This window comes from Oncorhynchus clarkii, chromosome 7, assembly GCF_045791955.1.
Source record: "Oncorhynchus clarkii lewisi isolate Uvic-CL-2024 chromosome 7, UVic_Ocla_1.0, whole genome shotgun sequence".
NCBI lineage: Eukaryota > Metazoa > Chordata > Actinopteri > Salmoniformes > Salmonidae > Oncorhynchus > Oncorhynchus clarkii.
The window spans coordinates 61,121,674-61,193,762 of record NC_092153.1 but is presented as its reverse complement, the minus strand read 5'-3'; the positions used below and the strand labels follow the sequence as shown (position 1 = coordinate 61,193,762).

Here is a 72,089-nt window from a genome sequence, read left to right as displayed (position 1 = left end):
GCTTGGAACACAACTCATGCAAATTGTAGATTGAAAGTGAATCTGTAGGCTACGAAGCTGCAGTGAGTTTTATAACGCTGCTAATATCAGTCTAACCTATACATTTTAAAATCACTTTAGATTGAAGAGACATACTAGCTGGTTTGATTTGAGGTACGACTGTGTGTGCATTAATATTTTTTTAAATAGAATAATTAGACGATTTCAGTGTTTTCTACAATTAAAATATTTGTAATTGTTTTCTACAATTAAAAATGTGTCTTGAAATAGCATAATACAACATACACATATTTTTAAAGTTATAGCCAATTTGTTGAGGCTTTCATAGGTCTAGTTATGTTTAATAGTCCATATGCGCAAAACAGTTGCACGTAGGCTTATGGAAATGCGCACACAGGTCCATAACATTGTTGGTAGCCTGGTTGGAACACGTCACCTGTGCTCGTATGAATCAAACTTTGTTTGCAAACACATTCTATGTCATTAGTTTAAGTTTTAACTAAGCATAATGTGCATTTGAATTTGGGGAAAACATGTTCAACCTTTTGGTGAACTCTGAAAGGGCTATTCATGTGAGATGACTCGGAAAACCCTCTGCCCCTCTTACTCATAGAATAATGGAACTACTCTAAGGGAAGTTATCAATCAGTTATTCCGATGACATATAGGCCAAGGCCTACTACCACTTTAAGGTCCGAGCACTTCTTCGTTTGCAATGGGGACTATCAAGGGTTCCCCATCTCTTACATTAATACATTTTCAAAACATGGTGTAGGTCACATGTAAATAGAATATAGGTTTTTATGCTGAATACGTAAATAAAGATGACTCAAATGTATTCTAAACTACTCGACACGGTTTTATTGAACACTACGATTATCACAAAAACACTAAACGTATTATGTTGCATTTTACAATGATCAATTAAAATAGATCTAAATCACAAAATGTAATCACAAAACACACTACCCTCACTGACTTTGCTTGATAAGAGGTTGTGCTGAAAAATAAATCACAACATTTCACTGATTCACATGTATTGAAAAATAAAAACTGGCTATTGTTACTGTCACCTCTGAGATGAATAGCCTAAATAAATAGATTACCCTAACATTATTTTTCAGAGAATAAATAAAACGATTGTGTTTGTATAAGTCTACTGACAGCTACGTATTCTGCCACAGGCAAATACTTTGATAATGTATATTATTATTCGTCAGAACAACTTACTAACATTTTTTTTTAAATGATATAATAAATAAATAAACCCTGATAACCGTAATAATCCGTTGGCACAGTATCTGCAGTAATCCATGCTATATAACATGCATACTTGAATAACTGTGGACTGAGAAGAAAAACCCGTTTACGCACAATAACACTATAGGAACAATTATATATATATAAAAAGAAAATATTTTTTTGTTAAATAAATAATCCGTTGTTTTTTCATCCTCTTTGTCAGATACTATTTTGTGTCTATAACCTTGTAATATCCTGGTCTCGTTCGACTACGGACACTCGAGAGAGTTCCTGGGAAGCTGGCATGGTGTTGGAGTCCACAGCACGCGGGAGAGTGCTGGCTGTTGTGGACGCTGTGTTGGACCCGGAGGTCGCGCTAGTGTTGGATGAGGAGGAAGATCTCACTTTCGTGTTGGGTAGCCTATGGTCTTTTTTCCACTTCATTCTTCGGTTCTGAAACCAAATTTTAATCTGGCGCTCGGAGAGAACCAGGGTGTGGGCGATCTCGATGCGTCTTCGCCGAGTTAGGTAGCGGTTATAGTGGAACTCCTTCTCCAATTCTAAGACCTGCTGGCGAGTGTAAGCAGTCCTGGACCGCTTTGCGTCTGCTCCATTGTAATTGGGATTCGCTGAGAGGTTTGTAGAGGTCAGTAGAAGATAGGAGAAAGGGAAAGGAGAAGAAGGAGAAATAGGAGAGAAGCAAGATTGGCGTGAATTGAAATATGAAAAGAAATAGCGATGTGAATGGAGAATGAAATCACTATTATCTAATCCCCAATCAAATATTTCACAGTGACTCGACTCGTGGGCTCTATAATGGGTAGCACTTTCTCCACTGCGAGAGAGAAGCTGAATTATTTATTCTACATTATATATATTTTTTAAATCCTTAGCCCTCTTTTCCTCGCTCACTTTCTCCTCCCTCTGACACATACATAACAGAAAAAGCCACATGGCAATACAACTGTCCAGACTAGTGCCTCCGCTATAAAATTTATGGCGGGTGTAATTGCCAATGCTGACTCGTAAATCTACATCATATGTGCCATTTCAAAGGGGCTGCTCTCTCAACGTACGTAGCACGAGCCGGTTATAGGCCAGGCAATATAGGTAAAATAAGGGTGAAAGAGAGGAAGAGAGAGCACGAGAGGTAGGGAGAGCGAGTAAAGAAAATAACAACACAGATTGCCTACCGATACTGACGTGGATTTTCTTCATCCATGGGTACACTACAGGCTGCTTAACCAAGGCAGAGCTGGTGGGTTGCTCCGGGGCGGCTTGGATGCAGGCAGCCGGCGCAATCGGTGGGGTGGTAGGGGATGTGGGTAACAGTGACAAGGGTTCACATGGAGATGTATGTGCCTTCCCCGCAAGCAGATTCCCCGAGTGTGTGAGCCCATGGCCGGTCTGGGGCTCGGGCTCAGGGATGCTTACACAGTTATACGGGCGCTCCTGGTAGGTCACTCGCGGAGGATACAACTCCTGGTGGTGATGCTGGTAGCCGGTGTCTCTCGTGCGGCTGTAGTATTCAGGGCTGTGTTCTGGGATGTAGCTATTTTGTGAATATTCCTCGCAAGGAGGAAATTTCGGATCGATGTAGCTAGAGTCCATCAAATACGAGCTCATGATCATTAATTTCTGGAGTGAAAAATATTTTTTCTACCTTTGTCGTTTTTCTGGTCCATAAAGCCCTCCTACTAGCAAGCGACCCTGTAAAGTTACTTTAACCACGTGACACAGCAGTCCAATGGCAGCTGGCGAGGTTGTTACCGGATAAGGAACCAGACATTTATTCGAATATTTTTGTAGCCTTTGTGTGAGAGTGTTTTCTCCAGGCAAGGCCTCGGCTCTTCGACCAAGATCAGTATGAAATGATTGAATAGGGCAGAAAGTGGCGAAGATCCGTTGGAGGCTATGTGAGGAAACAGACAGTCATATATACACACATCTCAGGCAGGGACTGAGGAGAGCAAAGGTATCGTGACATGACTCGGAAAAATATACACCAAAACAAACAGAACAAAGTAACAATGGCATAAATTGGTGTGAACTTTGCGGTTAAGTACAGATAAACCACTATATTCTTAAACCATGACAGCAGAATGCATTCACAATCACACCCTAACAATGATATAAGATAACAGCTATCTGAAGAAAAGGAGGATTTAGGGAAAACAGGACAACATTCTTAGATAGCACACGTCTAATTAATTGGGCCATATTGATCATTGACAAGCCAATCGTTTGGAGACCATTACGCACAGGGTCAAGTCAACCATTGTAAACCAATGAAGATGATGCTACTACCTGTACAATGCTACTAATATGATAACAGAATACTTCTAATGCTAATTTTCACGATATGAATAGGCCAATAATTACACTAATATGCTTAGTAGGCTATTGGGCCATTACTAACCTATTGTAGGCTTGTTATAACAACAACAATATTGCCATTGCAATTTTTAATCTTGTGTAAACCGAAGAATAGAATATAGCATTAGGTCGTGGTATTGCTGGTAAAATAAGGAGTAGTTGGCAGCTGTAGTTGCAATGGATTAGCAGTTATGGTTGTATAGTGACCCTATGAGTGATAATGGCCTGGCGAATTACAGACGGAGTCCCCCTCACGATCTATATCAGAGAGACTGAGAGCTGAACCTCCAGGTTAACTGTCTACTTCCTAAATAACAGGCATCATTGCCGTGTCAGTTTTTATTGAATAAAAATCAAAACGACACATAAAAGTTAGAATGGCTTATTTATTAGAACCCCCCTTGTTGTTTGAGTTTTATTAGGCTGTAAATGCAGTAAATCAATCGCTTCAAATGATTCCCGCTAGCACGTCCGCTTTATGGTTTCCTAGAACATTCTCTCTCCAGGTTTCTATCTCGCTCGGTCTCTCCCACTCTCTCTCCACCTTCCCTCTCCTTCTCCATCTTCCAAATGTTAGACGTTTGCTTACATCCATTGAAGAATTATCAGATGTTCTTGATGGGCTACTACGTTCTATCTGACACAGAGGTATTGAAATCGCCCATATATTCCCGTAGAGGCGAATTTGCGGTTGTTAATAATTGTAAACACAAATTCGGTTCTACAGGGTGCATATAGACGACTTGAACTGCATTCCAATGCTGCAAGCTGTGATTGTGAAAACTGGAAATAACGGTTTATAAATCCGACTCAGAATAATAAGTAGGCCAATGTCATGCGTGCATATTTTAGAGATAGCATGTATTCAGCTCGTAGAAACTTTCTCACAGCCTAGCGTATAGGTTATGAAGCGTCAATACACATAACACACCACATAGTGGCCTATATCTTGAATATGTTATAGGCTATTAATTAATGGGTGCACATGATGGTAGAGTGTTAATAATTATATAGAATTTAACATTTCTGTCATCATAGTGTCAGCTAAACATGATGCACACAACAATAAAACACATTTGAGAAATTTCCGCAACACACTGTGAGACGCGGTAAGTGTCTATTAGACCCATAAATTACTAAGCAGGGGCAAGACTTAAATCTTTCATTGCACAAAATGTATGCCTTTAGCTGAATGTCCTATGTTTGGCCTCCACCTAGAATGTATAGGCTACACAAAGGAACTTCGAGAAGTAGCCAAAACACACAACAAACAAGTGAATATGCATGCGCAAAAGTCAAATGTATAATCAAAAGTCATTCAACATGTCCCTGAATATAACCTTGCGGGTACCCCTTCCTAATCATAAATATTCAGTTTGGAAAAACGGAGGACACAAAGGGGCCACGTGACAGTAGAGATGAAAAATAACTTTCTATTATCCCCGAGGTATATTGTGTTCTTCATTACCATACTGACCGTTGGGTAACCCGAGTGTGGCGCGCTGAACGTACTCAATAGACTATGCCTATGCAAGATATCAAAAGTGAACTCCCCAGAAAAAATACATTGAATATAAGCTACAATGAAAAAATATAAACCTCAAGAGCAATAACAATATTAATATGAAGAATAACAGTAATCAACATTTTCAAAAAATAAGTAAAATGCCGTCGTCTATATGTGTTTATTTAATATTTGATAACCTTAGTCTGCTTGATACGAATAGGCTAAGTCCCGTGACTATGAAGTTACTTCCAATAGGCTTATGGGGGGGGGGGGGGGGGGGGGGACTATCGTTTTTATTTCCCATCCCCCACAGTCCTCTTTCTCTCTCACCCTCTCTCGCTGAAGGCTCATTTTAATATTAGTTAGACAGATTGACTGGTGTTTCACCTCTTGCATTTGACTCGTTCCAATAGTTCACTGCCAAGGAGTTATTGATGAAGAATCACCAATGAAATGAGTCTCCACACAAATGCCATTTAGATCTGTTACCTCGTTCAATAACTGAGTATAGGTAGAGATGGAAAAATTAACCCCTTGAGTAAACTAATCTTAAATCGTGTTAGATTTGGCAAAATTACATTCCTTGAATCTATATGGGCTCTGTTGCAATATGTACGCTACTTCAACTCAACGCATGCTTTTGGAAAAAATCAGCACTACTCTGTCTGCAATCCTCCACAGTTACCCCCGGGTAGGGGGGTACTGTGCGGGGCAGGGACTATACATTTATCCATGTATCTAAAACGTGACTTGCTGGTGATACCCACTTGAAAGACACTTTCAATTTATTGCAGTAATAGATCAACGAAATGCCATTTTATTCAATCAAACAGACAAGCTGACTGAGCAGTCCTTCACCTGTTTCCATAGCTTTCAGCGATAGAAAAAAACAATAAGGTAACCAACAAAGACATTTGCAGGTAATTGGCGTATTATGGATTATAAATCCCAGGGCAAGGTTTAGGAATGTATTTTCAGTTCTCGTCGATGCCGTTTGATCAAGTTGGTACTTTGGTTAATCAAGTTGGTTAATTCTTCTAGTCAGGATGTTACAGCTCCCTGCAATAGTTTTGATTCACAGTAATCATACGTTTGGTGTGGGATCAGCAATGTAATAATTTCAGAAGTGGGTTCTGTAGCCAGGCATTTGAAGTATATACAACATTGATATATACTCTTAATTGTTTCCGCATTAAGATTCTGAAAATGTGGATAACAGGATTTTGTTGTAAAATGTCATTTAGTTCCCTAATGGAATGATAACTAAATAATATCCTAGTTATATGTGTTGCAAAATTTGAATGATCATATTTTCAAACTAAATAGATACACTCTGCCTTTTTTTCAATCATCAGAGTTCCCGCTTGCCTGAAATTCCAGGATCTTTCTCTCCAAGTAGCGAGATAATTACTTCTAAAAAAAGGCCGTCCTACAGGGGAGGCATTGTTTCTAGTCATAGGCCATTTTCCTTCCAGTTGAATGGTCGCTATCAAGATCCGATATCAATTTGCTTTAGCTCCCACAAATAGCAATGGAATAGCTAGGCCTACCAGATCTCATCAAACGTGACCCAACTACTATTGACCTCATGCACCAAAGATACATTGTCTCAGGCCTGATGTTGTATTATTATTATCATTGCATAGCCTACTATTCAATCAGCATATGTTTAAGGCTTACGTTACCAGGTTATCACCTTCCAGTCAATTGATAACCCTAATTAATCAGGTACATTTGAGAGAGAGGGAGAGAGAGAGTTAAGGAGACCAACAGTGATTACGGCCATGAAGACAGGCTGAGTGCCATGATCAAGTAAACATCAAGCCAGCAGTTTTTTTGTTACATTTTACAACACTATAGCTAACATCCCCAATATGAACACAAAGGTTACACTTCTGCGAAACCTCATAAAACACTCAACATCGCCTTTTAGAGTCAAGATTATTCTGAATGTATAGCGGTGGCCTGTAGCGGTGGCCTGTAGGGGTGGCCTGTAGCGGTGGACTTTTTTAAGACCTATTATAATATTGGATATCACAGGTGCCAGTCCAATGTAATGTCAATGAGGCCATGAGTTGCAGCAGTCTGGTTAGAGCTGTCAATCGGACATGACGTCACGTGACCCAATCGTGACATAATTCAACTAAGTTATATCCTGAGCCGTACACCGGCTCTGGCTCTGACTGTATCTGTCATGTAACATTTTTAATTCCAGAAATATTTAAATGCTTGCTGATATTCAATTAATTCATAAATTAGCTCTTAGGAACATGTGTCTACATTTCTTAGGCTACTGGTGAAGCCTAATCTATGGTACTCAAGGTACAATTCACAACAAACATGAAACAAATAATTAAACAAATTACCATTTGTGAAAACTGTCTATTGAACTAAAAGCAAGCCGCAATCTAACGTAAAACCCAAGGAAACCACGAAGCCAACACAGAACTTTTTAAAGTTAAATTGAGAGGTCCGGAAAATTAGAGTTACACAATCTGTTCCTGTGTTCAGTATAGGAGTCTCTAATGAATGAATGGGGTTCACGCGACACTGGCAGGCATCACAGGGTTTAATGGTCCAACCTGCTGTTATCTTCGCTAAAACAATTTGAGAGGGAATAATTGTTATCTCTGAGTCGCCTGCTCAGCCAAGTCACACCAGATCCAGTGCTGTATTCGACATTCGCCCAGGAGGAGATTCCTTTAATACCGGCCACTAGGGGCAATGGTGAGAGCTATTACCATCAAGTATGCTTGCTTCTTGCTTGGGCGTTGTGGATGGGGATGGCCGTAGGCCTACTCTGCTACTGAAGTCAATACTTAATTTGAAGTATGAAATATTTCCAAAAATTGTCAGCTGCAAAATTCACATTCACATTCGAACCATTATCATACACATTTTAAACACATTTTAGGTTGGATTATTCTGTACAATAATATAGGCCTAATAGTCTATAGTCGACATTGTATGAGCTATTGTCTCATACCAGAAGGTGCAAAGAAATTATAACAAGCCCAAATTTTGGAGTCCTGGCATCCCCCCTACAATTAACTAACAATTGATAGCCTACAATTGCCATGCTTTCATGTTTAATTTAATTTTGTTCTATGTTCAAGTTGCCTATGTATGAATGCAGTATAAATGCTCAACAAAAACATTGCAATGTTGAAGTCTAATTATGTAATGACAACCACACATATACACACATGTCAGGAGAACACAGGGGGCTTCCGATATGCTACACGCTACACTAACTGAAGGAAACGCACATGGCCTATACTGAACTGTTAACGCCCATAGCATCACATCTATATCACAAGCAACTAGTCTACTTTTAAAGGTAATCTGAGTTTAGAGAAAATGCCAACATGTCAAGAGCCTAATTGAGAAACCATTAGCGACAGACCACCAAGGCATTTCTCAGGCTAACATTAAATTACAGCATTCATTTAATCTTAGCTGGGTGTTACAAGAGGCAGGTGTCTATTTCATTATAAAGCAAGATAAACAAGATTATTAACTTACTGCATCGTCTGGGAACAATTTTCCGGAGTCGAACGATGTGAGTGCAGAGCATAGATAATCCTCACTAAACGCCTCATACCTCTCCGACCACTCAGATAAGAGGACCCAACAGCTGCGATTCACGACAGTTAAGATTATATATGATGTAAATATATTGAGGGCTGGTTTGTCAGCTCTCCCAAACCATAAAATGTACTTTAATGACATCACGTGTTCTCCGTGAGCCACTCAGGGTCAGCGCCCTAGGGCCTTCAGCATACACAACCTCCAAAAGTTTAAAAGTTTTTTTTTAAAGACAGACGGAAACAAAAAAGTATCCAATACCAAATCAACCCTACTCCATGCGGTAAGCTTGCAACTGACATATCCGAGAGGGATGTCAGACGCAGGACGTCCTAAGGAACTATAACCACAATAACATAGCGGTGAGTAATGTTTTTTTCATTCTCTCTCTCTCTCACGTGGAAGCAGGGGTTTTGACGTGTAAATAGTGTTTGGGAAATACTGTACCAAGAAGTCGCAGAGGACTGCGTAACTAGACAAGAGTTTTCCCTCTAGTCTAGTATAATGGAAAGGCTACTTCAAAAGTGAAAGGGCATGAAGAGGGGTGGGGTGGGGTTGTCCAGCACTGTTACCTGTCTGTGTTGATACGGAGGAGACAGTAAGGTTGATGCTGTGTGATGACGGCTCCAAGAGTTCCTCTTAAGGGGATTTACTTGGTTTCATACTGCTCCCGGTGTAGGACACATCCAATGACATCATGGAAGCAAGGCATGTAGGTACTATTCCAGGAACGACATGGTAGTTCACCCTAAAAATGTAACCAAACTAAAATTCACTATGAACAGAGATTTTGAAAATGATCGATGCATCGGTTTCAACTTTACAAGTTACGTTTAGTGGACGTTTCCATCCAAAGTGGCTTATTAAATGTGTGTTGTGTATAAATTTATGTCAGAAACATAGATATGGACAACATGTGGAAGAACTGTTTGGACCTGTTTTGAGTACCGGTAGTCGTGTGAACTGATTATTACGGATAAATTATCGTTTCTGGTACAAGGTTGCCGCTGATGGATCATTCAAAACGACTAAAGAAAACATTATCACGTAAGTTTGTTAGGCCTAGATATTGTGTTTAATGTTTCTGGAAATAGCCTAGGAGTAGAACGTATTTTAAAAGTACTTCAAAAGTTCAACTGCAGCTTGGGATTTTGATTAAAAGTGTACTTTTCCTTGGGAAAATGATGTTCATTTCATCAACCTTGGGTGATTCATTTATTATTTTATCTAAGTGAACAGATTGGCTACATTCAATGGAAATAGCGTTTTCTTATGTATTCAGATTCAAGAGTCGTGCTGAATGTGCATCTGTTTAGTTAAACAATTGTCGTTGTTTGAGAGGTGTTAGGTAGAGCAGTAAAGTTTTATGATGCGTCAGGGCCATAAAGCTTTACAGGCATCCGTCTGCACTGTACTGTAAATAATTACTGAGGAAGTAGAGGCTGGCAGAGAACCGGGATCAAAACCCGAGACCACGTTGAGAATTGCTAAGGGCCAAAGAGTAAAAAAGCAGCCACTTCTTGGAGTAATCAAACGACTACTGAATTGGCTGCACAAAATTCCAGAAGGCCTATAGCCTTATACTTCCCCAGCACAGCCCGTTTTCCCCGTGACATCGTCAAAAGACAGTGGTATGAAGCACATGTTCACCCATCTTTATTTCATTATTTAAAACACAAACATTAACGAATGCCTTTCTTCTCAAGATTTCAGTCCACTTCAAAGACAACACTTCATTCAGCTATCTAAACAAGGTGAGCAATTTAAAATATAGGCTCTACCATGGTGCTAACTGTTCTAGATGAATTAATAGGCCATTAAATAATTCAAGTGCATTTTGTTCCAGAGGATCAACCCCCATTCTACCACTGAATAGATGATTATTTCCACAAAGTGAAACAGAGATTTGACAAGAACATGTGAACTGTAATATGTGAAATCGTTTTACCTACAAGGCCTTCAAAGTTTTCTTTGTGAGCAATTATAACCATGCAGAGTATGAGAAAAGGTTGACATAACACTGTTTTGTGGCAGACGTTGGAAATGAGGGTGAGAAGGAAATTGTTTAATTGTTAGCTACTCATTGTGGACATGAGCTACTAATTGTGGACATGAGCCTCCTGCCTCATGACAACATTTATGTGAACTCAACATCTCACCTTAGTTGGTGGCCTGTTCTGTGTTCTTCACTTTCAAACATTGGGCAAATTAATGTATATTTTTCCATGTTCCAAAATAATGGGACATTTGCAGGAAATGTAGGATGACCAGAACACTGGTCCATGTATTGCCCAATTCTCAGCAGAAATCCTCTATTACATGCATGTGTTTTACAAAATATATTCTAAATTGTTAAAAATTATTTGTCACAACTGTGATGCTGAGGCTAAAATAACTCATCCCATGATCATACTTGGCACATTGAGTCAGATCTTAGTCAACAATCAAGCCAAATTCCCCCAAATATGAATCTCCTGCCGACTGGCAAGTTATGTATTCCAATATACCTTTCATATGAGGAAACCATTCACAGTATAGATGTTAACTACGAAATGTATAGTAAGGTTTAATGTTTTATCGAAACTATTTAGATTGTACGAGTATCTCACTGTTCTCACGACACTATTGCCAAAATCAACAATTTTACGTGGAATATTTCAAATACAATATCGTCATTGAGAATGATATAGTCCCCGCAATTTACTCAAATGTGTCTGTTACATTTTAAGATCCCTGGATGTGTAAACGGGCCTGATAAAAAAGAAAAAAACACAAACAGAACAAAAATATACAAGAAGTTTGAAGAGTAGGCTAACTACAATGAATTTACCTTTCGTGGTTGTGTTTTATATAAATTAATAGAAAACTCACACGGAGAAAACAATGTTGATAGTACAGCAGGAATATACGATAATATCAATAACTTTCAACTTGAAATGAATTTAAGGAAAAAGAGGGGAAGGGATGAAACGTTACAATTATTAAAGTAATATTTTCTATAATTAATCTATTTCAAGCGTTTACATTCTCACAAGTTCTATAGGACTCTGTTGAACAAGTTCATATTCCAAGGTATAAAATAAAACAGTACAATATTCAAACAAAATGACAGATATATTACATCATCAGATCCATAATCGAAGAATGTTCATTATTATCACACTGAAACATCGCATCACAAAAGTCACGGTTTGGAAACGGGTAGTGATGAGAGTCTTTGAATCTCAAACAGAAACGTTGATATCGTTTGAAAATGCCCCCTTGTTTTAGATGGACTCTTTCATTTTAAGCTTTGAGTCCTTCTTCCACTTCATTCGTCGGTTCTGGAACCAGATTTTGATTTGCCTCTCATTCAGACAGAGCGTATGCGCGATCTCGATGCGCCTACGACGCGTCAGATACCGGTTGAAATGGAATTCTTTCTCCAACTCCAGAGTTTGGTAGCGTGTGTAACTCGTCCTTGACCTTTTGCCGTCAGCCTCTGTGGTGTAATTGAGAGAAAATGTGTGACCGCACTGGAAATGTGAATATTCATATAAAAACAGAGTAAACATTATCACTTAAAATATATCTTAAATTGTCAATGGACATGCAATGACTTGCAGTTTACCAATAGATACGAATGAATAGCAAAACACAGCCTGTAAGTCACTATTCTGTGACTATATCCTCAATAGATTACTTTAAAGTTTTAAAGTTACTGTATGGCCTAATGAACGTAAGGATAGCTGGATGGCTGGATAAATAATCATCAATATCGAGCTGTATGAGTTACCAAAATGTGTCCATTCGGGTTTACTCAATGAAACTACAGTGATTGTATCACTATTAGGCCTATGACTAATAATAGTTTTTTTTCTTATAATGCAAATGTGTTTTTTTTAACAATAACTAAAGCAAGGGCAAGAGTCATTACAGTTACAGAAATATCCTTTCCCTTCTAAAGTAGACTACTTTTGCCCTGTTGTATAACAAACAATAACTTGCCAAGGCCAGTAGCCTATATACATATTTTATTACATTACAAACGTTCAGTTAAAGCTTATACAGTGAAATCCACAATCTCACTCTTCAGTTCAAATATCCTCGAAAATAAGGATCATGTTTATCATCGTTGTTTTGGTTCTAAAGATAGAACGCACACATTGTTTGTTGAGGGTTTGTAGAGACTTGTGTCTCCCTTATCCAATTACCCTGTCATAAATTTGGACGCAGATCGCCTCTTCGTTGTAACAGGACAGTTTTACGAGCAATTGATGCCTTTGTCATACAATTTATGACTGCGAGTTTTATTATTTACGAATACGACCTATAAAACTCATAGAATAAAAACTGTGAATGGACTCAAGAGGGTAAAACAGATAGAACACATGGAGGAGAGAGAGTGAGAGGGACACTTTCCCTTCTGTAGAAAATAAAGCGAAAAGAAACATCAAACTTTACCGTGACCCATGTGTAGTTTAGTCATCCAGGGATATATTTGCGGTTGCTGCTCGCTGGTTTGTGGCTGAGTCGAATGGTTTGCTAGCGTTACTGGCTGGACGGGTTGCAAAGTTCCGACTTTGATCTCTCCTGTTTGTGTCTTGCGGATGGGCATTTCGCTCAAATCTGAGTTCATCACCGGTTTTCGACAATACAGTCCCAGATTTAGAGATTCCTGGCCGCTTGTCTGCTCGTTCGTGAGGTGTCTCTGGGTAGCGTCTCCCGTGGAAGACTCTGGCGGTGGTGTAAGGTCGCCAGGATTGCCACGCAGCACAGTGTTCATCTCTCCCATGCCAATGGAACTCGAGGACCGCGGGGACGCAAATGACCCGCGGTGATCATTCCCTCCATAACCACTGTAGCCGGACACGTTGAGGTCAGGGTTAGATCCGTAGCCATGGTTGTGCAAAGCGAAAGCTGACGCATCGTGAGTTTGCTTAAACACCGAGTTGGCTACGTAAGAGCTCATTTCAAGAGAAAACCCTAAGGAAACGAAATGGAAGCATTTATACGGACTAAATTATTGCATTAAAGTTTTGACGTAACACGATAATTGTAAAATATGTACAGATAGCAGTTATAACGGTGTGGTATTGTTATTGCGTTTGCGTTTGATTTGTAGCTCTTTTGAAGTTCATGGGGTTTTATCCTAAAAATGACAACGATTTATAGTATTTTTTTATATTTTTTTTTATCCATTGCCCAAATATGGGACGTCTAAAAAGAATCACGTGCTCGTATCGGCCAGTCATAAATTTGGCTAGATTACACTTGGAGGTTATTAATGGCAATAGGAGAAACGCCTGATATCCGGGCATCGACGACCCTGATGGGGCACTGGCGGAGCAGGGCTGGACGGAAGGCCGAGAGCGTCACCTGGTGCCAGGGACGGATAAAAGCATAAAACACACAAGGGCATAGGGCACCCTCTCCTTCTCCTCTCTGCCACACTATGTCTTGATCTACCTGGCAACAACCACACAGTTATGCGCATCGAGGCATGCGCGCACATGGAATATTGTTATTTCGTAGGATAGAACTGCATTGATAGCTAATTGATTACCACCATAATCAACAATAGTAAAATTGCTCTATAGGTTTAAAATCAGCCTTAAAAGTGTGGCGTAGAGCAGGTAATCGGTCTCCAAACAATACCAGGTAATCGGTCTCCAAACAATACAAGGTCAATTTTCAACCTCCTTTATAATATAATTGTCAGGCTACATAATGTCTGACCACAGTTTTACGCAGTTGTCAGTAGGGTTTCTTTAATTGTTTTTCCACCATAAACTGCTAATAATAATAATGATAATAATAGAAGGCTAAACAATCAATTGCTATGGCATATGACTTTGGCCTTCTGTTATGCAGTCACCGTACTAGCAATACTTGAGCTTACTTTTTTGGGTCGCTATACTGTAAGTTCGCATTTTTTTCACTGTGGCTATATGTTTTATATTGAATTGTATCTGGAATTGTTTTCTAAATGGCTTGACTGATCATAGCAACAAGTTTCTCGATATGGCAGGTTTGGCAGAAATCGAAATAGTCGTGCATAAGTGTGAGTAATTGCATAGCCTACAACGACTCTTAGAATGATAATGCCAACATAATAATTCTCATAAGAGTAAATGAAACCCAAAGTTCTCTTTATTGATGTTGCATCACTGGTTTATCTGAAAAGACAAAGGCAAACAGAGTGTCCTCCGTAAACAACGGTAACATCGCCTGGCAATGGTTTTAAATGGCTTGTGTGTGACTAAGAAGGCCTTTTAGTATTATGCTTGGTATTACGTTACATATGGCCTACCTAATAACACGAATTACAACCTTAAACCATACAATGTAAGAAATGGAAGTCTATTCAGACTAGAAAATTAGACAGGCCTCACAGACAGTGATGTTCTATCGAATTGTGTGTGATTTGCTTTTCCTCTCCTCTCCCCATCCACATTTTCCAATATTTCTGTAGCTATTTGAAATGACTAGTCTATTCAAAGATTTCACTGCATGGCTTTGAAAAAATGTGGGTAAATTTAATTGCTTTAACATCTCAATGAGCCCTACCACAGAGAGACACAGACAAATATCAGAGAGCCACAGAACATTTATTTATTTTAAGTGACAAAGCTTTGAATTAAAAAAAGAAAGGCAAAAAAACATGTAGTTTTAGGTCTATTATATGACGAATAAAAAACTTGAACAATGACATGTGTACACATTTAACCTGGAGGGCTATAATGCTGCTGTTTGAGAACGAGACTAACTTGGTATGGTGGGCGCAAAGACATGGACAACTTTTTTATTAACAGTTTTATTAAATATGACTTGACGTAAATGTCATACATCACTGTTATTGTTTAATTTTAGATTTTCATCTAACGCTACAATCTAAGCCACATCGGTCAGTTATTATTTGACCACATACTCAATGTAGGCTACTGGTACATATCTAAACATAAATAAAGTAGGCCTACTTACTACAAAAAAAGTTGCGGGTTGCACACAATGCTCTCACAGGGCTAAGGCATGTATAACAGATACACACACACACACATATATATATATATATACAAACGTATAAACGATTTAGGTAGTTAGTAGAATAGTTTTTTCGTACAACAGAACAGCAAAACCAAAAAAACATCAATAAGTTACACAAGTGGATGTAACGCTTGTAGTTTAATTCACATATTCTTTTGACAATCATTTTTGGAAAAACATATTCGTCATAGGTGTACAGACATCTGAGAACCATGTGTTTTGCATCGTTGTCAAACAACATTTATGAAAATACAGTAATGAACGTCTTCTTGTTACACACAGTCTTTGTAGGCCTTATGAGGGAATGTCAAGTAAAGGAAAGAAATTCTGTGGTCACCGTGAAAAGTTCATATCAATACAGAATAAAAAAAAAGGCAAACATTGACGCCTGAAGATATCTTGCATCCACGTTGCATTTAACGCAGCCATATCTTTGAATACACTAGTGTTTTTTATTGTGCTAAAAAATAGTTGATAGGTACTTGCTAGGTAGTTAAGTTATTCTCACATCACGGCGGATTGATGCATATCGTAGGCTAGGATATGAAGTCGTTCATTCTTTCTTCTCTTCTGTCGCCTCTTCTATGTCCTCTTTTCCTGTGTCTTGACTTGCCCCTGCCGAACCACTTTCGGCGAGAGTGGACGTTAGATTGCTTTCCTTTTTCCATTTCATCCGGCGATTCTGGAACCAGATTTTTATCTGACGTTCCGATAGACATAGTGCGTTGGCGATTTCGATACGTCTGCGTCTCGTCAAGTAGCGGTTGAAATGGAATTCCTTTTCGAGTTCTAGAGTTTGGTATCGGGAGTAAATTTGGCGTCCTCTTCGCCTGTCAGAACCGTATCCAACTCCTGAATGGAAACACAATTTTGAATTATCATAATCTGGCATAATCAATATTTTTACGTAGGATATGCAATGTCACTAGCCGAACACACGCGCACACATAATTACAAAAAAACACGGAAATAATCGATGTCTAGGATATAGCCTAATTGTGTCAGTTCTTACATGCTAGCCTATGTTTTGCAATTATCTAAATAATCAACAACAGTGGTGGTGCACACTGACGCAACACACATACACTTCGCTATCAGGGGAACCCAGTCCACTGAGTGATATTTGAAGAGATTATAGGTTATTCGTTTTACAATACCTTGAACTCTTTAATATGGGTGACAAAGGGATTAGCTTAAAATATATAAACTATTTTGTTTTGAGGGACATGGGGATGAACTGTGACTGAGACTTTTTCCTACGAAGATAAAAGGCCTTTATTGCATGCGACAGGGTGCTGCTGTAGTAATGGTTTATGGGGTGATAAAAAGTAGCTTCCCCAGTCGTAAAACGGACCAGCTCGTTTAATTCATCTCTAGGAGTTTGTAATAGGCCTACTCACCGCTATGAGAGTTCATCCGTTGCATCCACGGGTAGATCTGAATGTTCCCCTTTTGTTCCTGTGAGCCGTTCCTGCCTTGATCAGACGGGTAATCCTGCGCGAGCGAGCTTTGTGAACCTTGTCCCAAACTGCTCTGCCTACAGCTGGGTAGCACGTCCTTGTCTTGGTAAAACACGTTGGATCCATACTCGTACGGTCCCCTGGTCGAGCCGAATACAACGTTGTCTTGGGGAGAATAGAAAGGCGAGGAATATATCCGGTTTTGGGCTACAGCGGTTCCGTAGGAGGAGAAGTGTCGAACTGGGTCATAGGTAGTTGAGTTTAGGGCCACGTTTGGTAAAACCTCTTGACCACCAGCTAAATGGCATGAGAGCGACGGGTTTGCGAAATAAGAATTCATACCTCCCTCTCTCCCTTGCTCCCTCTCTTTCCCTTTCCCTCCCTCCCTTTCAATATCAGCTCTCTTTTTATTCTCTCCCTCTCTCACACTCATTAAGTCACTCTCTTTTTTTCACTGTCAGCCTATCTTTTAATACAGGCACGCTGTATGATTTCTTTATAATGTATTTCTGGACGCCAATAAAGACACAAGACACCGCCGAATGTTGTCGCTAAAGCCTCACTCTAGGATGGACAAGATGACAATGTCAGCTGACCAAATTTCCTCCAATACAAAGCAGGGAGTAGAGGGACTGAGGGAGAAAAAGTAACTTAATTTAAAAAAATTCTCAGTCAAAACTACTCTCGCATATGCGCGCGCACACACACGCCATCGTAATCTAACACGTGCACACAGGCGCGTGCACACACACGCATAAGGAATACATACATAGGGAGCATTTACGCGCATGCACGTACACACACGCACACGCACGCACACGCACACACACATACACACACACACACACACACACGTCTCCTCTTGCCAATCTGCTCCTGCAACGCATATTCTTTGTTGTACAGTACTATCCCATAGCAACATAATAACACTCCTGTTCACAAAGGTATAAAGAAGATTCAGTGTGTGGATGAATTAAATCAGATAGGCCTTTAGCAATAAACATTCACAATAAGAATTAGCCTAAATGTGGAATTTAGCATGCTCTATTTAAATTATTTGACTTGAGTCCAGTCTCTTGTAATTAAAAAAAAGATTGGACCTTAAAGAAGAACGGGAGTTATGTTTCTTTACCTCTCGCGGTTGAGAAAATATGATTAGGGTTTATAACCGCAATACAGTGTGATTCAGTTCAAAAAAGCTTGACAATATTGCCCTCTTAAATCGATTAATATGTTTTTATTCGGTGTGGGTTACATAGTTTCTAAACGGATTAAAAAACATGATTTATGTTGAAAAAAGAGGATTAGGCGGGCCTAATCCAATTGTTAAAATAGAGTCAAGAAAACGTGTTTGGGTGACTTTTAATTATATTATTTACAATAACAACAAATAGATAGATAGGGAATGCTTTAGCCTAATATGAATGGACTGAATGTTGATGTACTGATAATATGAAGGCCCATAACACAATGATCTAATACTTCCACATAGTAAGTATCGCGTTAATCCAGTTTGACATAAAATAAATCCTAACACAGGCTTTGTTTGAAGGCTACAGGCTGGCAGGATAACTGAACATCGTAATCTTACACGTGCACACAGGCGCGTGCACACACACGCATAAGGAATACATACATAGGGAGCATTTACGCGCACGCACGTACACACACTCACACTCCTCACACACACATCTCTCACACACACACACACACACACACACACACACACACACACACACACACACACACACACACACACACACACACACACACACACACACACACACACACACACACACACACACACACACACACACACACACACACACACACACACACACACACACGCACACCTATTTTCTCATTACAGTTGGAATGACACGAAAATGGAAAGGGTTCACTATTGCTTACGGCAAGAGAGGCCTCCTCCTATTGCTAATGCTAGCCATAAAAATAAGTTATGTATATATTGTTGTGGATAGACGGGCATGTCTTTTGGGGCTTCTCCATCAAAAAGCGAACAGGTCTAGGCTACATTTGATAGCGTGTGAGGTTAACCGATATAGGCAACATTTTATAAGAATTAGATTAGACCTGGTGCACAAAATTCGAGAAACCTATTCGAAGAGGTAAGAAAAGTCTTATATTGGGACAAGAGGCTTTTAGCTGCGTTACCCCTTTATTCAGTAATTCTTCTTTCGGCAGAAAGAGGGGGGTTTATGGCAGTTTTAGAGCGAAAGAATGTCTTAACGCCTGTGTAAGCCGCAGAAGTCATAAAACCAGACAGATGACGGATTCTAGTCTATACTATTCTCCTGCATGCACTGTGTGTATCCGCGTGTGGGAAATCCTCGCCCATACAAATAAATTAAATGCACTAGTGAATGGAAGGCTTTAGCGTTAGAGCATGGAAAGAAAATACACTTTAATTAAAGACATTTAGTGGTGCCTTTAAAAAACGTGTATTACTACAAAGAAGGCTACAGGCCTAAACCTTACAGCATAAAATGCAACAGCAAGAGAGCAACATTTATTGATAGGCTAAGTTACAGTATTGCAGTGCAACATTAGAGGGTTGTAACTGTAATATGTTGATAATTTGTTGATGAAATAGCTAAGCCAGTGTGGAGATGGAAAATATGAATCATTGTCGGAATAGGTCTATTGTAGGACAATACAATACAAAATAAAGAATGAATGAAAAACGAATATAGCTAACATCTTGATTTTCAAATATCCACTAAACATATTTAATATGTGTTTCAAATGTGTCTGTTGCGTTTTGTCTTGGCCTCGGTATCAAACTCAAAATATTAGACTTCCACACAAACTAACGTTATTTGTAAGACAAGACATTGGTAGACTATTCTTTTTGGAGTAACATGGGAAAGATTAAACCGACTTTTATGACAAGTTTGATGATTTCGATTGATATCCACATAGCCTAATCAATCCTACTCTGCCAGAAGAGGACTGGCCACCCCACATAGCCTGGTTCCTCTCTAGGTTTCTTCCTAGGTTTTGGCCTTTCTAGGGAGTTTTTCCTAGCCTCTACACCTGCATTGCTTGCTGTTTGGGGGTTTAGGCTGGGTTTCTGTACAGCACTTTGAGATATCAGCTGATGTACGAAGGGCTATATAAATACATTTGATTTGATTTGATTTGCCTTCCAAATAAAAGTTCAGCACTCGGTTTAATCGAACTAATGAGCTCACGGGTCTGGCAGAAGTTCTCGGATACAAACGTGGTGTTCCCCAAACAGCCTTTGATCTCTAAATCCGAACGCCTTTAAAAGGCTATTGCTTTTATGACAAACGCAGCAGTTGGAATGCAGTGGGATGTTATCGGTGAGCCTTTCTGTAAATTGAATAGAGAACTTACATGGAACCTTTTATCTCTGTAAGCCTAGTTTGTCATGCAACTTTAGATAATGAATATATGTATTAATTGAGCCCCCCCCCTCCTCATACACACAATATTAGACTATACACGTTGAGTAACCTATATCTATCTCTTTTATAGTGCTTCTCTATTCCTCGCGTAAAACATATGTTGTTGCAAGGCTGATGCGCTATCTGTGAAGGAAACGTGAATTGGGTTGGGGGAGAGGTAGAGAGTGGTTTTTATTGTACTATGGAAGTGGAAGTGTATGGGGAAGTGTTTTATTGCACCCTTTGTGGAAGACAGTCTGGCATTTGCACGCAAAAACAACTTTGGAGGTCTTGAGGTCTGCAACTAAAACGGACTAAAACCATGTCGCCCTGATAATGTTAAAATGGTGTTCTATGGAAGACACAGCAAGTCTAACAAAGCCTTAGAAGCATACAAGAGTAGCACAATTATGCATTCTAAAACAAACTATTGCAACTCTAACTCTGTCTTATGCGCCAGTAGCACGAAGAGAATAGGTTAGTAAATAACTATACTACACTAATAATACAAATTATGGTATCAGGGTTATGGGTTATATTCAATATTACTGGTTTAAGATGAGATATTATATAAAAAAATCATTAAATTACAATATTATCTTATATGGGCAAAACAACCTTAAACGTAGTCTTTTTAAAATAAATTAAGAAAAGCAGCTGTCCAAAATGATCACATAACTTGGCTACAATAGTCTCTCTCACATTATAACGATAAGGCTTTTGTTTCAATGCACTTTCATATTATTATTATAGAACATAATTATTCAGAGTATTTCTAACATTTGAATAAAGCACAATAGCAGAATGTGCAACATAGCCTTCAGAATTTTAGGGACAATCGCCTACCAAAGAGATTCAGGGCTACATTTGCGATATGCCCAATAATCTCTAAATAATTTGAACCACTTTTTTTGTAGTTTCAAAGATTTGTATCCCCAAATAAATTAACATATCGAAGGCCTACCCCTGTAAGTATAAAGCTTTTAAAAGTGACTTTACCCTATGCCATTCTCTAAAACCCTCATCAGTTTTTTAGAAATGTCCTGCAACCCCATACCTGCTTTTACAGCTAAATAAATTAACATTAAACTGATATGAAAACAACCACAGTATAGACAGAGTGCGCCTAGAGAAAATCAATGGCTTTTCTAGTAGGCCCGTGCATTTTAGGTGCAGCGTTTTAAATTTCAACCAAATATTACGCACAGGTTCTGTCTAGACGCCCACAATGTTATCGTGGCATGAAATTTGCTGACTCGAATAAATATATACTCTTGTTGTACTTGATTTTCATTTTTCATATTGAGCTTGAGTAGCTAGAATGTTTATGTTTATGAAATGTTGTAGTCTAGTAGGCTATATGACCATACTATGACACAAAATATATATGGAGCATTACGAACAACACCGCGTGCAGCTTACTGTGGGCTATCCAAACAACATAATGTTGTTATTTTGTCCTATATTGTGTCAAAGCTAACATTTAATTAGATAAAACCAAGGTGACTGAACACACCCTATTGACATAGACCTACTGTGTGTTCTCGCATTATCGATCACACAGTAGTATTGGCAGTGACAGGATTTTGAGGTGCTGCGATCTAACACTAGATGGCAGTGTTGACTGTAATACATATTAGGTGTGGGAAAAGAGGTAATCAAAGTTTGAGCCTGAATTTGTAGGCTATTGCCAAATGCTATGCATGACAATCACACGTTTGATTTTATATTGCTGTGATGCGTTATTGACTTACGCGTCGAACACACCGACAGTGATATTGCATTTTGTTACACCAGAATTACTTGAATTTCCAATGAAAAGCTGCGTTTGCCTTGCAGCATTGCGTTGCAGAGGAAGTTGCAGTGCGTTCGGTGTGGTGCATACATTGGATTTATCGAACGTATGTGTCAAAACTGTATGAGTAGACGGCTTGACAGAAATGGTAGCAGAAAGTGAATTTTTAACTTTTGTGGCATACATATCCAGACGATGCTGTATACTAATTTGCACAATACACTGTCGGTGTGTTCGAAGCCTGAGGCTATCCATTGTGTAACTAAATAAAGTGTTTTGCGTTGGTGATCCATGATGATGAAGTGTGTATTTACATATATGTATGTTATCGAAGGCCTACCCCTGTACATTATACACAATACACATTAGTGTACAGGCTGCTATGTAGATTATACACATTATACATTAGTGTACCAGTTCAATAAACAAAACGAATACTTGCACAATGTTATGATGATGACACCACCACAACCGTCAGCACAACCAACCATCAATAGTAACTTTGTTTTGCCTGCTCATGTTGCAATATGGTTCAGATAAGTAACTAACTGAACAATGGGTCTTTGATTTACGCATGTGGAGCAGCTTTACCTACCTATATAATATCATTGTAAGGTTTATAAGAAAGGCTACAGCTTGTCCCATCGCAATACATTGTCACACAGAGACATCGGTCCTAAACATTAAAGCCAAAACAATAACCTAGGCCTGGTAGTAAGGTATGGTTAGTAATTAAATAGATGTTCCCTTTTTTAACATCGAATGCTTGACTGCAGACTTACTGAGAAAACCCAATTCCCGAATCAGACCAGGGTATCATAATGTATCACACTGGATATTTAATGTACATACAATTCAAGAGTTAAATAAATGAAATCGCTCAAATTTTATCGGAACCATTACAGTAAATCATGCCAGGCATCAATGCACCAACCAGCAAGCTCTCTACCCCACAGGTACCAGTTACTTTTTATGGTCTGGTACAAGAAGCGTTGCCACAAGCTAGTCCTGGTGATTCACACAAGCCCTCTTGCATATTTCTGTCAGAATCAAAATGATTGCTCACGTGTGTTACAGCGAGCTACTACTAATATCAGGAATAGTTCCCCAGACCCACTTGTAGATGAATTGCAGAATATATAGCTTGGTGTGTAGCTTATTACTAAACAATAATACATACACTATACCTTTATTTTGTGCATTTGATGTTTACACAAACAGATCTAATGACGTTACAATAGTTATACCGATATCAGGGGAAAACAATATGTCCATAGACCATAGACCTACAGTGTCAATACAAGTATACATTAGATGCATGATTTGGTAAACTGCATTTTCCCCCCATTAAGCAAAAATATATGTTACATATTTAAATACATCCAAAGGCCACAGACCATTCGATTAATTTTAAACCAATAAGGAACGCAGAAACCCAAACTTACCTACGTTCTCCTTGCTGCTACAGTGACGTACATCCACTGGTCCAGTAGCTACAAGCGCTGGAGGGAAACCAAGGAGACCGAGGAACCCAACTTGTTAATATCCAATATGTCGCTTGTATTCTGTTCAACGCTGTAAAACGAAATTAAAGGTATTCCGGTTCTGAAGTATCACAATCCACAACCTGGATCCGAGTAATCTACTCAGGTTCCACTTCTGATTTAACAGCGATGAGCGCGCAAAGGGAAGAGAGAGGGAGAGAAAGAGAGAGAGAGAGAGAGAGAGAGTGAGAGAGATTGAGGGGGAGCACTGGATAGGGACGGAGGAGACACAAAGCGAGAGAGGGAGGGGAGAAGGAGTAGCAGTCAAATGGAATGGCAAACATGTAGGTGTCCTGCAAAAGAAAACACATTTCTGTATAGAACGCGAAAAATGCTGTCGCTTAAACGGACAGGTCGTGTACCGATTGAGAAAGATAGTAATCAGGGAAAGACAGCAGTATAAAGTTCATGTTCATGGAGAGAGAGTCACATGTCAAGTTACAGACAATCCAATTTCCGATTCAGTCGTAAAGTTTTATAACTCAGTTGTAACTTTCCCACTAAACAATCAGGAATGCGTTGCGCCTCCTTCATGCCTGGCCGACCCATTCTCTATATCTTTCATTTTGCATAAGGACACTTCACTATCTATGGAATAAGATCAACAACTCCAGAAACTCACATCTCATTCAGTATGTGTCGATGAAAGCTAGTCTAGTTAATTGTCTTATTATTTCCATGCTGATGTGCCTTCCTTTACGCAATTGCAGAGTCCTATATGCCAACTTACATTTCCATCGATAAATATAGTTCTGTTTTTCTTTGCTTCTGCATCTGAAAACATCAGTCACATAGCCTACATTTTAGTCAGGGTGTAATACAGCATTTACACGGAGGATGTATCCTGCAAATGCACCAACCACTCCTCCACATGCGCAGTCATGCGGGTAAACATATCGTCACCAAACATGTGCGCGCGCATGCTGTACCTTCATCCCAGGTCAGCAGCAGCAGCTTATTCTGTACATGATGGAGATCAGCTATAAAATATATCTAAAAAACATGTTTTAGACCTTTGTTTACATGAAAACATATATTTCCAAGACAGAGACACATTCATGTTATCAATTGATTAGATGACAGTATGAGATTGTCTAACTCTGCCAATAGAAATAGCCTAATTGATTTGATTCTAATCCTATTGAGTACATCGTCAGATGGTCTGTATACCATTTTAAAATAATTCTGATGACAGCATAGTTTGCTTATTAATGTGAGACTGCCCTAGTATTCATTCCTGCCTTCATTCTCTACATGTTGTTGGCTATGTGAGCACATTGTAATGTTGTGTAATTATAATATGCTCGTAATGGTCTAATGCAGCTGTTTAATACTTGCTGTTACTGGCAGAGAGGTTTGGAACTATCTTTCTTATTGGTCTATTAACTCATTTACAGCATGGTGATGTCACCATGGAAGGCCAAAACAGGCTGAAATTTCAGGCGGTCTTTTCAAACAGCTCTAAAACATGAAACACCGAGAATCTCACTTCCGATAAACAGCCGATCGGTACTTATCACAGTGGGAGGCTGTTCCTTCTCTTGCTAGAACAAAACCAGTACTTGCTACGTGCAGACACGTCAGTGATGAACCAACACAATGCTTGTCAGTGGCCACCAGCTAATTGGAGAGCCCGAACCCCTACAAAAAAAAGAATAAAAGAGGGCGTTTTCTACATACATTCATGGATGAGCCAGTCACACTTCATATGCAATGTAGGCGATGGGGTGGTAGCTAGCTAAGTGCACAGACACAATGTACACAACACTAAATACTTCCTACAAGCTAGTGAACCACTGTAGCTAGTATTGACATTATAATTAAATCACAATGGATTAGCTAGTTTCCATGAAACAGCTGCCTGTGTTAGGTGCCAAGTTAGCGCAGTGTCCTTAGCTAGCTAGTTATGTTGTGCTAGTGAATATGCTAACGTTTGCTAGCTAGCTAAACATTTGTCTATGGGCTGGCACTGGCAGTATGGGATTATGGCAAGTTAATTAAATTGTTTGTTTCTCTTCTTGCTATGTAGTTAACTAGCTGTGGCCATCTGGCTAGTATCAACAAAGGCTTTCTAAAAAATAGACACATTAAAGCAGACTGCTAACACTCTGTTCAGAGGTGCTAAGTACTGTTGTCAGGTAAATGTTTAACAATCCTATATTTATAAAACAGGAAAATCATGTTTTTGACTGCACTGTGATCATCAATCATGTTGCACCATGGATTGAAAAATAAACTCATCCACTATACAAATTAATAGTTTTATTCTGCATATTGTTAATATTTTACTGTAGTGGGCTATATCAGGGTCACACAGAGTGTTTCTTGGTAGTCTTCAACAAATCAAATCAAATGTTATTTGTCACATGCGCTGAATACAACAGGTGTAGGTAGACCTTACAGTGAAATGCATACTTACAAACCCTTAACCAACAATGCTTTAAGAAGTTTTAAGAAGAAAAAAGTAGAAATCAGAAAATAAAAGTAACAAATAATTAAATAGCAGCAGTAAAATAACAATAGCGAGGCAATATACAGGGGTACAGAGTCAATGTGCGGGGTCACCAGTTAGTCGAGGTAATTGAGGTAATATGTACATGTAGGTAGTTAAAGTGACTGTGCATAGATAATAAACAGAGGGTAGCAGCAGCGTAAAAGAGGGGTCTGGGTAGCCCTTTGATTAGCTGTTCAGTAGTCTTATGGCTTGAGGGTAAAAGCTGTTAAGAAACCTTTTTTCGGTACCGTTTGCCGTGGCTGGAGTCTTGAACAAAAATCTACTTTGAAACGAAAGTATACACCTCACACACATAATTATGGGCTTAAAAAGAAGAAGACACCTGTACCATGTCAGATATAGAGTTGAAATGTATATATTTTTTGTATATACATCACAGAAGACTGGAAAAAAAACTTTGGCATTGTCTGTTTAATTATTTTAGTTTTTTATTAATTATGAAATTATGACAAATATGAATAACATTCCACAAATGAGGCCACAAGGTCATTTGACTGCAAGAAAGGGCTACCTGTTATTATTAAGCGATGTAATGAGGGTGATCACTTGCCTACAACGATATTAAGGTGCATGCCACCTTCACATGATGCATATTCCTCTTTCCACTAAAATATAATTGAGGATTGCATTTTAGTTTTTGGGAAGAAATGTCCGCCATAATGGAGCTCATTCTCGGTGTGCACAATTAATTAACAATGGAGGATAACTCAAGATTGGCCACCATTGTTTACACTTAACACAATACTTAACACAATAATCATGGATAGCCTATACCTAGAGAGTTGAGCCTATGAAATCTATGAAATCTTTACATTGTAGCGTGTAAGCCTACTACATTTCCTTTTAATATTTCTAGCAATTGAATATGTAGCCTATACACAGTACACTTTAAATAAGTCGGTAAAATACATTAAAGTTGGGCTATCTAATAAACAAAGTTTTTAAAGAACAAATATGAGACTTAATTGTTCATATGGCGGTGTATTAGGTTTTCCTCTTTAAAAACAACTGGTCAAAGAAGAGAAAACCAGACAATCGTATTGTTTGTGGAGGCCTACACTGAAAGCACCAGTATACTAGTGCAGGGGTATTCAACTCTTACCCTATGAGGTCCGGAGCCTGCTGGTTTTCTGTTCTACCTGACACCCACCTGGTTTCCCAGGTCTAAATCGTTCCGTGATTAGAGGGGAACAATGAAAAAATGCAGTGGAACTGGCTTCGGGGTCCAAAGTTGAGCTTGAGGGCTATAGTGTGTCAGAACACAGAAGCACCGTCGAGTTTATTTGCCGTCCATAAAGTTAACAGGTGGTTACGACCTTATTACGGAAGTGGTCTCCCTTCATGACAATATAAAGTATAAAGGGAAACGGGTAGACAATGCTCACAGACAAATGTCGCTCTACAGAAAACTTCCGGAATTTCGGCAGTAAACAGCATATAGAATAGGCTAAATCGAGCCGGAGACATTCAAGTCAAGAGAGTTTTACTAGGGGGCCCAGTGTAGGTAAGAAGGCATCTGAACATCTGACTGTGGCGGCATTGATTGACAAGGTGAGTTTTATTCGGTAAATATACATGTTAAGGATATTTTTTTTAATTTTACCTTGATTTAACTAGACAAGTCAGTTAAGAATACATTCTTATTTACAATGAAGGCTTACCGCGGCCAAAACCTAACGACACTGGGCCAATTGTGCGCTGCCCTATGGGACTCTCAATCACGGCCGGTTGTGATACAGCCTGCAATCGAACCAGGGTCTGTAGTGACGCCTCTAGCACTGAAATGCAGTGGCTTAGACCGCTGCACCACTCGGGATATATTTAACATAGATTTCTCATTGTACAAGCTGTTCTTTAGTTGTTTGTAGTCGTGTTACGTAGACCTATGTGTGGCATTTTTTATTTTATTCCAAGAGATGGTTTAAAATAATATATTGAGTTTAGGCTAGGCCTGTGTGGTGTTAAATATGCATAGGATATGCACCATATTCCAATTGCCACACTGCGCTGGTTACGACTATATTTGGTCACCTTATTTTAAGGGTTAGCCTCCATAAAATAACAAATCCCTGAAAGGTTTCGGGAAAATGTTAGACAAGACCGATAGGACTTAAAGGACTTAACATTTAAATATTAACATTTCTTATTTCCTGTAACCTGCAGACTGCAATAGGCCTATGTGCATATGATTTCTAACATCGCCTACTCTATGATTTGATTGAATTTAAGTAACCTAGAGTAACACATCGCAAACATCTTGTACAGTGCCTTCAGAAAGTATGCATACCTCTTGACTTATTCGACATTTTGTTGTGTTACAGCTTGAATTCGAAATTGATTAAATAAATACAATTCTCAACCATCCACACACAACACCCCATAATGACAAATTGAAAACATGTTTTTGTCACAAATGTATTGAACATGAAAAACAGAAATATCTCATTATATAAGTATTCCCACCCCTGATTCAATAATTTGTAGAAGCACATTTGGCAGTGATTATAGCTGTGAGTCTTTTTGAGTAAGTGTCTACCAGCTTTCCACACCTGGATTGTGTAACATTTGCTCATTATTCTTTTCAACATTCTTCAATCTCTGTCAAATTGGTTGTTGATCATTGTGAGACAACCATTTCCAGGCCTTGCCATAGATTAGAGCTGACAAGGTAAAATTCTGTTGTTCTGCCCCTGAACAAGGCAGTTAACCCACTGTTCCTAGGCCGTCATTGAAAATATGAATTTGTTCTTAACTGACTTGCCTAGTTAAATAAAGGTAAAATAAATATTTTAAAAATTCTGTAGAATTAAGTCAAAACTGTGATTCAAGAATATTCACTATCTTCTTGGTCAGCAACTCCAGTGTAGATTTGGCCTTGTGTTTTAGGTTATTTTCCTGTTGAAAGGTGAATTAATCTCACAGTGTCTGGTGGAAAGCAGACTGAACCAGGTTTTTCTCTACAATTTTATTTGTGATTGCTTCATTCTGTTATTTTTTTATTTTATTTTATTTTTTACCCCTTTTTCTCCCCAATTTCGTGGTATCCAATTGTTGTAGTAGCTACTATCTTGTCTCATTGCTACAACTCCCGTACGGGCTCGGGAGAGACGAAGGTTGAATGTCATGCGTCCTCCGATACACAACCCAACCAGCCGTACTGCTTCTTAACACAGCGCGCATCCAACCCGGAAGCCAGCCGCACCAATGTGTCGGAGGCTACACCGTGCGCCCGGCCCGCCACAGGAGTCGCTGGTGCGCGATGAGACAAGGAGATCCCTACCGACCCGGACGACGCTAGGCCAATTGTGCGTCGCCCCACGGACCTCCCGGTCGCGGCCGGTTACGACAGAGCCTGGGCGCGAACCCAGGGACTCTGATGGCACAGCTGGCGCTTAACCACTGCACCACCCGGGAGGCCCACATTCTGTTTTTTTAACCGGAAAAACTTATCCGTCCTTAATAATTACAAGCATACCCATAACATGATGCAGCCACCACTATTCTTGAAAATATGTAAAGTGATACTCAGTAATGTGTTGTATTGGATTTGCCCCAAACATAATGTTTTTTATTCAAGACAAAAAATGTATTACTTTGCCATATTTTATGCAGTATTACTTTAGTGCCTTGCTGCAAATATGATGGATGTTTTGGAGTATTTGTATTCTTCTTTTCACTCTGTCAGTTAGGTTAGTATCGTGGAGTAACTACAATGTTGTTGATCCATTCTCAGTTTTCTCCTGTCACAGCCCTTAAACTCTGTAACTTTTTAAAAGTCACCATTGGCCTCCTGGTGAAATCCCTGAGTGGTGTCCTTCCCCTGGCAACTGAGTTCGGAAGAACGCCTGTATTAATAAACCAAGTGCAATAACTTCACCATGCTCAAAGGGATATTCAATGTCTGTATTTATTTTATTTATACACATTGACCACTAGATGCCCTTGTTTGCGAATCATTGGAAAGCCTCCCTGGTGTTTGTGGTTAAATCTGAGTTTGAAAATCACTACTCAACTGAGGGACCTAACAGATAATTAATTGTATGTGTGGGGTACTGAGATGAGGTAGTCATTAAAAAATCATGTTAAACACTTGTATTGCACACCGAGTGAGTCCATGCAACTTATTATGTGACTTGTTAAGAAATGTTTTACTCCTGAACTCATTTAGGCTTAGTATGAGAACGTATTGACTCATGATATTTCAACTTTTTATTTTTAATTCATTTGTAAAAATTTCAAAAACATAATTCCACTTTGACATGATGGGGTATTGTGTGTAGGCCAGTAAAACAATTATATTTAATCAATTTTAAATGCAGGCTGTGACATAACAAAATGTGGAAAAAGTCAAGGGTGTGAATACTGAAGGCACTGTAGCATACTCTAATCGTTGCATAATAACGTATGGACGACAAGAGATTAAAGATGCACATAGAAGCCTACACACCTGTTTCTCTTTCCATAAAAAAATACATATTGGATTGCATTTTTGTTACTGGGCAAACAACAACTAGAAAAATAACGTCAAACAGTACTAATATAGTGTGTAACAACAAATACAATTTATCTCGTCTTGTAGGCCAAATAGCATAATATACATAATATACTACTCGACTTAATTGAGATAATTTATCAAATATAACTAAGCTATTTAGTGATTTTATACCTCTATGCCGTATAGTGGTGCACATACAGTATGTGTTGAAGAGGTAGAGTATACATACTTCCATAATAGGCAATGTTGAAAATGTACCAACAAAACATAGCATGGCGTTTATCTTCCCATATATCCAGACAGCTACACAAGGGTAGAGGGTATTTGAAATGTCCTGTGAACATACAGTAAGGTCGCCAATGCGGTTTAATGTGGATGTCAGTAACTTCTGGTATAGGCGGGTCTCAAACAAGAATATAACTGCCTCCGGCACACACACGCGCGCACACACACACACACACACACACACACACACACACACACACACACACACACACACACACACACACACACACACACACACACACACACACACACACACACACACACACACACACACATACATGTACAATCACTTATACTGTATTTTGGGCACCTATAAGGTAGCTTGGAAGTATGAGTGGCGCAGCGGTCTAAGGCACTAGAGGCGTCACTACAGGCGTCACTAGAGGCGTCACTACAGACCCTGGTTCACAACAGGCCATGATCGGGAGCACAATTGTTCCAGCGTCGTCCAGGTTAGGGGAAGGTTTGGCCGGGGTAGGCCAAGAATGTGTTCTTAACTGACTTGCCTAGTTAAATAAAGATAAAATAAATATAACAAATTAAGTACTCAAATGGATATCGCATAATTACTTGCACTCGAAGTGTAGGCCTACGAAATAGTTTAGGTAAGGGGGATCTTCTACATCATAAAACCACTCTGCTTATTGGTAAAATAACTCCTTATATACATGATATTGGGCAATATTTCCCTTTATCAAATATAAACTACGTTGCAAGCGTTTGTGTCTCAAAACTAAAAAAGTTTATGAACCACTATCAATACAGGCGTATCCATTCCCTCATCCATTGGTCTGACTGAAAACAAGTCATGATAAAAAATATTTTCTATAATGTCATTTTGTTTGGGTGTAAGATATTGTGATTAAATGTTCTTAGAATTAATTGATGTTATTAGGTAAACATCATAAAATTACAAAGCCATAATTAGATGTTTAGATTGTCTACCTACTTTGTGTGTGTGTGTGTGTGTGTGTGTGTGTGTGTGTGTGTGTGTGTGTGTGTGTGTGTGTGTGTGTGTGTGTGTGTGTGTGTGTGTGTGTGTGTGTGTGTGTGTGTGTGTGTGTGTGTTGGTCTATTGCAGTCATGAATGAGGAAGGGAAATTCAGATGTTTTCCATTTATTTGAACATGTTCATGCCAATCAAGTGTGTGTGCACGAAATCAAGCTGATGTATACAACAAGAAATACGAAGACATACAGAGGTCATATTCAGTGCAATAAAAAACGAGTCTATTGCATGAGCACAATATTGTAGGCTAATGATATTTAAACGCTGAAGTACAATTCTTTGTTCAATTATAACATATTGGTTAAATAAAGGTGCATTACTTAAGGCAGTTTAAGTTGTTGGGACAACAATTGTTGTTACACCGTTCTTTAGCTGACTAGGTAGTATGGCGCAGAGACATTTGTTTGGAAGATCAATATAGGTCCTACTATACCGCCACAAAATCAGCACCATAAGTATCGTGCAATCAAATGCAATATAATGTGTTATAGGCCTATCATTGCACTGTCTTGTCCCTTCAGTGAGAATGTATAGATCAACATTGCTAATGACAAAACCGTTTTCTTGGTAGATTTTAACATCACCTCTAAGTGCATCTAGATCTACTCAGGTAGTAAAGAGTTCTCGGTCTATTAAAACGAATAATAATAATCACATAAAAATAACTTATTGCTGCCTTCTAGAATCTTACATTTTCCAGAATTAGGTCAAGAATCAAGAAATATTCTACATATGTCGAATTTCCGATTTGTTTTGTTTTGATATCGGATTGAATAGGCCCGGGACCATTTGCGATCAAAAGAACAGACAGCGCTCACAATGTTTACAAAATATAGGCTACATTACAATACACAACAGTAGGCCTATATTTGTGAAAATAATAGGCGTATAAATTGAAATTTGAGACACAACAACATGAAATATCCCTTACTGGCAGAACGATCTTAACCACTGGGCCAACTGCCACCCTTTTTCCCCCACCTTTGGAATTGGCAGTTATGAATAAAATAAAACTCCGATCATCCCAATACACACACACAAATCCACATAAAAAATACTCTAGGAAAAAAAAGTACAAAGAATTTGTATTAATAATGAACCCTTCTCCTCGAATGACAACATTGATGGAACATTTAAACATTTCCAGCCATCCTATCCTCTTGTGCATTCTGTGATATGGACATATGCGTAACAATATGATTTGCAAGTGCTTCAGGTCTTTCTGTTATGAGAACCTTTGCAGCGTTTGGAGACTGTATAAGTTAAACATTATTAGTAGTTATTATCCTCATAGAGAGAGCCATTTGCTGTAATCCAGAACAGTTATTTTTCTCTCATCTTGTTGACTCAGTAAAACGGTTGTGATAAAATGTGATCTCCTTCTCCCGGGACCATCTTTCAACTTTTAAGCCATATAACCATAAAAATAAAGATCAATAAAAATCACTCTTTCGCCTCCTCTTCCACTCCCGTTTCCTTTTTGTCTCCTTCTTCTCCTTCACCATCATCATTGCCTTCATCATCGCCCTTGCCCTCTCCCTCACCATCACCATTACCCTCGTTCTCTGTCTCTACTCTTTGACACGGAAATTGGTCCTTGATGTTCTCCTTTTTCCACTTCATCCGTCGGTTTTGGAACCAAATCTTCACCTGCCGCTCCGTCAGCCCTAAAGCGTGAGACACCTCGATCCGACGTTTACGGGTGAGGTAAGGGTTGAATAGAAATTCCTTCTCCAACTCCAGTGTTTGGTATCGACTGTAGGTCTGTCGGCCACTCCGTCTTCCGGGGGCTATAGAATGGAAATAGAACATACAATTAAGCAGGAATTGTTGCAAGACTGTGTCTGGTTCACTATTGTTTTTGAAATATAAGATAAATTGTTTGAGATTGTGTGTGTGTGTGTGTGTGTGTGTGTGTGTGTGTGTGTGTGTGTGTGTGTGTGTGTGTGTGTGTGTGTGTGTGTGTGTTTGACTATACATACCCTCTACCCTTGGACGCCATGCCAAGTGCTTCTGGTGAACTTTCACTGAATTCGTTTTTACCGTTGTTATTAATCTCTGTTTATTTTCTCATCTACTAGCGATCAACTGAGCCGCCATTAATGGCACAGCACTGACGCAGATCTACTGGTATTTTTATACGCCTGTAATCAAAGTAGCTAAGATCTGATGAGAGCGAATCATTGTGCCACGTTAAGTGACGAAGTTCTATTGAGTGACAAGTGAAGCTCCGAAAACGTTATCATATGTTACCGGATGTAGGCTACATGCCATGAAACTACAACAAAATAACCACACTAGAAGCCTAACTGTAGCCTACTCTTATAATGTTACAGCCTATATAATTGCACTAATGCACATGTAAACAAGTAGCCTACTAACCGTGCGGTCTCATCCATGGAAACATGAGACTAGGAGACTGGTTTTGATTTAGGTGGCCTTGTCCTTCTCCGAGGTTAGTGCCATTTGACGATTTACAGTATGGGTTTAGCGCCACGCTTGCCTCTTGTTGGGTATCATAAAGCGTTTGTTTTGGAAGGGCTTCGTATCCATACAATGTAGTGCCATCTCCATGACAAGCCAAGGCGCATTGATTCTGCTGGTAGCCTGATGTGGAGATCGCCGGCGTCCTATGGTGAAAGAAGGCTTGGACGTGATGGGGCGGGTGCTGAAATCCCGTCGCCGCCGCTCCCGCACCGTACACCAGCGTGTGTCTCCGGGTGACGCCTTGAGGAAACCTGCAGTCGTAGTAAGTTGGTCCCAACGTTTCACTGCCTTTGCACTTGGAAAAGAGAGGGTTCACGAAATAGGAGCTCATGTTTTACGGTTTACAATGTTACAGTGGAATAACTTAGTTTACGACAATTCCAAGGATTGCCTTAGTTTTGTTCCAAACCCCACACATACAACGAACGAAACCACGAAATCATAGAGACAGGTTTAAGGAATAACATAATAAAGCCTGTTTCCTTATCCACCTCTCTCTTGTTAAAACACTGCCCTGCTACCAAAGGAAGTCCTTTGGTTTTTATTGGCTTTTTCCTTTTGAAGCTTCAAATCAGCTTCTTATGACGTGCATGGTTGATGCTAAAGCGGCTAGCCCCTCCGACACACAGTCACTAGCGTTTCGTTTTTACCCTTCCCCCCCCTCCCCCCCTTCACGACATCGACCCCCTCCTCTCTCACCACCAACCTTCAACCCCCTCCCATTCTCATTGAGAACTCGGACGTCTAAACCATGAAACAGGCAAGCGGGAAGGGACTGTGCATTTTGCTTTACAATGCAATAACATTTTGAATATTTTATGTAGCTTAGACTCTGTGTCAGCTATCATTTTGTTTAGTCTTATACACATTGTCTATTTGAAAGAGTAGTGTTCTACACCTTCCTCCCTAGTTAATAGGCCTACCGTTTATTGCCCTTAAGAAAGTGACAAAAACCTCGACCCCTGACTCTGTGAAGGCAAGGTTTATGCATTACGTCAATGATTCCCATTCACGCACACATCCAGTGGTTGTGAAATGTTTTGTAGCCTAGCCTATTTCAATTAAAATATTTTAATCGAAAATGTTTACATGCAGCAAAATTGTATTTGCTAATAATACAGCCTAGATATTTGGTTTGATATGTTTTTTTTATGTTACCAGAATTATTTTATAATGCTTAATAGTCGTTGATGACATTGATTAATTATTGTACATGATTTACATGATTATTAATGAAAATAAAAGTGAAATAAACGTGTTTGTTTGAATTTTTGGTCTTTACTTAGAGCAAACATAATACAAAATATGAAAATATGTTTCACAATTACATACTATATATTTTGACATTAAGTTAGGCCTACATGTTCTGATGTTCTTTTGAGCCCATAGTAAATGTAGCCTACCTTATGCTACTTAACACTAAACATAGGCTATCGATTAACACAACGGTAAAAGATAATTGATCAGTTATAACTAAAATAATTGTCCTTCATAACAACACCAAGACAGAGATAGAGACCCACTGACAAAATAAATGGTTGTAGATAGACATAGGCTAAATCAATTGGAATATCGATACTTTAAAAAAAGAATACAATATTGCCATATTACAGAAATACTACTGCCTATAGTGTAGGCCAGAGAAGAAAGATCATTATTATCCGTAAAAGTTATATGCAGACGATTAATAATAGGTTTTGGAGAAAACGGACGTTGTTGGTTGTTCAGCTCTACGCATGAGTAGAGTAGAGTAGAGCATCTCTACATTTGTGACTAGTAACCCTAGAACAGCCTTTAAGAACATTTTCTCCCTGCAGGCCCCCAAAGGTTCCCATACAAAAGGTAAACAGGCTACATGGGATCGAAAATGTTAAATACTTAGTCAACAGCGACATCCAGTGGCCTTTTTGTGTGATTTGTACTGCACTAATTGGACTTGTTCTAGACCTACAGTACTTTCACATAACCATCAGAGGCTATTATTTCGTGAGATATATGCTAGGCCTACACATATGGTATATCGTGATAGTGGAAGATTGGATCGGCGATAGATTTTAAACCATAGGCCTAATTAGTAGCCAATAATTCAAATACATACTATGAATCATATGAATAGAATGTTTCTGCCACTACTGGGCCTACTGCTAGTGCTGCTAGCCTGATAAAATGCCAATCCTCGTAAGGGATATAGTATAAGAATACTATAGCCTAATAGCGAAAGTAGAAATATTAACCATTTAATAATGAGCAATGAGGATACGTATGTCTGTTACAACTCTAATAAAATCTCTATAAATCGCAGGGGTCCTCCTCATTTTTGCCATATGGCCCCAATAGTAAAAAACTTGAAATGACGGACATGTATACAGTAGTCATATATAGCCTAAGACAAAGTCATAAAGACACATGGGGGTATGGGTTGGATTGAATCGAGGCTATTTTAGAGTAATGGAGATTGCCATTCGACAGGGGAAGTGCCAGTGTTCCAAGAGAATATTGTTGCACTGTATATTGTTGCACTGTGCTACAATGTGCTGAAATAAAAGATCCCAGCAATTTTCCATACACACAAAAAGTGTATTTTTTGTGCACAAATCAGTTTACATCCCTGTTAGTGAGCATTTTATCCCTTTTCAAGATAATCCATCCACCTGACAGGTGTGGCATATCAAGAAGCTGATTAAATAGCATGATCGTTACACAGGTGCATCTTGTGCTGAGGACAATAAAAGGCCACTCTAAAACGTGCAGTTTTGTCACACAACACAATGCCATAGATGTCGCAAGTGTTTAGGGAGCGCGCAATTAGCATGCTGATGGCAGGAATACCCACCAGAGCTGTTGCCAGAGAATCAAATGTTAATTTCTCTACCATAAGAGAATTTGGCAGTATGTCTCCACATCCGGCTTCTTCACCTGGGGATCATCCGGGATGGGGGTGGGGGGGTTCTGAGGAGTATTTATGTCTGTAATAAAGCCCTTTTGCGGGGAATAACTAATTCTGATTGGCTTTGGCCTGGCTCCCAAGTGGGTGGGCCTATGCCCTCCCAGGTCCCACCCATGGCTGTGCCTCTGCCCAGTCATGTGAAATCCATAGATTATGAACTAATTTATGGATTTCAATTGGTCGATTTCCTTATATGAACTGTAACTCAGCAAAATCTTTGAAATTGTTGCATGTTACGTTTATATTTTTGTTCATATAGATTTGGAATAAAGGAAGTTCAATTTGGGGCCTTTCATGTGTTCCTATTTCCCCTTCTGCCACACAATTCAAAGTGGGTAAATAAAGGAGGATGGAGTCACGTTTGCAGCAGACAAAAACAAGTGCAATAAGCCTCCTTTGAAACCAGCACACCATACCTTGAAATAAGAACAATAAAGTAATTTAGCCTAGACGTCTAGCCAGTTCTGCTAGGTTTGCTTTGTTAGATTGCATTCAAGACGAACAGCGCTGCCCGAAGCAGGGTCGTAAAACCCCACATTTCTCTGTGCACCACAACGGAAATGTTTAACTATATTGGGCTCTAAAATCTCTGCATCCTGTCAGTATTGTTTTTGACACTTAAGGGGAAAGCCAATTTAGTCCAGCGACCAAGAAAGAAAAATAAACGCCAGAAAAGATACTTCACACACCTCAAATGAACTGATCGGCTAAAAGAAAATAGCACCATGACACAGGGGGAACACTTGTATCACCGTTTGCTGTGGGTTACATACCCACGACACATGGCCAGCATGACCCATCTAAAATACAACATAGAGCACCAACTCAGCTAGACTAAAATAATATAGCGCACTGCTCGGCTCACAATAGCCTCAAATCAGTGACCGAAAGATTGCATTAGTCTATTACAAATTATTTCGTAACGTCAACAATGTGTAGCATAGGCCCTATATTCGCGATTTATGCTATGGAAACAACCCACTGGGCAAAGACATCAATTCAAAGTCGATTCCACGTTGGTTCGACGTAATTTCATTGAAATGCCGTGGAAATAACGTTGATTCAACCAGTGTGTGCCCAGTGTTAACACTCATATAGACTACATTTGTATTATAAAATAGTGGAGTCTCTAGGCTACAAGAAGGCGAAGTAAAAACTATAAAACACCTCGCGTTGTAAACTAGCCTACGTTGTTTTAAACTATGCACGGATAGGCCTTATATGAGATAGGCCTATGCCACATTGTTACACGAAATGCACTCTCAATGCCCACCTCCGTTATACCTGAATCGCCAGAATAACACGCTAAAGATTTTCCTTGAAATAGTTACAATAATCTTAAATGATTATGGTTGGATAACACGTATAAAGGAAACAACGCGATGCAATGCGTTTACACAAGGCCTTAAATGTCACGTTATTTTCCCCCCAGAACCATTCACAATTCAGAAAACACAGCGGCTGGAACTGGTCAGGAAACGTGCTTTATAAAAGGAAATAGAAAAGGAAGAATAATGAGTTAAAAGACACAAAGGAAATAGAAAAGGAAGAATAATGAGTTAAAAGACACATCTGCTTTCAATAAGGAGTAGTCCGTATCTAATGCTAGACTGTAGCCTATTGGAGTTGTTGAATTACTTATATCCCAACAACATCTGCGAATTATATTTTTGTACCGTACTGTCTTATCTAGCAATCTCAGAATGTCATTTTTGCAAGTGTTAATATTTATGATAAAGGTAAGGTTTTAACGTTTTAATAATGACCCAACAAAGACAGGAAATTAGATTATTTCGGATAGAAAGATGAGCACAATCTGCAGTATAACGTAAACGTGTAGCGCCGAGAGAAAATAATATAAAAACCATACAACAAAATCTATATCCACATAGGTCTAGACGAAACACAAGACACACGTTCCATGTACTTCGTGTACAAAACATTAATTTAAACTTGAATAGGCCAAAGATGCAATATCTACAAAAATACACAGGTTTTGTTATACACAGTTATCCAACTTGACCCTATACATTTCTTTACTAATATCCTATTCGTGTCTTGACTATGAAGCCGTAATAAAGGATAAATAGTCAAAACAAGCTGCACACTGTCACAGAGAGACGTGGCCCCAATTTGCAATGTGCTACTTTGTCAAGAATAGGCCTATAGATCTCAATTATATCAGATCAAAAGGGAAAACAGTAGCTCTCAAGAGGAGAGACCATTGGAGAGGAGAGAACATGAGTGACATTTTTCTGAGCGTGTACAAGTCAATTTGTCCATACAGCACTTTACTGCTCATTGCTTTCTGTCTTCTCTTTATTCATTTTCTTCATCTTCATTCGCCGATTTTGGAACCAAATTTTGACCTGTCTCTCGGTCAAATTAAGAACCCGAGCGACCTCATATCGACGGTCCCTGGTAAGGTACATATTGAACAAAAACTCTTTTTCGAGTTCGAGAGTCTGATATTTAGTATAAGGACACCGTTTCTTCCTCGTTGAACGAGCGTGTATCCAATTCGCCACCGGGTTGCCTGTAAAATGATAAATCAGAAAAAAGTGAATACATTGATCACTTTTGCTGACCTTTTCCAGTGTATAACCCAAATCATTATCATAAACACTTCGACAAACAATAGACCAGACGGAGAGCAGGCCTACTCTCTTATACATTTTTTGGGGGGAATAAGTCTATGGTTCAATATAATCCATGTGCATTGTCAAATGTGTCATCAATGTTTTCCTTAATAATTATAAACAATCATCTCTCTTATAGACATGATTCATCTTCAACAGTGCTAGAAAAGGACCGAGTCATAAAATTGTGAGTGCACCCGTTTGCTTTATTGGCCCATAAAATATTTTAAAAGCCTTTAACTTCAAGTCTAGGCAGGTCTGCAACCGAGCCAGCTAGATGCATTTCACCCTGGTAATCCTGTTGTGGCCTAAAATATTCTGTTCTGTGTTTATTGTAGGGCGTTTGCTCGGTGTTGTCATGTTTTTATAACTACTGATATGAAGAAACTTCCATATCAATGGTTTTGGTCCTTGCTGAATAGGCTGTATTTGAGCAAAGTTATGTTTTGTGATTTGCTCGGTTTCGGTTGTACCAGAAAGTTGAATAATCACGTGAAAAATCAGCCATTGTTGACTAAATAATACGGGGAAATAAACAAGTATAGGTTTACATTGAATGAAATGAGCTATTATAATCATACTGCAGATAAAAACCATGGTGACTCTTGGTGGTTTCTGCAAACTTCTCTGTAAACATGGATCATCCGAATTAGCTTGTTCTTTGATTTTAGGCTTCTGGATGTGCATTTCAATCGAAGGCTATAATAACAAATAATAAAATAATAATAATCCACTATAACACAAAGCCTATATAAGGCCACACCTCTTGTGTATAAATGAAACAACATCAAATGTCTCGAGAAGTAAAATAAAATATGCTTTTACGCACAAAACATTATTTTAGGCACAAGTTTTGGCCATGTAAGAAGATTCTGATCTCGCCAATGAAAAGCTTGCTTCCAGTTTCCCCATTGTATAGCTGTTAATTCATATTTTACAACCTTAAGGGGATTGGCTTTTGTTCTGTCTAACACTGTCTAACAGCCCCTCCAGTTCCCTTCTCGTTCAAAGGGAAAAGAAAAGAGACGACCATTTCGTTTTATAGCGGGACAACAACCACGAGCAAAAACCCCATGGATGACGAACACCGCCACCTCACACACACACGGCTCCTATACCCGTTTGTAGACTGGCATGGCTTCCACTTACTTGGGTCGAATTCTGTCTTTTCGTCTTTGTGCTTCCCGGAAGCCAAAACCTCCGACTCTGGAGAAGGGACTATCTGCTGGGCCTTGTCTCGGATGTCCACGCAGGTGTTGTAGAAATAGTCTGGGTATCCGCGACTGTTGGAGGTGATGCAGTCTCCGGTACTGGGCTGAGGGAAACCATCAGGTTTGAGTCCGTAGTGTCTGCAGTTAGCCGGGTAGCCTGGAAAGGATACTGTTCCAGATATGGGCTCCAGCCATGAGCGAACATACCTCGAGTCCATTCCAACGTGAGGTTGGTGGGTGTATGGGTGGTAGACCACTGAGGATTGGGAGTGAACTGGGCCCCAGGAGGAGGAAAAGACAGAAGGTTTCGGCGCAAAACTGCAGGAGGGATAATCGGAGCACTCTGGTACTACTGTCGTCTGACGCGAGCGGGTGGGGGGAAGCTCTGAGAACCGCGACGCCAGCACGTCCTCGCTCTCATGGTTTATCAAAGAATCCACATAATAATTGCGTATGGGACCCGTGGTCGACATGGCGATGTTCTGGTCTCTTTTACATGCATCAGATTATTATGTGGAGTATATGTGTACTTTTATCTCACCCCTAGAACAATCAAGGCAGGTAATTATTTATCCCGAGGTTCTTTGACTCTCATTGGCCACGGTTGAACACGTGATTATGTTTACCACAAAATTTTACATTCGATTAATGCGCAAGCAGTCACAGGTCAGGGGTGTGTGTACCTCAGACCTTTGAATGCTATTTATGTACAATAATGATATTCTATGATCAATCATTAAGAAGGATTCACCACCTACAATGTTTTCGTTTTTCCTTGTTGTCATAAAAGCATGGAAAACTGATTATCCCCTCGTATTGGAACATGAGGTACGTTGATCACAGTGCATTAAGCACTTTTTATCGATGTAATTTGTCTTTGTCGACAATTTGAATAATTATTGAGATAAAACAGTTTGGAAAATAAGAATTCCTTTTTCCTTTAGAGTTTTTATCCAATCTTAATGCATTGTATAGACTTTGATGGGTATAACATTGTTGTAACATGCACAATAGCAACAATAGATTAATGATCGAATAATATAATAATATACCCCAAATGTGTGATTCATATGAGGCTTTTATACTGAAGAAACACATAACACATATTGTAAAACTTTGTGACTGTGTAGAGATTCGGAACACTTGCTCACCACTGCAGCTAAATTCGGAGAGAGGCTGCTCATGTTTTATGTCCCTCAATAAATGTTTACGAGAACCATTTGATTGTTCATAAACGTGTGGTTAATAAAAAAACTCTACCGGGTTATTCATATCACATAAACATAAAACGAACATATTACCAAAAGAACAAGATGCGAAATACAACTATGGCAGGAGTTATATAAAAACAACATTCAACAAAAATGTTATGCAGGAAAAAACAAACATGCTTAACCTATTTTGCAGAATGGAATTGGGCATCACTGGTCTGAGCGACAGTCAAAAGTAGAAAAGGCCTATAAACATATCCTACAATGAAAAGTTGGTTGGATAGTTGTGGGTGAATATTTTTTTTTTAAAGGATAAAGCTCTTTATAACCAGGCAGGTCACCCATGATTCAAGTCAGTATTCGACGTCCATCCATGTCTCAGAATGTCGGGAGATGACGTGGAAACGGCCCACTAGAGGCAACAGTGAGCGCTGTTTTGCTAGGGCGTTGTGGATGGGCATGGCGGATGGGCTTTAGCATCTACCTCTGGTTCAAAAGGTTGCATGTTCACATGTTGTTTTAAGCCTATCCCAAACTTGAACCCTTACCTTAACCGTTCATAGTTAATGCCTCACCATAGGATTCGGAGTTAATGCCTAAACTTAACTGTAACCTAAAAATTGTGGACTTAATGCCTAAACTTAACCTTAAACACTTCGAAATTTGATATTTGGAACAACTTCAAAATGTTATGTTTGAGGAACATGGATGAACGTCTAATTCTGACTCGAGGCTTTGAGAGCTTGTTGTGATAACAGCAAGTAGCCTATAGGCCTACCACAATACAATGTGTTTTTGATCATGTAGGCCAGGAGTCTCCAACCTTATATAGCATGAGTGCTACATTTAGAAAAATTTTACTTATCCGAGCTACAATTTTTTTCTAGTATTCAAATAGGCATATTCTTCTCTTCTCCTCTCACCTTTAACTCTTCCTGGGTCCTTAGTGTACCAGAGAAAGTAGTGCACTATATTTTCTGTCAATATACCTGGTGAAATAATTGTTAATAAACAACTCTAAGGGGGGCCCAATAAAATCTGTGATGTCTTTCCCAAATTCTGTTTTATTTTTTCCAAAATTGTGTTTTCTCAGTTTTATTTTTCCTGGTTTTAGATTTTTTTTAGTTTTTCACTCTCAAAATTACAATTGTTCGTAGAGAAACAACGAGATTGGATGTTCTGAGTCCATGTTAATACTTAAATCACATCAGAAGACCAGAAAAAAAACGATTTGAATTCCCCTTTAATTGGGCATCTACTGGGTGAGGAATGTGCAGTCTAATGTTCCAGTCTCGTGCTTCTACACTAGTAATAATATGACAAACTGCCATGTGGAGTAAACCCAGTTTAGTTTGGATTTAAGTGGTAATATTGCGGCCTATCTGGTGTGCACAAATCCTTAAGAGTCTATTGATGCACCCGCGCGTCAAACTAATTAACATAATAGTTTAAGCTAGAGATACAGTATATGTTTTTTTTGGTCCCGCTTATGTTTGCCTTCCGCATCTGCAGTGGAAAAGTGTCAGAGCTACAGCACTGTTTGTCAGACCAGGAGACATCCTGAAAATCGGCCTGGAGACTCTGAACCAGCCTACAAACTAATATTATGAGACTCTCAGGAACACAATGGCGTTTGTCTGAAGTCGGACTGAGAACACATGGCTCCCGAGTGGCGCAGCAGGTCTAACATGCTGACCACACCACTGACGTTGCAAAATAAATGTAGACATACATGTTATTCAATCATTGTACCCACACTGCCATGGAGCGCCTGCGTTGCCAAGCACTAAAATAGAAGTCAGTTCTATTTGTGACGCTGAATGGATGCTAGTCCTGCCTCTCCCATCTCCTCATTGGTTAACAGAAGCAGATACCCCATGTGCCATCTCCTCATTGGTTATACCCACGTGTGTGATTGAAAGATGAACTGATGTTGTGGTCGTTGTAATAATACTATGAAAGTTAGATACCAATCGCCATATAAAGTCCAAACAAGAAAAAGCCTGGAAGGAGGAGAGATGACTAGAAACGATTTCGTTGACCGTTTTGTGTGTGGATTAATTGTTGGACTAGTGGACCTTCTGCATTTCAGGTAAAATAACAACTCAACATTTATATCCCAGGGCAAATTAGCTAGCAAAAGCAAGTTAGCTAAAGATGACAAATTAGCTAGCAACTGCCATAAATGTTTAATGCTTTTCGACCTGTCCCCAAATTAGTATAATTGGTTCAGAGTTTGTTTTGATATTTCAACCTGCGTGTCGTGATCGTGTTTGGTGTGTGGGGACAAAATCCACTTGCGCACGATGGCGCACGATGGCGCAAGTGCGCGTCCGGTCTGGGTATGGTGTTAGGCACTGCATCTCAGTGCTAGAGGCGTCACTACAGACCCTGGTTCGATTCCAGGCTATATCACAATCAGACGTGATTAGGAGTTCAATAGTGCAGCTCACAATTGACCCAGCGCTGTCCAGGTTAGGGTTTGGCCTGGGTTGGCCATCATTGTAAATAAAGAATGTGTTCTTAACTAACTTGCCTAGTTAAATATAAAAATAAAAAAGCATGCCAACTTCTCTCTGTAGCGTCTGAACCATTTGGGTTACAAACTAATGCAACCCTACTATGAACACGAACATGATGGTGTTGTCTGTGTTGCTCTACGACCCCCCAAAACTCTCCCGGGACTCGTCTGACGGTAACCATGTACTGGTTTAAAAACTGAATGGAATTATGGAGGTAGTTTTGCGTCAACAAAAAAAAGGGTTACATATGTGTACAAAAAACTAAAATATTTCCTGAGCTCATTCCTTATGATTTTTTTTTCCTGTCTGTTTTCCCATTTATTTATGTGTTATTCAATGCGTTTCTATGGGCTATAGTAGTAAAGCACAAATTAAATATTTTATCAAATAATGTTTTTATATTTTTGGGGATACCTACAGGTGTCCTAAAATCAAATAGCGAAATTATCCATAGTATGACCACCTTAAAACAACATGTCAGCTTAGAAGAACAACCTCCCCACAAATCTGTGCATGCTCTATCCATCTCCCAACCTCAAACTTTCAATTGTGGTCATCAGGGAAACTCGTAAAATCGTATCATATAAAAAACAAGCACAAAAACAATTTACAAGAGTAAATTAAATAACCTTACCAAAATAATAAACCTACAATAGCCACCTTATCTCTTTTAAGAAATGTTTGGTATGGGTAGCCTAAATCTGGAAAGTTAGTAACATGATGATCCATTGGGATAAGTATAGCCTATATTGGCTCAGGAAATTGGATATATAACTTCTCCAGAGATGAAGAGGCATGCATGGAGTACTAGGGAACTCTGCAGTGCAGTGCAGTGTCTGGGCGTCGGATGACCAGCCATTGTCATTCAGTTGGGCTGCGTTTAGACAGGCAGCCCAACTGAATGACAATGGCTGGTACTTGTCATTTTTGTCCCACTAGTTGGTCATTTGACCAATCACATCACATCTTTTAACATCACATCTTTTTCAGAGCTGATCTGATTGATTAAAAGACCAATTCGTGGGAAAATATCAGAATTCGGCTGCCTGTCTCGACGCAGCCTCTGTCGTTCAGTCTAGGTTAAGCCCTTTGCCACAACACTTCAACCTGCGTTTTTCTCTTTTCGCTGAGAATAGGGTGCCAAGGCTCAAATCACTTTCTATTCACAAATGCAATATACTAAAAATGCAATAACACCTGTATTTTAAGATTTTACAATGCTGTCTTTTGAAACCTAATGGAAAAGATGTCTGACTGAATTAAGCCACTTCGATTAATCGATTCAATACATTTAACAACTACAGACTAGCTACATGCCTGTTGTTGAGAAAACAAATAGACTGCTTGTTGCGCCTTCTCCAATCCAAAACTGAATCAAACTCCTTTGTTAAATGATCAGCCTAAGATCCATGTTATTAAAATATAATTTGTTGGAAATGATGTAGCCTTGTGCCATGCTGAACATCAAAAAGCGATGTTAACTGGTATGTAAAACACAAAACGTTGGAAAAAGTAGGTCTAGGCTGTAGGCTATGTTCATTTGGTGATCCTATCAATCACAATAAAATGTAGGCCTGCCTACACATTAGAATTTGGTTTAGATTCTTATCCAAATTACACGTATACATGGGCTCGAATATATAGGTCACGGAATGGGGTGCCCATGACTTTATCTGCAAATGGATAAGTATGGAAATGTTTATAACAAGAGGCGATAGGGTTTGTCTGTTGTATAGCCTTGATAATCGTTTTTCTTGCTATCTTTTGCTGGCGTCTGAGAACCAATATTAATGCCAGCAGACATCCAGTATGCCTACACACCCAACCACTAACACAGACAAGAAATTACTACCTATATTTTTATGAATAAGATCATCTCAAAAGTATTCTCAATGCAACCGTCCATAGTCAATCAAAATGCAACTTTTGATAGACCTATATTCAATTGTATATTATTATCGATAATTGAATTGCTCGTTTTGAGAATTTATTTTTACAACATCAAAATATCTGGATTAACTGTTAATTTATAGATAAACAAGAATGTATTTCAAAGCCAAACATTTTACATGAGCGTTGAATTGTGCTACTATTCGTGTGCGCAAAATCTATATGTCATGCGTAAAAGTATACTAGGCTATTTGCATTTCCTATAGGCCTAAGCTTTGACTATATTATCATGATACTCATTGTCTCATGATCTTGGTGGTAGGGATATTTCAGATATTCTATAAACATATACTTGTCAAATTATAAATAGGTGGTAAACAAATATATACTGAAAATGATCCATACGTTCCTCTGCATCAGCAATATGCAACAAAATTATGAAAATATATCCCAGACTGCGACCTGTATGTTTTTGTGTCTACTAATTTGGTTACACATTGACGTTACACATTACAACTTCAAACTAGGCCAAAGTATACAGGATACATTATACGTTTTTTTGCATGCTTATCTTTCCATTCTCTTTGATTAGTTGTTTCTATTGTAGTGGCAATCCTTATCTATATCGTTTTTTTGTTTTGTTATTTTAGAGCCAACTATAGCAAAGCACTTCCGTAGAAATCCATAAATTCCATCTCTAATTTCGGTACAGCCAAATCGAACAATCTTTCTTGGGAATCAGCGTGATTACCATCTCATTGGTAAGTGTACAGTAGTTTACATATAAATCATGATTCAACCTTTATAATTGTATGTTCTCTAAATTGGCCAATCAACATGTGTGTCAAATTTGAGAATGCTACTTAGGATATAGAATTACAGATGTTTGTACATAGGCCTATCCCACATTTACACGTTCTGCTCCTGGGCGTATTTGGAGAGATTTGGGTACCGTGTTCTAGTTACGGCTTTATTGAGTTGTAACGGTGTAGGTCTTGTTTTGCACTCATATAACATCATCCATATTCTAGTTTTGGACGAATCTACATCAATGTAAGCCTTCAAATGATTGTTGTCACATTTCCATGCCAGCTTTTTTTCTTTGTTTTACCTTTAAACTGAACAAATAAACAATGATGATGAGCATTTGTTTCCATTGTAATTTCTTGAAATAAATCAAAATAGGTATTAACTCCATTTCAAACAACTCACATTATAAAAGATCCTAGATCCTCTAAAATATACGTTTCAGGGATGGATATTTAACATTTCAGTTAATTTAATTAATAAAATATCTGGATCTGAAATTAAATTGACATAAATAACCCTGACATAATATTGGGAAGATCCAATTGAACCAACACACACAGACACACACAGACACACACAGACACGCACAGACACGCACAGACACGCACGCACACACACGCACACACACGCACAATGTAGACCAGTTGCAACTGATTGATTCCATTAAGATATTTTTGTATTTATTTTTTTACAACGTTTTTTATGACTTACATAACAACAATATACTTAAAATACATAGGAGGCTTTACTTTGATTAATCACCCACTTCAAGCGCATTTGAGCACCATGCGGTTGCTAAGAAAATGGAAATGACACACAGCCACACTGCATGCAACGTTGGTCAACTCCGGTGACATCACTGTTCCACAGTCTAGTGCAAGACATGTAAACATGAGGCCTTGACTTCTATTCAATGTTACAGCTATATTGGCTTTATTATTTAGTCAATCCAAGTTTAGGCAATCTAAGCTCATCATTTGCCTAGTAGGCCTAGTTTAAGGTGACATCATCACTGCCAGCAGTAGGCTAATGTGAGGTATATAGGCCTACTTGTATTTCAGCTAAGCTGTAAAGTATAGGCTACACTGACTGATCACTGAATAATGGTCCTAATGAATAAAAAAAACATTAGCCATTTGAAAACGTTACTGAAAACATAAAAAAACATACTGGTCTTAAATGGCCATGTACTGTTATAATCTCCACCCGGCACAGCAAGACTGGCCACCCCTCAGATCCTGGTTCCTCTCTAGGTTTCTTCCTAGGTTCCTGCCTATTTACAAAGATAGGCGGGACTATCGTTCATTAGTTAATTAAAAGTTGATGGGTTTTTTTAAACTAAAAAATATAGAAGTTTCAGCCCACAAAACCTTTATCGGTGTAAGAGGATTGAAAAAAAATGCTGTTTATATTTATAACATCCTCAATACTCTTGTTATTGCCAATAAAAAATATATATTCCATTAATAATAACATTAAGAACATGAATACAAATTAGCTAAGAGACTGACAGCTCAGTGTGTGCAAGCAGGTGGTTTTAAAATTAATCTTGAAAGTGATTTACGTGTGTGAGAATGGACGTAAAAATAAGAAAAAGTGGCTCCCGAGTGGTGCTGCGGTCTAAGGCACTGCATCCCAGGCGTCACTACAGACCCTGGTTCGATTCCAGGCTGTATTACAACCGACCGTTATTGGGAGTCCCATAGGGCGGGGCACAATTGGCCCAAAGTCGTTATGGTTTGGCCGGGGTAGGCCATCATTGTATTAACTGACTTACTTCCTCGAAGAAACTGTATCTCAGTGCCAGCTGAATCACAACTGGCCGTGATCGGGAGTCCCATAGGGTGGCGCACAGTTACCCAACGTCGTCTGGGTTAGGGGAGGGTTTGACCGGGGAAGGCCGTCATTGTAATATAAGAATTTGTTCTTAACTGACTTGCCTAGTTAAATAAAATGTTGCTAGCAAAAGAGTGCATAACATACCTTGGGATTAAAAATTGAGAGTAGTCGGATTGGAAGAATGCTGTTTATTACAGACGTTCATTTCGTGGAGTGGACTGGAGTAACATTGCGAACTCGTAAACACATTTAAAGACCACTTAAAGGCCTTACTGACTGGAAACGATTTATTAAAGCTCTGGTCGTAAAGGCATTCATATTACGACAGCAGTATTGCCTAGGCCTATACATTCTCTTACGAGGGTTAAAATTTGTAGACTATACATTTGCTAAAAAATATTTGACATCGGAGATGGCCACCATACACGGCGGATAAAGGCCTAATAATATTCCAATGAGCCATATTGTTTTCTAGCTTCTCCTCAATTTACTGGCATATTCAACGAAGATAAGTAGCTAAACTCGGTATACTGTTTTGTGATGTCGACTGAATGTAATGTTTCAAAATGGTTTATATTGCAATCCATGTAAAATTTCAACATTTTGTGTAGGCTATATTTGAGCCGAGATAAGTGCCGAGATAAACCGAGATAAGTGCAAAAGAGAAAGCGAGCCACCATAATGACGAACAATATAGGCCTAAAACAAACCATTATAATCTCAAATGGTCATTTCGATGTTCTTTGATTATATTTCAGTGATCATACAAGTAATATAATAAAATATGTCTATTACAACAAAAGCATGAGTCCAGAGATGAGACTGGGATTTTTACTACTTGGCAGATGTCCCATGGCACCTGGAGACTCTCTTGGAATGCTGAGTAAATCCCTAAAATACCTCCGGTCAATAATCCAGTCTACAAGGTTAGACCTCTAAATTCTCTGCGCAACAACACAAAGTTGAAAAGGATTTTTTACCCCGTGATGTTTACAACCCAAATTCTCCCACTGCAGCAATAGACCTTTTAGTGTCCACCACATAAAGCCAAAGAGCTAAGAAAAAAGGGCTCGTCGTGGATATTGATGCCATTTGCGGCGACTCCTGAGCCGAGTGTGTAATCTTGCAGAAATGGACGCCCTTGATGAAGGCTAACTGACGTAATCAAGGCAGTTTCTTGTTGCCGAGCCAGGAAGTCAATCCCAACAACATGAAACTACCTAAACCACGCAACAGCTGAACGTGAAAGGTCAATCCATTGAGGATTAGAGACAATATCAAACGTATCTCATAGTCAAATGTTTTTCTATGTACCGATGGGGGAAAAAAATCTATAGAAAATAAAATAATAACAAAAATGCTGCATATGTAGACAAGGACTAACAATCCTAGGCTATGCTGCGTTTCCATGATCATCAATTAGAGCCTACCAGTTAAACTTCGACAATAGGATACTGGACTAATGACTCTTTGATATGCTTAATGTCGTTTCGCATATTAGTCATATTTGACAATAGAAAGATAGGCCTAATATTATGATGTCCACGACTTGAATGCATATCCAGCAAGGAGTGATCACATTTTGTAAGATTCTTTGTAATATTGTTTTGTTGATAGGATAGCATGCTCCATGAACACATTCAGGTTCACAGTCGTCTGTTCATTCTATGACAAAACATCGTTGTCCATCCAAGGCAGAGGTAAATTGAACAAAACTGTCACAGCACACATCGTAATCCAAAGTCCACTTGCAAATCTCGAGCAACTCATCAACATAGAAAACCCCCACAACCATCACTGGTCGGATCTGGAATGTCTGCACGAGGTTAAAATACAGCAACAGAAAAACACGAGATACCTTCGGTGTTATGGTAATGAATATGCTGCCTGATGCAAATATGACAAATGAACAGACGTGATCTAGTCCAAAGCAAAGAAGGGAAATGCCAGCGGCTAGTCCTACCTTCAACGCAGGTTGCATGCGGGGATCCGTTGCCATGCTCCTGCAGTCGTGTAGTTGCTGACTCTGTTCCATCATATCCATTCCATTAAAGTTATCACCCGGTCTCTTTTTGCTCCATCATCCGTTGGAGAAGGTCACATTTCCCTCATCTGGTGAAAGAAGTGGCGTGCGCCCGTTTAACCAACCCCATTTTACCCCGGCTCCGTGGGTATAGACCTCCTCCTTCTCACCTTTAAACGCATCTTTACTGCTGCGGTGCACATTATACTTGCAGATCATAAAAACCACCTCTAGCGCTGTACTCCGACCATCATGACGTTACTATTTTATGACCTTGAATTATTGTGGTCACCTGGCTATTTAAATCACCACTATATGGTCGGTCTTTCCACTCACATTAAAACTCCCACTATTGCGCCCCTTCTCTCTCACCTCTCTTTCTCAAAGCAAGCCATAAAGGAAACGAAGGAGAAGGACAGCAAGGGTAAATTATGCTCCATACACATTTTATTTATTTTTGTATAGGCTTATTTTATATCTTTACAAAACGTCCAGACATACTGTTTGCGATATTTATTTGGAAGAGCATTGACTTTATGATGCTGTAATGCACAGGACATCAAGTTCAGATTAACAAAAAACAACAAAAAACAAAACAACATAAACGAAAGAAAGTCAGAGACCAAGTAAATACATCAAAATTCATCAAAGTGTATGGAAAACAATTCAAACGCACTACTGTCACTTTAAGAAATTTTTCTAAATAATTCATGTCCAGCGTTTTAAAACAATGTGCATCTGGAGAGGTTCATAGCATTTCACTGTCAAGTCCTAAAAACTGAAACGTTTGACAAAACCATGCATGAACTCAATTTATAACCTGCTCTAGATGATTTCTCCTGCATGCTTGTAGCGTGTGCAAAGCTGGACCTTGTTTGCCTATGTGTAGCAAACTTCATTAACAATGGAGTGGAGTTTAGTCTGCTAGCTAATGTGTAGCCTAAGTGTAGTTCTTGTGAAGTTTCTCTTCAAATAAGGTGTAGTCATAAGCAGAGGTTAGCGCTCTCACTCGACTCTCCCTGCGGAATTTCTTGACTTTTATGCGTCGATTTTGGAACCATGTTTTGACCTATCTGTCAGATAAGTCAATACTCTTGTTCATCTCCAGGCGGCGCTCTCGCGTCAGATACATGTTGAACAAGAACTATTTTTCCAGTTCCAGAGTCTGATGTTTGGTGTAAAGGACAACGCTTTTTCCGTCCACTTTTAGCTATGATCCAGTTTCCAATGCAATTATCCAATCTGGTGTCCCCTGTAAAAAAAGGAATTAGTTGAATTAACATAATTATTCGTTTATAGCCTAAACGTATCCTAATTTGTGATAGAACATAATAATCACTGGCATATGTAACACACCTTCGCAGCTTTTAGGGTTGGGGCCCCCTGGAGGTAGCCCCCCTCACCCATACATCCACCCACACACGTCATAAACCATGTTCATGTTCAGAATTATAGGAAATTAGCTGTAAAAGTGCTAAATGTTCTCACAGTCTCATGGCAAATGTGTAGAATAACAGGAAACTAGCTTTACATTTTCAAAATGTTCTCTCAGCCTCTTTGCAAAATGTGTAGAATAGCAGGAAATCAGCACTGTAGACCTATAGTAGAATTGCACTTTGCACTGTAGGCCTATAGTATAATTGCACTTTGCACTGTAGGCCTATAGTAGAATTTCACTTTGCACTGTAGGCCTATAGTAGAATTTCACTTTGCACTGTAGGCCTATAGTAGAATTTCACTTTGCACTGTAGGCCTATAGCTTAATGGAGTTGCTAATCGATGCTAATATATAATTTCAACTCCAATTGTTTTCTTTCAAGGTTATATAAAGGTCATAACATGTCGTTGTCTATGATGCCTTAATGCACGGAGGTATAGCCCAATCATAGTCTTTAGTGAGATGATAAATGACCTCTTCTTAGAGAATATAGCTTAACTAATGCTGCATTATTTGCGTATCTGGAGAAGCCTACGCTCAATCAAGGCCAATTGAAACAATTAACTATATAGAAACACAGAGTCTACGAAAAATGTGAGTTGATCTCATCAGGCAAATAGGCTAATAAAAATACATTGTTAATTCAAATGAGTAACTTGTGTATTTTTTGGCGATAAGAATTACATTATGATCTTTCAATCCCCTTATAAATAGCATACTATATACATTAAATGTAGATATTAGTTAATGCCGCAATACAGGTCTTGGTAAGAGGGATGGATACCACGGACGATGTCCGTGGTGTATAGTCGAGTCTATCCATAAAGGAGTCTGGAGGAGTTTCTGTCTTGATTAGGCCTACATGGTGCAACGGGCACGAATAATACAGCTAATCACACTGTTCACATGGGGAAACAATCCGGAAATCATAAAGGCTAGTATTCAACGGCGCAGTGTTTTGATCATTTTTCAGTGAATTACTGATGAATTACTGTTTTAGAATGTGGGATAAAAGTCTTATATTTTAATAGCAAGTTATTAGTAGGGCCTATTGTAACGAATTTGTCAGATTTAAGGAAGAGAGAAATTAGGGACTGAAGCAACTTTTAATATTTCGCCCTAAATCATACGTTGTTTTTAATTACATGGAAATAGAAGCCTCATATCTGCCGGGTTTAAACAAGAGTTAAATAAATAAAGCATTAATTGTGTAAGCATTGGCGTGAATTTCGGATGCACATGCCGTGGTCACATATGCTCAATACCAGGCCTAAGAAGAATACATCAATAATGATAATAATAATAATAGTCCTAATAATAATAATAAACGAATCCCCATCAGCCTAAAGTTCACCAGTTGGTCCTACAATTGTTTTTATAACTATTTGTCTTTCCTGAACTTACTAAGTAAAACGTCATAACTTGAGGTTGTATGTGTTTTAGATTTGTTGTTTTATACTTCGAAAAAGTATTTACCGACAATGTATCTACAAAATGTTGTTTCGAAAGCGAACAAGCTGCAAAAACATAAGCAATCATACAAACACCCATTCCGTTACCCTTCACCTCCCAGGAAACTTTTATAAGCAAAAGCCTACATTTTTTTTTTGTTTTTTTTTGTCTGCGCAGTTTGTCTGTAGGCTATGTCTTCTTGGCTCGGTTTCCCGGATACAGATTAAATACAGCTTAAACAGTGAGTCTCCATTTAACATGCTTTTTAGTCTAGGAATCTGTGTCTCGGAAACTAGCATCATCTGTTTAAATCCAATGAGACATAAACCAGGCTACATTAGAAGCACATAACAACGTGAATTATGCTTTATTTTATTAATTATTGCCGTAACTATATAATTACTGTGTATTCATTTGGATAGGCCTCCCATTTTACTAGTAGCCTATTACTTTATTATAAAAAATTCAAGCGAGACATCGGGACTATAGTAGGTCTATCCAATCTGATTATTATTATTATCATGACCACCAATTAATGAGCTCCATCTCAACTGCAAAGTATCTGAGGCTGTGCAGTGTGCAATTTCATTTCTCAAAATCAAAAATGTAGTTCAATGGTTAACGGATTATGTTCCTCCCAGAAAATTGGCACTGGCAAATATGGGCTATGTCAAGACCATACGCAGTCTACCCTTCCAGATCACCCTCGTAGTCCAGTGAAATAAACAACGAAAAGTAGCCTACAAGCAGGCCTGTGCGTTAACCGGTATTGTGTGAATGTTATTTGGAGATGTTTAGGAAAGAGATAAGAAACGGAGATTCTATAATTATAAAGATGGCGTAGGGAGGGAAGTGTGTGGCTTAGGCTACTCAATTCAGGGGAAATGTCTACTTCATCAGCGTGGAATGATAATGCTTATTTATGTGATATAATCCGTGTGTGTGTTACCTTTAACCTCATTGTCTGTGCTTCCGTCCGTTTTGAGGACAATCTCTTTCTCAGACAGTTGTTTCGTTGAGCTGTAATTTTCCTCAAGTTTACTGTCTGCCAGATACGCCTCCTGATTGGTTTCGCAGGTGTAGTTAAATGGTTCTGGATTCTCTGTCCCAGTTTCGACCACAGAGAAGATACTATATAGGCCGAAGCCATGCACATTCTCCTTTCTCGGGTACGGTTGACTGGCTGTAGGCGATTCCGGACGAGAATGTTCGTGCATTTGACTGTGATGGCGTCTGTCAGCCATCCTCTTGTAGGAACAAGGTCAAACAGTCTCCGTGCGTCCGTTTGGATCCCCGCTATATAGGAAGCACATTGAGTCCTCCGTCACACTTTCTGGGATGGGAAAGAACATGGAAACAGTGGTCGGATAACAGGCTGTGTTACCTGGGATGCATTTTTATCTTTAGCCAATTTAGCTGCTTTAGGTAATGTTGGTGATGGTAAGTGGTGAGAGCCATCTTTGTCAGAGATGGCGCACCTGGTCCTTTGGAAAGAGGCGAAGACGCGATTCCATCATTTCTCACCGTCGAACAGTCATACTCGGTCGAAACCTCTAAGAACCTACATCCCGGAACTGCCAAAATAGCCCTTATCTCTGCACACAGAGAATCCTCCTACCAACTATTCCACATGGAATTTAGAAGCTGGGATTCTATTTGGAAATTCCATTGTATTGTTATCTTTCTTATGTTGATACCACTGTTCAGAGCCCTCGTAAAGGATTATAGTCGGGTAGGAAGCTGACATATTCGAGTCGGGGACGTGGAGCATCAAAAAACTTCATCAACATAATTATGGACGTACGAGGCATGCCACGTGACTTTCAGACCAATAGGTGTTTGAAAGTGGCCTTGATGCAACAGACTGCCATGACGACACCAGGGTCAAGTTGTCGAGTTTTTAGCTCTATGACAGAGTAAGGGCGCCATCTAGCAGGACAGATACAGATAGGATACAGACGCAAGTTCCTGAACATACAGTAGTAGAGACTAATTAAAATAGTGTTCTATTGAAATATGTGTTCTAGAAAACAAAAGTGAGCAATGGAGCTGGCAAACAAGAAGAGGATAAACCTAAAGAAGATATGTTATGTAAATTGCACAACATGTAGGCTGACATTACATCATGATAAGTGCTGTCTTTGATTCTTGTGTAGAGGGTATGCACTCCAAAAAATAAGATTATTGTTATTTCATGCTATTTATTTCATTTAAATGCATCAAGAGCAAAAACAAACGTTTTGACAATGATTCTTGAAACATCAACTGCCCAGTAGTTGTATGATTTGATCTTATTATAACTATGTTTTCTAAAGGTAATAACGAAACATTATCTGTTGTTTATATTTCTTATAGTTCGTTAAAACTCGACATGGCAGAACTTGGCATGTTATAGTAGGGTATAATAAAAGAGAAAGAACAATACAATTGACGAACGCAATAGCTTTGTTTATAGGCTGTGCCAGAGTGATAAAGAAAGGAGTGGAATGAGAAAGTGTATCAGGGATGTCAGGTTTATAAACACTATTATCGATAGCCAAAAGGTAATGAATGTGTTTTAGAGAATTTCTCTCATTACTATGCATTAACCTGTTATCAAAAGCCTGTCCTTTTTTTTGTGTGCAAACCTTTACATTTGTTTTTATACACTTAGACAGTCGTTGTCTGACAAGTAATTCAAAAGTAAGCAAAAGGCTACTACCCCTTTTGTTTTCCTTTTTTTAATTACAATTATTTAAACCATTTAATTGTTTATGTTTTTAAAAAATCATTTTACTGTCCATTTTCTTGCGTTAATCATAGATCAATATAGTTGAACCACATATAGGCTATAGGCTACAATAGTGGCTATAATAGTGATGCAAACATTTGCATAATGATATTATTTAATTATGTAAAGGAAAATCAACTGCGTTCTCTGGAAAATAATGAACGACGTGGAAGGTGTGTTCCACGATGCGCTACGGGAATTAAACTCACCTTCAGTTTCAATATTTTCCAGAGGATGCTATAATTTGGCTATAATGGCTATAATTTAACACATTTGCCACTAGAAATGTGTTAATTTTCAAGCAGTGCTTGACTTGGACTGAAATAGGTTCCAGTACTCATTTTGGGTGCCGGTACTGTTTATATTAAGGGGCGGGAGCTCCACAATACTTTTGAGCTAAGATTCTATAAGAGAAACAGGAGCTCAAGCAGTAGACACCTCGAGGTGTCTGTACTCAGCTCCAGTGAGCGCCTGCCCACGTCAAGCACTGTTTACAGGTAGAAATGTGGTCAACATCCACTGAAGCAGCTTGCAAGTTTACTATCCGTCCTAGCTTGCTATTATGAAAATCGAATTCAATACCAGAAAATGTTTTCAATTCGACTTTAGCTTTCAAAAGCAGCTGAATAGAACATGTAAGAATGAACTATAACCATTTAACTGATATACCGTGCTTTACAAGGAAATAACGAGCTCTCTAGAATGCTCTTCAAGCCAATCAGAAAGATTGTTCATCAATGCCATGATGTAATTAAGCAAGAAGGCTCGAGGGGTGTGGTATATGGCCAATATACTAAGTTTAAGGGCTGTTCTTACGCACAACGCAATGCGGAGTGCCTGGATGCCGTGGTAAATTGGCAACAACCCCCCAAGGTTCCCTATTGCTATTAGAAACTGTCTACCAACGTAATGTTCATTATACAGTTTAATTATAAACTGGGTGGTTCGAGCCCTGAATGCTGATTGGCTGACAGACGTGGTATATCAGACCGTATACCACAGGTATGCCAACACATTTATTTTTACAGCTCTAATTAAGTTGGTAATCAGTTTATAATAGCAATAAGGCACCTCGGGGGTTTGTGGGATATGGACAATATACCACATCTACGGGCTGTGTCCAGGCACTCTGCGTTGCATCATGCATAAGAACAGCCCTTTGCCATGGTATATTGGCCATATACCACACCCCATCGGGCTTGTTGCTTTAAATAAACCCATTTTATCATGGTTAATCTATTTCCATCTATTTTCTTGTAAAACTTACTGCCATTACTTGTTTGAGGCTTATATGCCAATATATTGGTAAAACAAATTGTTTGAGAGGCAATTTCATAGAGAGTCATCTGTTTCCCCATAGCATGAGAAAACCTACAGAAGAGAAAATAATAATATAGTGACAATTGAATGTTGACCTTTCTTCGCTGATCCTTAATCATTGGATTCAATCATGTAAGTGTTAATTGTGTTGTGTGACTCAGTAAGTAGCCTACAGAACACACTGCTAGAAATGCTATGATCGTGGGTTTAATTCCCGCAAAGATCACTTACAGAAACAAAATGTAGTTTGCTAGTGGCATGCATTATTATATATGGTGAACTATACTAGATGTGCATCCGAATCGTTCATATTTTACTTAGTTAAGTTATCTTCCTGTTGACCTAGACTACATAATCCATGGTGATTTAGAAAATACAACATAACATTACATTCTCCTTTACTGGAATATATGCATATAAGCCTATATTTGATCTAACTTCTCAGTTAACGTGTCGCTGTCATAATCTGCCAGAGAGCCTTGCAATTCAAAATAAATGTAATCCACAAATTAGTGAACTATAGCCTACCATCTAAGAATTATTGAAAAACTGGTTTTTTTGCTGCGACTTTTGCCCTCAATGGCGCCGACGGGGAGGTCACTGACAATGATCCAGCCTTTTCACAGCATGTTATGGTGTAGCCTAACGATTTAAACACGGATCAGGGGGATAGAAAGTGAATGTAGGCTATGCTGGTCGAATCCTATAACGGTAGGGCTAGGCTATATCTGCACGCATCTTAAATCGCCCATTCATATCAATAGCTTACATGATTTATGCGAAACATCCCGTACTTGGCCATTTCTAAAATAAAAATTCAGCCCTTTGAGAATGAGCTTGATTTCAAAGCAATACAAAATGGTGATGTGGCTGTCCATGTTACAATTGATAATATCGCGTCCTTATGTTTGTATGAAATAAAACAAAACAGCTAGGCCCATAGCTGGCCTGCCTATAGGGCACAGAGGCTTCATTTACAATCTTAAAAATGATTGTTAGAGATCCCGCCTCGTTCAGTGTGGTGAGTTGGCTTAGAGGCTATGTGAGTTTAATACATGGCAGGAACTGGATTACATTCAGAGGTTGGTTCTTAAGATCACAAAAAAGGATATGTAGCCCATTTCTGGAGCATAGGCCTACTTGATATCAATGACGTATTTAAAGAGGACGGGCTGACGGTGAGGAGCAAGATAAGTTATGTGACTGAGTGTTGTCCGTAGCACCTGGTCGACCCGTCTTCCACACATTTGTGAATATCAACAAGATATTGTCAGTAGGCCTATATCATTAGGAACAAAACACATATTTTTTATAAGGGTGTGTTTAGACAGAACTGATCCAAGGCATTGTGATTGCTTGTTGGCTCTTGTATAATTAAATAAATGAATAGACCCGTCAGCTTTCAGTAAAATCAGCGTTATAATTCCAAAAAGCCTTGAAGTAGGCACAGTGTGCTGAACTGTTAGTGTTTTATACCCATTTTATTATTTGGAGGACATAATGTGCAACTATCTTAATTTGTATATGAAACGTATTGGATTACCATGGTTTCATTTTCTGTATAACATATTAATAGCACTATAACATAATATAAGTGTATATTTCATAAATAAGATCCGTAGAAAAACATCGGATCAGTCAGATGTTTTCAGTAGGCAAAAAATATTAACATCTGGGCTTTCTATAAAGGGTTTTCGATTAATAAAGTAGCCTTAAAATATGTATAAATCTATTGGTTTTATTGGGTATCGCGATGGAATTCAACACATCTGAAAAAACATTGCTTAAATAAGAAGGTATGAGCCAGATGTGGTCACCTTGCTGCCGACTCACTACACCCCAAAGCCTTAAAATATAGAATATTATTACACAAAACACACACTCGTGCTCAAATCCTGTGACATTCCAATACCCCAGGGTGAACGACCTTAACATATGCACACCCATGCACACAGATAGCTTACATGCGCGGGTACGCTGAACGGGCCAGGGGTCTAGACCTGCATAGAAAGTTTACAAGTTAGAATATAAACACGAGCACATAAAATACCAGTCTGAATTGAAAAATAGCATGCACATTTTCTGAAAATTGCAATCTTAATGATAAGAAGTTGAATCAATGGAAACGTTTTAATGGTTAAACACCCGTTGCCAACATTAAACGGACTATTATTATTTATATACATGTTCTTATTCTTCACATTCACATTCCTATATTAGTAATTCATTTTAGCTTAATATGATTAGACTACTATACGGGCTAATTATATATGTGTTTTAGGCTACTTATTACTATTTCATGCTTCACGGTACTTTTCTTGAAGGGAATGTGAATTACTTTTCTCGAAGCATTCCCGAAAACGGGCGGCAGGGTAGCCTAGTGGTTAGAGCGTTGGACCGGAAGGTTGCAAGTTCAAACCACCGAGCTGACAAGGTACAAATCTGTCGTTCTGCCCCTGAACAGGCAGTTAACCCACTGTTCCTAGGCCTTCATTGAAAATAAGAATTTGTTCTTAACTGACTTGCCTAGTAAAATAAAAACCTAAATCCTTGCAGCTAATCCTCCACAACACACATTAAAATTGAGTCCGCCTTCATGCCGTAACAGTAAAATAATATTACATTTGAAACAACGTTGAGCTATTTTGCAATTGAAGCAGGCTTCAATTGCAAAATACGAATGGTACATTTATGCTCGACGCAGGTTCTCTGCCTTAAATCAAATTATAAATCTGCCTCGTGTTATATAGGCCCACAAGATAAGTCAGTATAATATTACGTTTGAACGTCGTAAAAAATCTTAAACAATTTACCAAACTGCACATAGGCTTGTCATCGTCTTGCTGGGTTAAGCGAAATCTCGTTCTCTGAAATAATGCTCTGTCACACACCCACCCACCATTATGCACACCATACACCAGAAAGACCTTTACGCACAAACAATTGCTTTTTGGAAACCTGACCTTGATTTCCTAAAGATGTTTCACTGCATGCCTTCATACCATAAGCCTAGCTAGCTTATAGGCTAAATATTATTTTTTAAGACCCATACTAACAAATCCTTCAAAAGAGCACGCTGGTATCGCAGTTGTCCCTGTAGCTTACAAGCAATGTAGGCTATAATCAAAGTAGCTATTCTTCTTTCTCCTCCCTGTGGTTCTCTTCTCAATAGAGGGCTATCGTACCATTAGGGCCTTGTTCAACAATTGTCTATCTGGTGCGGAAGCGTCGCCTCGTGGTCATAACAAAATTGACGTAACACCAAATAAAGCGCAGTTTTTTGTGGGGCCCTGGATTTGTGTGGGGGTCTGGATTTATTTGATTGTACCACAGCCACAACTCCTACCCGATTAATAATGTCAAGAGGTCCATTAGGAGAGCATGTATTGATTATGTCAATATTGTAAACAGAGATCTGACACACCTTTGAGTGACGTTGGACACCACCAGACACACTCCAGAGACCGCCGGTCTCATAGGCACATGCACACAATAGTAAAATGAGGGAGAGGCGAGAGCCAAGAAGAGCAGGCAATCTGATGCCGTGAGAGGGACACTGAGTTGTGAAAAACTCCAGTTCAGGCCCAAGGTCCCTCAGCGGGGTGTGAGAGCAGTAGTGTGAGAGTCTTGATCTCCATCATTGATCCAGAACCTACTCCTCTTCCCTCAGCCATATGTATTTTATCACCCGGTAGGCATATTATGCTAAATTAGTTTGAGGGGGGGTTACTTGAGCTATAAGCCAAAATTATACATGTTTGGTCATCAGCCAATCCATTTTGTATTTGGAACTAAATGGAAAAGGCATATTTGAAATACACCGAGTGTACAAAACATTAGGAGTACCTACCTAATATTGAGTTGCACACACGTTAGCCCTCAGAACAGCCTCAATTTGTCGGGGCATAGACTCTACAAGGTGAGGAAAGCATTCCACAGAGGTGCTGCCCCATGTTGACTCCAATGCTTCCCACAGTAGTGTCAAGTTGGCTGGATGTCTGTCCTTTGTGGGGACCATTCTTGATACACACCGAACACTGTTGAGCGTCAACAACCCACGTGTTCCAATTCTTGATACACTCAAGCCAATGCGCCTGCCACATACTACCATACCCGACTCAAAGACACTTAAATTTGTTGTCTTACCCATTCACCCTCTGAATGGCACACATACACAATCCATGTCTGCAATAGTTTATGCTGCAATAGTTTATGTGTTGGGGGGCTAGTGTCAGTCTGTTATATCTGGAGAATTTATCCTGTCTTATCAGGGTTCCTGTGTGAATTTAAGTATGCTCTCTAATTCTCTCTCTCTCTTTTTCTTTCTTTCTTTCTTTCTTTCTTTCTTTCTTTCTTTCTTTCTTTCTGTTTTGGAGGACCTGAGCCCTAAGACCATGTCCCCAGTCCACCTGGTCTTGCTGCTGCTCCAGTTTCAACTGTTCTGCCTGCGGCTATGGAACCCTGACTTGTTCACCGGATGTGCTACCTGTCCCAGACCTGTTGTTTTCAACTCTCTAGAGACTGCAGGAGCGATAGAGATACTCTGAATGATCGACTATGAAAAGCCAACTGACATTTATTCCTGAGGTGCTGACCCATTGCGCCCTCTACAACCACTGTGATTCTTATTATTTGACCCAGCTGGTCATCTATGAACATTTGAACATCTTGGCCATGTTCTGTTATAATCTCCACCTGGCACAGCCAGAAGAGGACTGGCTACCCCTCATAGCCTGGTTCCTCTCTAGGTTTCTTCCTAGGTTCTGGCCTTTCTAGGGAGTTTTTCCTAGCCATGGTGCTTCTACACCTGCATTGCATGCTGTTTGGGGTTTTAGGCTGGGTTTATGTACAGCACTTTGTGACATCAGCTGACGTAAGAAAGGCTTTATAAATACATTTGATTGATTTGATGTCTCAATTGTCTCAAGGCTTAAAAATCATTCTTCCCTTCATCTACACTGATTCTAGTGGATTTAACAAGTGACAACAATAAGGGATCATAACTTTCACCTGGAATCACATGGTCAGTCTATGTCATGGAAATAGAGGCTATTCCTAATATTTTGTACACTCAGTATATGTAGGCCTATATCTAACTATTATTTCATCCTGTATGTATGAGACTTTTGAAGTAGCCCATATGAGGCCACATGAAAATATGGAAAATGCAAAACGTTTAGGTTATTTGAAGTGTTGGACAGTGTTATACACTTAGACCTCAATGTTCCAATCTGGTTTTAATAAAATACATGTTACACTATTCAATTGCTTGAGGACGTCAAATTGCTGCACTCCAGATGTCAAATTGGGCCTGCTTTTCCATTTCAATTAGCCTACAGCAAATGAATTATAATAGTATGATCATGCATATGAAGCGTATCCAATACAGACTAACTGTTTTGCTTATTTTGGGTTCACAAATACCTCAAATTAAACAATAGCAAACAAAACATGCCAAATTGTTTTTCAAAAATCTAACACATTCATAACAGGTTGAAAAAAAAACATTAGCCCATTATGGCGTCAGTTTTCAAGAGGTCAATGGTAGGTTCTCTAAACATCCCCCTTCAAACCCCATCCCCCATTCCCCCCGACACTCTTTCGTTTGCAACCCTCATTGGCTGGCTCACCAGTTGGTACCCGCATTTTCGAGAGCAAAGCCAGTCTCGGATTCAACTTTATTGCGTAGGGTTAAAGGTGATGGCCTTGACTTCACGAAAGTTCAAAGACAATATATATTTCTTTCTCGCAATACATCAAAATACACCTAAACGTTCAAAGTCCTCCATATCTGTAAATTGTTGCGCATCGGTATGAATTACATTAGATATAGCCTATGCGTAAATGCGTCGGCAGCCACAGAGTAAAAAACATGTCACAGCCGCAGGACATCAGTGGTGAGGTAAAGGCCTATACCAAATGGTCGATAAACTTGAGTTTTTTTCTCTCCAGAAACGGTTATCCAAGTTGTCGTCGTTTTGTTGTCCCAAGCGCAAATGGATAAAGATATAGGCCTAGTGGATGACGTGAAGATAGTGCGCTCGGGATGTTATCTAAATCAGACATGTTTTAAATAGGATGTTTATATGTTTTTACGTAAACGGCCACCTATAGCCTACTCGACCTCTCTATTTACGATGGAAGGAATCTCTCCACTGGGCAGACGGTGTAATTAAGAGAAAAGTAGCTATTTAGTGCCCCTGTCTTTATGACAGTGTCTAGACCAGGCCAGCTCATTGACACATTCACTCAACAACATCACTAACACGCGCACACATGCACGCACACGCAACTGTGTTTTACTTTACATATAGGTCATACATGGACGAAAACAAATTCAACATTATAGCACCTCTAATTATTTGCAGAGTTTTCCGTGAAAATAAGAGAAGTGGGCAATTAAGACAAATGTAGCACCCTCATGTTCATGACAAATAGTTTAACTATGTTACAAGCACTCCTAATATTTTAATCTGACATTTTACCTAGTTTTAGCCTATTGATTTGTGTGTAGACAAGGATTTTTGATTTGTATCAATTAGCCTACCTAGTTGAGTTCTGAGAAAGAGCCTATACTTATTTTCCATGAATCTTAACATGAAATCTCAACGACTTGTCAGGGACATGTATAGGGTTTCACGGCGTTTTATTTGTATACTGTGCTATTAAGGGCCTACTTAAGAAGTCAAGTAGAACGTAACTTGCAATGATCTTCTACAAGCATTGAGGACTAGCCCAACTGATTCTGCAAAAGACCAAGCATTCTGCATGAATACACAAAGTATAATATTACGTTCTTGGTAGTTGATCGTTGAAATACAGACCTTGACCCAGTAAAAATAATAATATACAACTCTCAAAGAATGGCTTGTTGTAAGAATCACTATTCGTTTATTTTTATGTTACATTCTTTCACTTGATGCATATAGGCTTATGCAACGTCATATCTTAATACTGCATAACATGTAAATGGAAAGCAATCAACAAAAAGCTCGCTATAGTCAAAGAGCTTGTTATTAGCCCTAGAGCTAAGTTATTTTCAGAATTCTTGAAAATATAATAATTAGGTTAAGTGATAACATTTTATAAACAAATGAAATATATATACAGTCATATAGTCAAAGGAGATTCATTTGGGACCGATGATTCGTGTCGAAGTTCTTGGTTGCTGCAAAAATGTTTATATGTCTGCATATCTATGAAGAAGAGTCTGTGCGGCTGTCCTCAAGTCGGTTCAGTTTGTAGCAAAATCATTTTCACAAAGAAAGGATAATGATGTAATACAGAGATAAAGAGAGAAATGTCACTGGAAAGACAGAATTTCACAAGTGAATCGAAATAGGATATAATCAAACAAAAATAAATACTGATGTTGTACTTGCCATTACAATGTTTCAAATGTTTGGCCGAATGTGACAAACGGTAAATATAAATCTTTAATTGGAAAAAAATGGAATAGTTTACCTTCATTGCTCTGCTATTGTCAGAGATACATTTCTCGAATGTCTTGTTTTATGCTGGTTCATGTTATTGGTTCAACAAAACAAGGAAACGTAAAACATATTGATAACATATTTTCTTTCCAGTCCCAGCGTTTCCATGAATGACCTAACACTTGTTTTTGGCCAGTCGAGTCCGGCCTTGTCCTCCAAAGGCAATTCAGTTTTAGAGATTATAATATTTATGATTATTTCTCACCAAAGCTACCAGTTTAGAGTTTAGTTCACAATAAGGGATTTCCAGAAAAATACTGCAGCCGATCTCGGCTTAATTTCTTTTCTTTCATTCGGCGGTTCTGGAACCAGATTTTGACCTGACGGTCAGTGAGGTTTAGCATTCTGGAGAGCTGCAACCGTTTCTCCTTGTTGATATAAACATTAAAGAAGAACTCTCTTTCCAGTTCCCGAATCTGGAACTTCGTGTAAGGACACCTCTTCTTCCTGGTGCGTGGTGTACCTTAGAGCAATATAAAACAAATAATCAGGAGAATGTAAGGTCGAGTGTTTTTTCAAATAAAACAAGCATTACGATACACGCTGAAACGTATGGGGATTCAGAACGTAGGTATGTTAAGTTTGATAAAATGCAAGTGTCCTAAACACGTAGCCTACCCTCAAGCCTGCACATTCATTTTCTTTCTCTGTATCCTTAAATCCATGGCCCCCAGTGCCATCCTCTTGTAACATACAACGATAATCAACCATCTCTATAAAATCTCTTGACGAGTTTTGTAACGCTATTCACGAAACGACAAAGACATTGCACTTCATCACCTCACTCACTACCTGCCTTACATTCCCCACTCAACACTGCCATAATAAATGGGAATATATGGCTATCATGGAAAAAATGAACCTTCCTTTCATATCATAATGCGATCATCTATAGCGAATTAACACTGGATACCTAGATAGCATTACTGCCAATCAAATAGGTGGGATATAATTATAGGCTAGAAACAAATTCTTCCATGCCTCTATGGGGGCGCTTGGGCCTACGGACTGGGAGCCACTGTTAATTAGTCTCAAATGAATATGAGTGAATTATATCTAGGCTATTTGCTTATTGGTTTATCATATTCTACATGGACTATAACAAAACCGAACGAGTTTGTTGGTGATTTACAGAATAGCCTAGAGTAAGATCTCAACGCTTGGAAGTTTTAAATAATTGATTACCCTAAAAACTAAAATACTGGGCTAGCCTACTTGCACGGTTACCAATACATATGCCCGTTTTGAGAAGAGCATAGGTCCCAAAGAAACAAAACAATATGATTATCACAACTATTATTAGGCTATTATTTTTTATATGCAATCTCGATCGAACAAATATGCTGCTGTTAATGAGTAAAGCAACCTGTCCAGAGTAGCAACACAGTAGCATTTCTGCATTTTACAGGAGGCTGCTGAGAAGGGGGGGGGGGGAATCAAAGGACACCCAAAAGCAGTGTTCTGCTCAATTGCTTTTTACCCTCGACAACTTGGTGAAACATCGCCCAGCGCAAGTTCATGACCAAAGTTACCGTTTGTCACAATAGCGGGCTATTAAAATTTCACAGACTGGGAGAGCTGCTGCCTGCTGCCTGTGTGTAACGTATCGTTTTTTTCAAAGCGCTTTCCCATCGTAAAATGTTTTCTTGTTGGAAGAAAGAGCTTTGTAGATTATAATAAAATCCGTTGAATGCTTATAAAACTCCACATAAAATCTGACCGACAAAAATACCGGGCTAGTCCTTTAACCTTTTTTTACAGCTTCGGTACCTACTCGAGTGGCTTGTTTTGTTGGCGCTGTCGTCTTTCTTGCCCGATGAAGAAGCACAAGAACCAGAATTAACGTTTTCCTCTTCATCCTCTGGGTCTTTCTCAGGGCCTGTGGCGCTATGGAGGAGGGCGGCAGGCGGCTGAGACGCCGAATCCAGCTTACTGGATTCGCCGTTCTGGACACAGTTCTCTGTCGAGCTGTTTTCAGTCCCATTGTGTGTGCTTTCGAAAAAGCGATCAAAGCCCTGCGGTAGAACGTGGTTTTTCCCCACACCCGAATAAAAGCCCGTGGATAGGTGGTTGGAGCTTGGGTGGTTGTGGTGATGATGGTGATGACTGTATACACTTTCGTTTTTCATCAGCATGTCTGTCATGGTGGACGATGGCGGAAGGCAGTCTCTATGTACCAGTTCCTCCCCAGAGTAGCAGGACGCATAGTTCCCTCTATGGTGCCACTTAGTTGAGGGGTCCAAACCGTAAGAAACGTCCCGAACCGGTTGCACTTGGGAGAGGTTCGTGGAGTACGGGTATGTGATTTGCCGAGATGGGGCCTGTGGCAGGAACGAAGAGACAGCAGAAAATTCGGGGACGTAATATGTGCAGCTGGGGAGGTAAAGGTTGGACGCACAGCTCGCTCTGTCTCCGAACTCGGAAGTCCTGTCTTTTCGCGTCTGTGAGCAGAAGTTTCCCAGATTAACCGAGTTAAACATCTTTCTCCCCGTTCTCTTGCACTATAGATAGATGTTTTGGATTCGAACTGCAGAAGGAGAACATTTGGGAAGGCGAGATGACGTGCTATCCGTCTAAGTCGCCCCAAGACACGTGATTGAAAGTAGATATTGTCATATATCAATTTGGAACACTTACATGTGTAGGAGTGGTTCACTTAGGTAAAATATAGAAGGTTCAAACGATTGGTTTTCCAACACCGCATGAGTATTATAAAAATCAATATCAGGTATCTTAACATTTTATGCTTTAGTCTCTGAACGATATAATCATAATACAAACTATTGTACGGTATAGTACTCGCAATGCAATGCATAGTAAATAACTAACAGGTACGGGTTTTTGATTATAATAATAATGATCATTAATGTTATTATTATTACTATTATTATGGTTATTATTATTATGAGGCCATGCAAATGTCAGCTATAATGGTTCTTTTGCTGCCCACGTGAGCGTGCAGTGTTTGAGATTACCCCTTTCCCCAATTTATTTTCCTACCAATGAAAGACCTCTATTAATCCTCTATCCTATAAAAAAAACTTGAAGTGAATATTGAACATATTCTACAAACTCTTGAATTATTACAAATAAATGATGATAACACTTAGAATCGTCTTTTGTGAATGAATTTGCATGAAGGCCCAATTTCCATATAGCCTGATATTTCAGCAAATCAAATGTAGATCAAATGTTTATTATCATCTAGTCGGATGGTTTAGTTTATATGTTATGAATTCCAATTAAACCTGTTGTAATAACTGGTTTATTAAAAATCGCGTTAAGAACCCAATTTTAACGCGGGTCATTGCTCTACCCCCATAACCAAGATCACGGAAAGAAACATGAATGTACATTTGCATCGAAATTCTGATTATATTTTTTTGTTAGGCCAGTGTTTGACGACGTGATGGAAACAAGGAAGTCAGAGAACAAAAACATAGTTCTTGAGTTTATAACCTGTGTTTGTGTGTGTGTGTGTGTGTGTGTGCGCGCGCGCACGCACCCATGCTTTTCCCTGTATGAATATGTTTAGACATTAACCCGGCTTTACATATGTAGATTTTAGCTTATATGCCTACACGTCGAGATTTATATACGTTCGACAAATTATACAAACCACTTAATATCATTGTATTTGTATATTGGCCATCTATTTATGGGATAAATGCTCGGTCTGTGACATTTTACTCATTTTAATTTATTATTTAATTTATATTCCAGATAAATCCAAATATAAATATGGCTTTACCATAACATTTCCCTACACGTGTTCGGAAGTCCCTACGTTTGCACTTTGCACGTTGGGAATAGGCTAAAAAGGGAGAAGACATAAAAGGAATGCAAGCTCTCTATAGCACATTAGATTTCTTCCATGCATTTTTGCATCAACCAGAACCCGGGATGACAAGCCATTATGCATATTCGAAAACATAAGTTTTCCATCACTAACAAAGACCAAAGAGTTTCATTGAACTAGAAATTAGGAAAAGCGCTCAATAAATAATGTTAATATATAATAGTGTTCAATATATAATGCCAGACTTCTTACAGAAAGTGCTAAAGCTTCAGCGTTATGCTGTGCGGACAAATAAATACCGCATCGTTTGAGTTTCATGTGGCAGGCAGCAAGTAGCCTAGTGGTTAGAGCGTTGGACTAGTAAACAAAAGTTTTCAAGATCGAATCCACGAGTTGACAAGGTAAAAACCTGTCGTTCTACCCCTGAACAAGGCAGATAACCCACAGTTCCTAGGCCGTCATTGAAGATAAGAATTCGTTCTTAACTGACTTGCCTAGTTAAATAAAAGTAAAAAAAAAAAAAAAGCAGGAACATGTTCAGGACCTCAGGTCGAGGCGCAAGAAGCCTGCAATCAAGTACAAAGAAATCCGACAGCTGTACAGACACAGCACTTGAATTTGACCACCAAAATCCTGCAAGCAACCACCATAAAAGGCGGAAGAGCTGCAGTAAATGGACTTTTCTTCACCTATTTGGCTAGTAGGCTTTTGTTGAAAGGAGCGAAGTTTACAAAAATGTGTGCCATTTTAATTCCTTCCATCTCGACCACAATCACAAAATGTAGCATACCCGAAACAGACACTTACATGAAGACTATACATCATTGTGTTTACTTACTGTGTTAAATATTTCATAGGCTACATGCATGCATTCTAAAGCTGTTGAAATTCAAGAAAAGAGAGGTGCGATGTGTGCACAATATAATGTTAGCAATAGCGTTTGCTTTGAAATTTATCTGTATATCTCTTGTCACATTCAGCAAAAGATAAGATTGAATCTCGGTACGCATAAACTGCACCCGGAGAGCAGTAGAACTAATAAACAAATAGCCTGCCATAAAAATGGTATTCTCTTCCTGGGACAGTCGGCCGTGTATGGCCATTAAGTGCTCTCTTCCAAACTGCAGGGATGCCAAGTGCACAATACAGTGTTCATTTGAACATACTGGCTATACTGTTTCTTTTAGGCACAATACAAATTATTTCTACAGATTATTTCTCAATACAGATTAGCATGTAGCCTATAGCATCTGAATATGAGTGGCTACATTGCTTTCATGAAGGCCTGCGTGCACTTGGAAAGCTAAGTTAGCTCAAGCCTGTTCGCAGTAGTACACTGATATAAAACAAATCGAGATATTCCTTCGACTTGAATTAAGATATTTCTCCTAAAACTGTCTGTCTCTCTTCAACCGTTTAATATTGTGTGTAACAAATATAATCTCGATGAGGGTATCCTAATATCCCTAAAAGCGTCAATTGTCTCTAGCGTCATGAGACTTGAACTCGATCTTTTTTGTAAATATTTGCCATTGGCTGCTTGAAAATAACACTGTTGTGGAGAAGACTTGACAAAGTGTCTGTCCGCGAAATCCACGTAAGGCAACACCACCCATTATTTTAAACCAACAACTATAGACCTTGAGTATTTTTAATCCAAAGAGAAATCATGAAAATAGAGACAAAAGGGAGAAGAGGATAGGCTATATTTTCTCTCAAGACAGTGGTCAAGTTAGCTTCATCAAATGTATATACCTACATAAATTCGAGCTGAAACAAGCGCTCAATGTGGCAAGCGTGTGAAATAACATTATTGTCCCCTCATGGCCCAGATGATTTTAATTGGATGTAAGCCAACCTATTAAATTCGGTTGTATGAGCTGTGAAGAGATTCAAGCATCAACAAAAAAGGCCATGGTTACACTGAGGTCCTGGCAAAAGCAACGAGCCACAGCGACTGAAAAT

The 72,089-nt window shown here is 39.0% G+C and overlaps 5 protein-coding genes and 2 pseudogenes across 5 annotated transcripts; all 7 read right to left on the bottom strand.

The window, feature by feature from the left end:
- Nucleotides 1–853: 853 nt before the first annotated feature.
- LOC139414373 (homeobox protein Hox-C4a-like) lies at nucleotides 854–2,896 on the bottom strand. Its single transcript, XM_071162288.1, has 2 exons — nucleotides 2,436–2,896; nucleotides 854–1,871 (listed from the first exon to the last, which is right to left on the bottom strand). The coding sequence occupies exons 1-2, from the start codon at nucleotides 2,872–2,874 to the stop codon at nucleotides 1,480–1,482; spliced, it is 831 nt and encodes a 276-aa protein (XP_071018389.1). The 5' UTR covers nucleotides 2,875–2,896; the 3' UTR covers nucleotides 854–1,479.
- Nucleotides 2,897–10,352: 7,456 nt separating this feature from the next.
- Nucleotides 10,353–13,813, bottom strand: LOC139413589 (homeobox protein Hox-C5-like). Its single transcript, XM_071161116.1, has 2 exons — nucleotides 13,157–13,813; nucleotides 10,353–12,194 (listed from the first exon to the last, which is right to left on the bottom strand). The coding sequence occupies exons 1-2, from the start codon at nucleotides 13,662–13,664 to the stop codon at nucleotides 11,980–11,982; spliced, it is 723 nt and encodes a 240-aa protein (XP_071017217.1). The 5' UTR covers nucleotides 13,665–13,813; the 3' UTR covers nucleotides 10,353–11,979.
- A 1,957-nt stretch (nucleotides 13,814–15,770) lies between these two features.
- LOC139413588 (homeobox protein Hox-C6-like) lies at nucleotides 15,771–17,720 on the bottom strand. Its single transcript, XM_071161115.1, has 2 exons — nucleotides 17,140–17,720; nucleotides 15,771–16,591 (listed from the first exon to the last, which is right to left on the bottom strand). The coding sequence occupies exons 1-2, from the start codon at nucleotides 17,630–17,632 to the stop codon at nucleotides 16,293–16,295; spliced, it is 792 nt and encodes a 263-aa protein (XP_071017216.1). The 5' UTR covers nucleotides 17,633–17,720; the 3' UTR covers nucleotides 15,771–16,292.
- Nucleotides 17,721–32,365: 14,645 nt separating this feature from the next.
- On the bottom strand, nucleotides 32,366–35,329 carry LOC139414372 (homeobox protein Hox-C8a-like). The gene is made up of 2 exons (XM_071162287.1): nucleotides 34,656–35,329; nucleotides 32,366–34,063 (listed from the first exon to the last, which is right to left on the bottom strand). The coding sequence occupies exons 1-2, from the start codon at nucleotides 35,089–35,091 to the stop codon at nucleotides 33,717–33,719; spliced, it is 783 nt and encodes a 260-aa protein (XP_071018388.1). The 5' UTR covers nucleotides 35,092–35,329; the 3' UTR covers nucleotides 32,366–33,716.
- A 3,971-nt stretch (nucleotides 35,330–39,300) lies between these two features.
- On the bottom strand, nucleotides 39,301–42,059 carry LOC139414371 (homeobox protein Hox-C9a-like; annotated as a pseudogene).
- A 10,733-nt stretch (nucleotides 42,060–52,792) lies between these two features.
- Nucleotides 52,793–56,411, bottom strand: LOC139412644 (homeobox protein Hox-C10-like; annotated as a pseudogene).
- Nucleotides 56,412–66,555: 10,144 nt separating this feature from the next.
- Nucleotides 66,556–68,805, bottom strand: LOC139414370 (homeobox protein Hox-C11a-like). The gene is made up of 3 exons (XM_071162286.1): nucleotides 68,100–68,805; nucleotides 67,335–67,343; nucleotides 66,556–66,788 (listed from the first exon to the last, which is right to left on the bottom strand). Exons 1-3 carry the CDS (start codon nucleotides 68,803–68,805, stop codon nucleotides 66,556–66,558), a joined length of 948 nt encoding a protein of 315 aa, XP_071018387.1.
- Between the last annotated feature and the right edge of the window lie 3,284 nt (nucleotides 68,806–72,089).

Bases quoted from the DNA above. Each gene is read 5' to 3' on its own strand.
- LOC139414373 (XM_071162288.1), bottom strand. From the start codon at position 2,874: ATGATCATGAGCTCGTATTTGATGGACTCTAGCTACATCGATCCGAAA. The intron at 1,872-2,435 runs GTAGGCAATCTG...CAAACCTCTCAG, and splicing joins GAAAATCCACGTCAGTATCG to CGAATCCCAATTACAATGGA.
- LOC139413589 (XM_071161116.1), bottom strand. From the start codon at position 13,664: ATGAGCTCTTACGTAGCCAACTCGGTGTTTAAGCAAACTCACGATGCG. The intron at 12,195-13,156 runs GTAAAGTTTGAT...ATTACACCACAG, and splicing joins TAAACTACACATGGGTCACG to AGGCTGACGGCAAAAGGTCA.
- LOC139413588 (XM_071161115.1), bottom strand. From the start codon at position 17,632: ATGAGTGTGAGAGAGGGAGAGAATAAAAAGAGAGCTGATATTGAAAGG. The intron at 16,592-17,139 runs GTGAGTAGGCCT...GTTTCCATTCAG, and splicing joins ACGGATGAACTCTCATAGCG to GAGTTGGATACGGTTCTGAC.
- LOC139414372 (XM_071162287.1), bottom strand. From the start codon at position 35,091: ATGAGCTCCTATTTCGTGAACCCTCTCTTTTCCAAGTGCAAAGGCAGT. The intron at 34,064-34,655 runs GTTAGTAGGCTA...TCCATTCTATAG, and splicing joins TCCATGGATGAGACCGCACG to CCCCCGGAAGACGGAGTGGC.
- LOC139414370 (XM_071162286.1), bottom strand. From the start codon at position 68,805: ATGTTTAACTCGGTTAATCTGGGAAACTTCTGCTCACAGACGCGAAAA.